The sequence below is a fragment of the Epinephelus moara genome, chromosome 10 (assembly GCF_006386435.1).
Source record: "Epinephelus moara isolate mb chromosome 10, YSFRI_EMoa_1.0, whole genome shotgun sequence".
Lineage (NCBI taxonomy): Eukaryota > Metazoa > Chordata > Actinopteri > Perciformes > Serranidae > Epinephelus > Epinephelus moara.
In genome coordinates this window covers 27,980,817-28,050,976 of record NC_065515.1, presented here as the reverse complement: position 1 = coordinate 28,050,976, position 70,160 = coordinate 27,980,817, and the positions used below count along the sequence as shown (strand labels likewise).

General features: G+C 39.8%; 7 protein-coding genes across 11 annotated transcripts; 6 read left to right on the top strand and 1 right to left on the bottom strand.

Annotated features, from left to right (window-relative positions):
• Window positions 1-82: 82 nt before the first annotated feature.
• ctns (cystinosin, lysosomal cystine transporter) lies at window positions 83-8,788 on the bottom strand. Of its 4 annotated transcripts, none has more exons than XM_050055009.1 (11): window positions 8,704-8,788; window positions 8,069-8,171; window positions 7,753-7,831; window positions 7,408-7,498; window positions 6,165-6,268; window positions 5,327-5,464; window positions 4,566-4,665; window positions 3,459-3,578; window positions 3,075-3,245; window positions 1,564-1,681; window positions 83-1,340 (listed from the first exon to the last, which is right to left on the bottom strand). In XM_050055009.1, exons 2-11 carry the CDS (start codon window positions 8,142-8,144, stop codon window positions 1,192-1,194), a joined length of 1,146 nt encoding a protein of 381 aa, XP_049910966.1. In that variant the 5' UTR covers window positions 8,145-8,171; window positions 8,704-8,788; the 3' UTR covers window positions 83-1,191. The 4 variants fall into 4 exon arrangements, with proteins under 4 accessions (XP_049910966.1, XP_049910968.1, XP_049910965.1 ...); XM_050055011.1 differs by having other exon boundaries at window positions 7,753-7,822; XM_050055008.1 differs by having other exon boundaries at window positions 8,566-8,767.
• Window positions 8,789-11,341: 2,553 nt separating this feature from the next.
• Window positions 11,342-14,183, top strand: mrpl55 (mitochondrial ribosomal protein L55). The gene is made up of 3 exons (XM_050055012.1): window positions 11,342-11,480; window positions 11,744-11,981; window positions 13,753-14,183. Exons 1-3 carry the CDS (start codon window positions 11,437-11,439, stop codon window positions 13,900-13,902), a joined length of 432 nt encoding a protein of 143 aa, XP_049910969.1. The 5' UTR covers window positions 11,342-11,436; the 3' UTR covers window positions 13,903-14,183.
• A 1,185-nt stretch (window positions 14,184-15,368) lies between these two features.
• On the top strand, window positions 15,369-17,832 carry ndufa11 (NADH:ubiquinone oxidoreductase subunit A11). The gene is made up of 4 exons (XM_050054789.1): window positions 15,369-15,523; window positions 16,425-16,517; window positions 16,785-16,907; window positions 17,598-17,832. Exons 1-4 carry the CDS (start codon window positions 15,445-15,447, stop codon window positions 17,708-17,710), a joined length of 408 nt encoding a protein of 135 aa, XP_049910746.1. The 5' UTR covers window positions 15,369-15,444; the 3' UTR covers window positions 17,711-17,832.
• Window positions 17,833-18,734: 902 nt separating this feature from the next.
• slc5a9 (solute carrier family 5 member 9) lies at window positions 18,735-28,476 on the top strand. Of its 2 annotated transcripts, none has more exons than XM_050054535.1 (14): window positions 18,735-18,871; window positions 20,204-20,322; window positions 20,643-20,714; window positions 21,006-21,110; window positions 21,374-21,538; window positions 21,702-21,807; window positions 22,852-22,932; window positions 23,209-23,414; window positions 23,798-23,933; window positions 24,442-24,549; window positions 24,692-24,842; window positions 25,693-25,861; window positions 26,212-26,427; window positions 26,560-28,476. In XM_050054535.1, the coding sequence occupies exons 1-14, from the start codon at window positions 18,850-18,852 to the stop codon at window positions 26,869-26,871; spliced, it is 1,968 nt and encodes a 655-aa protein (XP_049910492.1). In that variant the 5' UTR covers window positions 18,735-18,849; the 3' UTR covers window positions 26,872-28,476. The 2 variants fall into 2 exon arrangements, with proteins under 2 accessions (XP_049910492.1, XP_049910493.1); XM_050054536.1 differs by having other exon boundaries at window positions 18,787-18,871; window positions 20,204-20,248.
• Window positions 28,477-29,163: 687 nt separating this feature from the next.
• rpl36 (ribosomal protein L36) lies at window positions 29,164-32,966 on the top strand. The gene is made up of 4 exons (XM_050054538.1): window positions 29,164-29,293; window positions 29,965-30,059; window positions 32,386-32,520; window positions 32,842-32,966. Exons 2-4 carry the CDS (start codon window positions 29,967-29,969, stop codon window positions 32,929-32,931), a joined length of 318 nt encoding a protein of 105 aa, XP_049910495.1. The 5' UTR covers window positions 29,164-29,293; window positions 29,965-29,966; the 3' UTR covers window positions 32,932-32,966.
• Window positions 32,967-35,129: 2,163 nt separating this feature from the next.
• On the top strand, window positions 35,130-52,429 carry pde6d (phosphodiesterase 6D, cGMP-specific, rod, delta). The gene is made up of 5 exons (XM_050054537.1): window positions 35,130-35,386; window positions 44,045-44,133; window positions 45,493-45,618; window positions 47,882-47,987; window positions 50,599-52,429. The coding sequence occupies exons 1-5, from the start codon at window positions 35,337-35,339 to the stop codon at window positions 50,678-50,680; spliced, it is 453 nt and encodes a 150-aa protein (XP_049910494.1). The 5' UTR covers window positions 35,130-35,336; the 3' UTR covers window positions 50,681-52,429.
• Window positions 52,430-57,127: 4,698 nt separating this feature from the next.
• Window positions 57,128-66,699, top strand: LOC126397016 (prohibitin-2-like). Its single transcript, XM_050055455.1, has 10 exons — window positions 57,128-57,231; window positions 59,860-59,992; window positions 60,248-60,332; window positions 60,811-60,890; window positions 62,573-62,757; window positions 63,024-63,153; window positions 63,673-63,776; window positions 64,027-64,104; window positions 64,304-64,383; window positions 66,028-66,699. The coding sequence occupies exons 1-10, from the start codon at window positions 57,211-57,213 to the stop codon at window positions 66,044-66,046; spliced, it is 915 nt and encodes a 304-aa protein (XP_049911412.1). The 5' UTR covers window positions 57,128-57,210; the 3' UTR covers window positions 66,047-66,699.
• Window positions 66,700-70,160: the final 3,461 nt, after the last annotated feature.

Below are 70,160 nucleotides of genomic sequence, written 5' to 3'. Positions count from 1 at the left end.
GTTTATACATGTATACACAACACGTACACAAATACATGCATACATACTGTTCATATACAAAGAGCTGAAAACAGACTAATAGTATAAAATATTTTATTTTTATTTTGTTTTGTGTATCACAACTAAATAACTGCAGGTGACTGGCCGTTGTCCACGAGTAGAGACAAGAACACACTGAGAAAGGCTCAGTGTATCTGACCTATATGCGACGATCATTCAGACCAAATGTTTCCCATTTGAATACAGTCAATAAAGGCACAGTTTTCCAGAGTGTTTACCTTCTAATGGTATTTTGTCAAGCCAAGCCAATAAGTCAGGTTAGCGTAAGAGATAAATGACCCTTTTGTGCAGAACCTAAAGGATAATGTAACAATTTATTCACTCATTGTGTGTTTGGATAAAGGTGGTGGAGAGTGCTTTCTAACACAATGCCCCAAAATCCCTCACAAGTGTTGAGTTGGCTTAAAGATTCAGTGACAGTAAAGGCCCCAATGTGTGATTCACATTTTCATACTCATCAAAACAGTCAGTCAGTGAGCCCTTGTGTGCCGTGGAAGTGAACTCTGTCATCCTGGAAGAGACCACCTCCATCTGGACAAAATGTTTCATCACAGGACAAAAAGTGATCACCCAGAATAACTCTTAACACAGTGTCCTCTGGTGGACACTCTCTATAAATGACCTCAAACTTATCTCTGATATTTTTAGTTTCTTACCAACCGAAATGCACACCAGTGTGTCTGTGATGAGCTAAAATCATCTGATAATATTGGCCTGCCAGTTTATCGATGAGGCTATATCAATTAACTCACTATGATTTTAGTTGTGATACTGCATTTTAAAATAAAAAAATGTTAACATAGAAATCAAAACACCCATTATTCTTATACCTTCAACTACTTTCACACCGTGGTAGAAAAAAAGGCAAGTGAAGATCCTGAGATATTTAAGGCGGAAGCACGCTAAGCTCAGCGTAGGTGGGTACAGATCAGACGAGTAAAACCTGCTTGAAAGAACTCTGCAACATATCATGATGGAGGTCAACCATGACAACCACCATGACTTCTCTTTAGCAGTCTGAGTCATTTATTGGTTCATCAGATGTGCTAATTCTTGTGGACTGAAAGAAATCAGTCCTGTGCTCCCTTGTGATCATGTCCTTTTAAACAGTTAATCCACAGTCTGTCCACATCACTCCTCTTCTTCCCCTGTAACAGGTACGTACTGTGGTGGCTGTCTGTACAGGCAGTAGTGCTGAGTCATGAAGAGGATGTCAAACACCACGGAGAACAGACCCAGACCAAACTTTGTGGGATCGCCAAATATCAGCCTCCACTCGTCTGAGGAGAGACACATCACAGTTAGTACAGACGACATGCTCTGTCAGTCAGATATACAGTATCTGTGGTGACAAATGTGTGTGTGCGTTATCACCAGTGGGTGCTAAAAGAATTCTGACCCCTTCAGTTTTGTCACATTACGTTGCAGCTGTAAGCTAAAATCATTTCAATTCATTGTTTCCATCTATTCATCCGCAAGTAAATATTGTCAACGAATAGTTACCATTGTTGTAAGACTGTAAGATCATCTGTAGAATACTGAGGGTTCCTCCAGTGAAGTCCAGCAACACGTTGCCAATACTCCAACCCTCAGTGCTCTGTTTTTTGTAGTTCATGTACGCCTGGAAAAAAATGCATTGTATATTTTTCATTACAATATTTTCTACACACAGTGTGAATACAAAAATATAGGAACATATGTACACTCACTGGCCATTTTATTAGGTACACCTTGCTAGTACCAGGTTGGACCCCCTTTGCCTTCAGGACTGCCTTAATTCTTTGTGGCACAGATTCAACAATATTCAGAGATTTTGGTCCATATTGACATGATAGCATCACACAGTTGCTGCAGATTTTTCGGCTGCACATCCATGTTTCACCACATCCCAAAGGTGCTCTATTGGACTGAGATCTGGTGACAGTGGAGGCCATCGGAGTACAGTGAACTCATTGTCATGTTGAAGATGTTCTGAGCTTTGTGACATGGTGCGTTATCCTGCTGGAAGTAGCCATCAGAAGATGGGTACACTGTGGTCATAAAGGGATGGACACGGTCAGCAACAATACTCAGGTAGGCTGTGGTGTTTAAACGATGCTCAATTGATATGAAGGGGCCCAAAGTGTGCCCAGAAAATATCCTCCACACCATTACACCACCACCACCAGCCTGAACCACTGATACAAGGCAGGATGGATCCATGCTTTCAAGTTGTCTATTTTAAATTCTGACCCTACCATCTGAATGTTGCAGCAGAAATCGAGACTCATCAGACCAGGCAACGTTTTCCCATTCTTCTATTGTCCACTTTTGGTGAGCTTGTGTGAACTGTAGCCTCAGTTTCATGTTGTTAGCTGACAGGAGTGGCACCTGGTGTGGTCTTCTGCTGCTGTAGCCCATCTGCTTCAAGGTTCAACATGTTATTGGTTCAGAGATGGTCTTCTGCAGACCGTGGTTGTAACGAATGGTTACTTGAGTCTCTGTTGCCTTTCTATCATCTCGACCCAGTCTGACCATTCTCCTCTGACCTCTGACATCAACAAGGCATTTTCACCCAGAGAACTGCAGCTCACTGAATATTTTCTCTTTTTCAGACCATCCTCTGTGAACCCTAGAGATGGTTGTGTGTGAAAATCCCAGTAGATCAGCAGTTTCTGAAACACTCAGACCAGCCTGTCTGGCACCAACAAACATGGCACAGTCAAAGTCACTTAAATCCCCTTTCTTCCCCATTCTGATGCTCGGTTTGAACTTCAGGAGTTAGTCTTGACCATGTCTACATGCCTAAATGCATTGAGTTACTGCCACATGATTGGCTGATTAGCTATTTGCATTAACGAGCAGTTGAACAGGTGTACCTAATAAAGTGGCCAGTGAGAGTACACTGTAATGCAGTACAACAGTCCTGTAACAGATCCCACCTTTCTGGAAGTGACACTGTCAGAGAGGTGATTCGTGTGTGTGTGTGTGTGTGTGTGTGTGTGTGTGTGTGTGTGTGTGTGTGTAAAGCTTACCTGCGGCACATATTTGATCAGAGTGACAGCCAGTTTAATGTAGGAGAAATAGTAGAGGTAATCCAACCAGGTGATCTGTCTCACTGCAGCAAGAATCAAGCTGACCAAGGCAAATGTCCAGCCGACTGCCAACAAGAACATGGCTATCCAGGAGACCCTTTGACCCCCCCTCTGGCAGAGAGAGGACCCACAGGATTACACACTGATACAGAGTCAGACAAACTGCAGGTCCACACACAAACACACATATGGCAGAATCAAATACTTAAAATAATTCCAGAGATGCATCGAAACACATTTTCACCTTGTGAATACTGAGACCTGAGATATATATATTTCTAACAGCCTCTCCGTCACCAGCTTCTCTACATTACAGACACACACCTCATACACAGCAGCCTGGCAGATGTAGACCAAACAGAGCAGTACAGCATGGAGACTGAAGAAGACATCATTAGCGTTGACGGGGTTGATTCCATTCGGGTTTTTCTTCAGAAATTCTTCCTACAGAGCACACACAGAGGAGACATTATATATACACTGCACATGCTTCAATCCAAACCTACTGTAGTTACAGTTCAGCCATTGAGGAACTCTTCACATGAATATGAATACATGAACAAGAATTCTGTTGTGTTCATTAAGATGTACGGACAGATGCTGCTGTTAACTTACTACAAAAACATGAATGTGGCTAAGTTATTTACCAATAGGGCTGAGATTTGAGAACTGGTTTCAAATTGTCTGAACCATCAGAACCGTATGCCTCCAAGCTTTCAATGCTGGAATGTTATCTTACAGTTGCAAAACGACGTCAAAGTCACATGTCTACACTACTGCAAATGTGCAACAAGAAGCAGTCACGGCGAAGACCAAAGAAAGGTCCAATGTGGTGGCTTCATTACATGAAGAAAAATGACCTGTAACATCTGTAAAATGATCATTTCAAGAAAAAGTGTGGAAACATCAGTAACATGTTGAAACATCTTTCCACTTAAATTCTAGGAATGCTTTGTATTTGACACTTGCTGGGCCACTGCTTCACAAACAAGCAGCGCCTCTTTCCCTGAGGGTAAATATCAGGTTTTTCTTTGACTAAGAAAATGGCTAAACAGTGGAGTTTTTGCTCACCTGACTCACACACATACCTTTTCTCTATTCTGTGCCTACACTGTCTTCAGGCTCAGAGATTATAAATCAGTTATGTTTACACTGTAAACACGTACAGCTGTGTTTGTGAGTTTTGTAAAGTGGCACCAAATGATTTAGCCTTCTTCTTCTGTTGGCTTCATCACACTGTGACCTCCAGCATGCACAGGGGCTGTCTGCAGTAGATTGGGAAGCGAGGGAGAGTGTCTGGAATACTTTGCTCAGCCTGCTGCCCCCCCACGACCCAGCTTCGGATGAGCGGATGAAAATTAATGGATGGACTTCTGAAAGGTTTCTTCAGATTCAGTGGTACTAAACATGACAGTGGAACAGCGATCTTACCTGTATATAAGGCACCCAGAACAATCCGATGTTGAAGACACTGTAAGCGATGAAGCCAGTTAGGTTCAGAGCCAGGAAGTCAAAGTTGAGACCTACAACACTGAAAAGAAACAGGCTGGTATTATTTGTCCGAGTACTTTTATATACACGTCACATATATTTAGCTGACCTGCTCTTTACTGACAACGAGGCAGTTACACTAGCTTGGCACGTAAATGGAATTAATTTACTATCAGGATACAGATTGAATTCTGTCTCTAGTTTATCTATGATTTGTGCCAAATAACAGAGTTTCCTCCGGGGAACTTCTTAATTAATGAGGAGAAAATTCTGAGATGCTTGTCAAACTACAGCGAGTGTTTACATGATGATGATTACAACTCATGGACAACATATAATATGAAGCACAATTCTGCGTATACATATATATGGCCTATTTTTAGGCTTAAAATTACTCGGAAACTGTGTGGACTTGTGGACGGTGTATGTAAAATCTAACTCTCACATTCCCAGTGCAGCCATCATGTTGTTAGAGTTTGAAAATTCAGGGACGTGCCTTTGAGCTGAAAGTCTGATTTAGCATGAGTATACTGGACTGGTTCATTGTGTGTCCATGCTATTTAATCAAAGATCATGATGCTGATATCTGCCAGTACAAAAACATCCAATTTCGTACACTTGAGAAAACTGCACGAGGAAAACACCCCAGACCACTTAGATGAATGAAGAGAAAGGCAGAGGACAGACAGACAGAAAACTACCTCTTCCTCCTCCAGTTTTCCCAGGCTTGTGGGTAGAAGGACACCGACCAGGCCAGAAAGTAAATCCAGCCAATCACCTGATTGATTACTGACAGGACGTTGCTGTGGATGACCTTGAAGTGGATCCTGACAGACGAACTAGTGGAGAGAGAATCAGGCTTAGACACAGAGACTGGACAGTGGCGATGTACCATCATGTGAACTCTTCAGCATACAGTATACAAACAGTATCGGTAAATGACCATCACCCGCACCTCGCCTGACCAGCTGACTGCAGTCATTTTGCTCTATCATTTGATACCAGAATCAAGGAAATTTAAAGCCAGTGTTACAAATTAAACATGGAAAAAAGAGCTTATTGATCTTGCTGCTGTTGGACGGGTTCTTCAGCTTCAGCTATTCTATTTATAGTAGAGTCTCTGCCCTACAGCTGCAGCTGCGTCTGACAGCTCTGAGGAGAGATATGCTGGAGGTGTCGCTGGAGTGTGGGAAAGCCCAGTGGGTACTGCGAGCGTTGCGAGTGTGTGGTTTATTTAGGTCTAGCTGCAAAGCCAAACACAACAGCACCACTGTGCAGCATAAAATGATCCCCAAAAGACAATTATGTTGTTAATCACAATTATCTGCATGTCAGTAGATCATCACCTTAAATTCATGATTGTGACAGACCTACCCACCCTCAGGTGTTTTCCACCCTGGCGTCTTATTCTGAGCACAGTCTCAAGTTTCTGTCTCAGTGAATAATGTGATTCGATAAACAGACTGATGCAGGAATACATGAGAAAGAGGGGAAATTCATTCTCACGTCACTGCACGCCGCCTCTGTGCAGATACCCACCTGCTGAGGTCCGTGTTGTTGCTAAGGAGGCATGCGGTCACCTGACCGACATCGCGGGCTGTCACATTGAAGCTGACGTTGGTTGCCGCTGCTGGCAGCAACACCTAAACAAAAACAAACAACAAGAGCTTTTAGTCAACAGCTTCTCCTGTGTGCCGAGTGTGTAGGATGCGACAGTGGGGGCCCTATCTAGAGCCAGTGTTTGGTTTGTTCGTTCTGAGCTACTGTACAAACAACATGGTGGACTCTGGGAGAGGTCCTGCTCTGTATGTAGATATAAACAGCTCATTTTAAGGTAATGAAAATACAACAATTCTTACTTTTAGGTAAAATTAAAATAATGAAAACCTAGTTATGAATATTAGATTCCATTTCTGCCAGTGTATCCCCCTAACATCCTACACACTGGACCTTTACTTAATGAGCACGTGGAAATAAATACGATCCGTGTCAGCTGACGTTTGCTGTGGCTGATTCACGCCATTCATTTGCATGTCAGCAAACACAATGTTGAGTAATACTGAAGGTCACATGCTCCAGCTCACAGATCTGAGCTCTGTTCTTTGTATTTGAGGCACGTTAATATCTTTTATTGTACAACAATGGAGCTCTATGGCCCAGAGAAATAAACTAGATTATACTTATAATCTGTAACTGTATTACTGTAACTCCAGTGTATTTCATATATTAATGAGGCACCCTGTGTGCATTTCATGGTATAGATACTAGAGCTGCAGTGATTAATCAAGTAGGTGTCAGCTAATAAATCAATAGCCAACTAATCTGATAATAGATTAATCAGTTTGAGTAATGTTTTATGGGAAAAAGAAGTCTAAATTCTCTGATTTCAGCTCCTTAAATGTGAATATTCTCTGTTCTTTTTTAATTTTCTATGACAGCAAACTGAATATCTTTGGGTTGTGAACAAAACAAGTCATTTGAGGACATCATCCTGGGCTTTCAGCAACACTAATTGGCATTTTTTTTTTTTTTTTTTACCATTTTCTGACATTTTATAGACCAAACAACTAATTGATTATTGAGAAAAGTGTCAACACATTAATCAGCACTGAAAATAATCTTTAGTTGGAGCCCTAATTCCTAATCTGGTTACATGAATGTGTACAACTTGATGTTTTAGCCTGAGGATGCTGCTTGAGGAAGTTAAATGAGAAAAGAAAACAAACAAAGAATGGTGCACTCTTGGGACATGCAGCACAACTTGTTTTTTGATTATCCTTACCTGCTCCGGTAGTATGATTACAGACGAGTAGTTCAACTTGGAGCTGTAGGTCACATTTAGGTGAATCAAAGCTGACTGGTTGACAGCAGAACTGGAGAAAGACACAAAAATGCAGTCAGAACACTGATCCTGACAGCTGCTTTATAAACCATAGGAGCACTGAGAGCTTACTTCAAGTGGCTGACATTATTTGCTTTTTACTGCTTCATTTTTACACCTTTGCTCCAAAGCAAAAGCAGCATGTCAGCAGCTTCAGCACTGTGTATCCAGTGTGGGTGTTGCATAAGCTGACACAGCTGACACTATGGAAAAGTGCTGTTTGCTGCAGGCCGTCTCTGTGGTTACCTGGAGGTAATGGTGATGTTGACTCCGGAGTGTTCCACAAGCGTGACCTCTGCTGGAGCGGACAGGTACGCTGTAGACTCTGGAGGACAGCCAGAAATAAAATAACTAGACAATCAAACCAAGATGCTTACAGAAACAAACAACAGGTTGGCATTAGATTTAGATTTTGGATTTATTTGCGATTTTATCATAACCATACTCATCATGAGGTAACAACATGCAACCTGTACATTTCCATCCCCAATCCCCACTGGATGAGGATGAACATGTAACTGTAAACTGTAAATAGACAAACTATCCATTAACAGTCTGTCACCAGAGATGTTGGCCAGCGTCAACAGAAGCAGCAGCTGAGCAGAGAGCCATCTCTTCACCAAGCCCACACAAGCCATCTCTGTAAAATGATGGATCCTGTAAACCTAAGGGACACAAGGCATCACAGTCATTTCATTACAACATTAAAGTCATATATGTTATGATATTCAGAGCTGCAGTGGTGACACAGGACCGAGCTGATCTGTGGGTGTTTAGGTTTTTGAGATCCTTAACTGTATTTCATCTTTATTTGGGTCATTTACAGAGTGAGCAGCTGTCAAACTGATCTCAGTCCAACTAATCTGACTTTGCACACATACATACATCATATAAATACATATTCACATTATTAACATATTACCTATTTACACCAGAATGTCCCTAGTCTCTGTGCTCAATAACATGCAGCTTCTCTGTAGTAAAACAAGTAAGGCTAACAGCAGACTCATTTTGGAGATGTGATGTGTGATAAGAGCATCTCCAGAGAGCCAAACTCACCTTTAGTCGTCTGCAACACTTTAACTAAATAATCAGCTCATTCTTTGGTGTCTCGGTAAAAACAGGAAGCTGTCGACTTAACGAGCCCCAAACTGCGCATTAACTTTGTCTGAACCCGTCAAACAAAATGAAACTTACTCCAGCTGATGTGCTGAGCTGTTCCTGAGCCGCTTCCTCATTCTCATTAACAAGTCACAAGACATATTTGTGTGTGTGTGTGTGTGTTCCTCCTTCTTCTCTCGGTGAATTGCAGCGGGGCGGATCTTTACCGCCACCTGCTGTAGAGTCACTGAACTGCAGCCCCGTCCTCAGCCCTGGGTTTGTAGGTAACATGGTGAAGGCTGGTTTAAAAAGCGAATTTCCACAGCTGTTTACTGCTCATGTCTTTATTCTCTTGACGTTTAGCTCGTTCCTTAATAAATGTCTGTCTGTTTTTTGGACAAACAGAGATGATATGATCCACAGTCTGCATCTGACTGCCGATGAAAGTCAACAGACCTAAGGAGGACAGCATTACGCCACCAAGGTGTTTGCTCATTTTTATCAGCTGGTTCCAAAAGATTTATGAAATCTGTTTGGGTCTTTGACAACAGAGGTATACGTGATTTATTTTAGAGAGTTGTAGTCTCTGTTCCCTATGTGTTTACTTACTAGAACAGCTTTACAAAAGACTTTAATTGGAAAAATATCTGGAATTTATAAATATTTTTTGACTGATATAATAAGTGAAGTGTCCTTTAAAATCATACAGATATTACCCAGCTAATCATCATCTTGTCAAGTAGAAAAAAAGATATCAATATAAATACTTCATTCTGTCCAAATTCCCAGAAACACTTCTTCACCTGTTATGGCACTGTGCAAAGGCTATGAAAGAGATGTATTATTGATAATAATGGTTCTGACTTTACTTTATGCCTGGAGAATGTTTTGTCTGGTTTCACTAAATATAATGGCGGTAAAATCAAAGAACATTATATTATTACACTAATTATTATTTTGTCAAAATCTCATATCTACAAATTCAAGTTTAATAATGCTAAACCTTCATTTTTTACATTTAAAAATAAAACCAAGCAACACATGAAAACCATTTTCTCCTCCAAAACCAAGAGGGCTATTGGACAATGTGCACCTTCCTATGTATTTCTATGAATGAATATTGTTTTCTGACTTTGTGTATATTGTCCCCTGGCATTTCTGTTTCTGATTAATTACTGTATTGGGATTGATTGGTTTCACCTAAACATGTTTTATATTTGATTGTTTTAATAAAGAACTTCTTAAAAAATCTATTTTGGTCTTGTCCCCACTCTCGTATTTTTGGCAAGATGTCTGTAACTTTATTTCCAAATATACTGATTTTGAATTTTCCCTTCTTATAAAAATGTTTTGTTGTTGTTGTTGTTGTTGTTGTTGTTGTTTCTTTTTTTACTCTTCTACTCTTTTACTCTTCTACCTCATTAAAAAAACTCAAAGAATACTTAACCTACATCAATTCTGTATTTGAAAAATAGGACAACTACTAAAGCCTTGAATCTGTGTGCCCTGTATGACATTTTTGTTTACTTTAGCTTAGTTTAGTTTAGTTTAGTATTTTCCCAACTTATACATCTCAAATACAGACAAGAAAAAAAACAAAAACGATTTAAGTCACTACTTTTGAAGCAGTGACAAACCAAAGCAGGTTTTTGTTGAAGCCTTAGCATATTATACCTACCCTTTTTTCATTCATACTTTTGTTCTCTTTAGATTTATACAATGAAAATGAAAGAAACAGGCAAAACAAAACATATTCTAAACAACAGAAAGTGCAGAACAAAATTCCATATACACGCACTGGCATTCATGGCTCAGTTTTATATTTTTTTATCATCTTATGTTGAAATGCTTTTTTTTTTTAAATTGATCAAGTGTTTTACACAATTTCGTTTCCTTTTCAAAACTATTCCACAATTTAGGCCTAATTTATTTGTCTTGTGTTTGTTTTAATCTTTGTTTTGATGAACACATAAATTCCTCTTAGCTGCTACTGACTTGCTCTAATTTTAAACAACCCCTGGATACAGCGTGGAAGCATCTTGTTTCTTACTTGAGCAGTTTCAAAGTCCACCAAACTTCTAAATTTGAGAGCATGTGAGTTTATAAATAATTTGTTGCTTGCTTCTTGATAATCAGTTCTGTTTGTAATTCTTATAGCTCTCTTTTGTAGCATAAAAATGGGATTTGTGATTGTTTTGTGTGTATTTCTCCAAACCTCTATACAGTGTGTAATGTATGGAGCAATAAACAAGTGCATGTAATATGTAATATTAATATTTAGGTTGATAATGTCTTTTGTTTTGTGCGATATTACAATAAACTTTTCCATTTTTGTCTTTATATGATTTAGAGGTGGTTTCCCGCCTAGTTTTTGGTGTATTACAACTCAATGAAAGGTTGAATTTCATTAATTCGTTCTTTTTCAACATTATCCATAATAATTTATACTGAATTATAGATTTTTAGATATCCAAATATTGTGAATTTGGTTTTATTTGAGCGTAATGACAATTTATCAATATTCCACCAACGTTTTTAATTTTTTTTATTCAGTTTCCACAGTCTCCAGGTTAGCTGATATATGTTTTTTTTAAGTACTTTGATCCCCTGACCCTATCTGTTCATGTATGTTTTCATTTTATTTGGTAATTAATAGATTTTACAAAGAAAAAAATCATCTGAAGAAGGAGAAGAAACCGCCCTTTCTTTCCAGTGTGAATTGTGCCGGAACGAACCTGCGCCTTACTGTTTCAGTCGGACATTTATTCCGTGAACTCCAGTGTGACCTTCTGGTTGAGTGCTTCCTGTCAGAGTTAGCTCGTCGCGAACATGTTGTTAATGAAGCTTTGTACACCTCAGAGTCTGTTATCACGGTAAGACCCGCCGAATAATGTGTGGACATGTATGTTAGAGATGTGACACGTAGTCAGAGCTCGTGCTGTTGTCAGACCTTGTGTAAAATGACCTCAGAAGAAGAAGCTCGTCATGTTTAACACTGATGAGATGCTTGTTAAATGACAGAGGAGCGAACTGGCTACATTATGGTTCATGTGCTCTGTACTTATAATGAGTGTGTGTGTGTGTGTGTGTGTGTGTGTGTGTGTGTGTGTGTGTGTGTGTGTGTGTGTTCGGGCAGGTATGTTTGCTCTGTGTCCACCCGGACAGGTGTCCAGTCAGTGTTACCACCAGCACACACTGCAGGGCTCGGCCAGGCGTCACTGCTCCACACACACACCCCTCAGCTAAACTCCAACAGGACGTCGGTGGTGCGCTGTGGTCGGCAGAAGTATGAGAGGCTGTACCCTGTGATGCTGGTGCGACCTGATGGATCCACTGTCAACATCAGATACAAAGAACCCAAACGCATCCTCATGGTCAGTGCTCCATCTCATCTCAAACAACATGGGCTCCTTTCTTCTTGCTTATGTTAACATGACTGACCAGACAGCTTTATTAATAGGAAATCATCAGGATCTACAATCAAGATATAAATCTTATAGCTTACTTCATTTATGCAGGTGCAGCAAACTGACTGTCACCATGTTAAGATGACCTTTACAGGGCAATGCTAGTGATTTTAGTATTGCTTCCATACTTTTGCAGCAGCGCAGAGATCAAACAGTATGTTCCACTGCAGTATACCTTCTGATCCTTGTTGACACATGCCACTGTTTATAAAGATATGCCAATTCTGTGGTTTAGGTTTGAATCGGCTGGGTCAGAGGTAGGCAACCAGCAGCTGCAGAGCTCTTTAGCCCCTCTCCAGTGGCTCTCTGTGGCTTTGACAAAAAAATAAAAAAATCACATGAAACTGAATAACAGCATTAGCATTTAGATTTTTATTGATCATGGTTGTAGGCCTAAAGAAAGTCTTACATGCTCTGTGCATCATATGTCTATAGCCTGGCACCGTTTGCTCTAATGTTGCCAAACCTCAACGGCAGTGGCTAGTCTCAAGCCTCCCAAGCAACACTAGAAATTGATTCCAAATCCATACAAGTAAAAGTCTCAGAGGAGGAAAACACAGAATTTGATCATGGGTGGACAGATTTGTTTGCTTTCAGTGCCAGTGCTTCAAAGTTAAAGTACCAAATATTCATATATAGCCCACTGCAGATGAGCCATATTGTGGGAAAACATATTTTTAAATGCTTATCTAGACCTATTTTTAATGTCAATAAGCTAATTTAGACTCAATATGGAGTGTTACTGTGAAGCTTAAATATGTTTTGTGCCTCCAGGCAGATTTTATTTTTAATTATTTATGGTCAAAAAATGTCTGTCTTAATAGTTAAGGTTTCTGACCCCTGGGCTGGGTGCAAGTTTTGACCCAGTACCTGAATATGGCACATGAAAACAGCATGTCAGTCCTTCTCCGCTGCTGTGTGCTCCCCAGTGCCCCATAGTGAATCTTTACTTGCATATGCCACTGTTGGCCAATGGCCTGTCGCTGCTGTGTGCCACATGACAACAGTCTGCCACTGTTCTTCCACGAGTAGATGCCAGACGCCAGCACACCGGTGGACAGTGGTATATACCAGTGAAGCAGGAGTGTCATGTCATGTCTCATATGTCAATAGGAATCTGTGTATGCGTGTGAGAATTGATAAATTACACTGGATGTGATATACTGTTTTTAAGTCCCTTATGCCAGGAATAGGATAAAAGCATACCACAAACCAACAGTGACATATATCAATAGAATAAGACTGACATATCATCAATCACTTTTCGATCCTGGCGTTTCTAAATTTATAAACAATGGTTAAAATTAAAACAGCTGAGGCAGAGATGTCGTGACTTTTAGTCCCTCGACTTGAGTTCTGTTATGAATTTGTAGTCTCCGAGCCAGAGCTGTGTTAACCCTAACAACATCACCTCATTAGGGTTATTTTCTCAGACTTGACAGAGCTCAGCCAGAGCCGCAAACATTATTTTCACTTGAGTGGCACTCCCAATGATGAATAAACTCAGATTTATATTTATTAAAATCTCTTCATTTAAAGCAACATCCTGTTCCATCACAACCCTCACCCTTGTTATAGAGAACAGGGTGCACTAATACTGTAGCATATTAGACCATGAGTGTGTTCATTCATAGTTGATGTTTTGTAAGTTTATTGGTGTTTCTTTGTGTTTTGAAAGATGCCGATCAATCTGTCCACTCTGTCTGAAGAGGAGCGTCGAGCTCGACAGAAGAAGAGAGGAGTGAAGAAGATGACAAAACAGACAACAGTCCAATTTGAAGACGACTTCCAAGCTGACAAATACAGCCAGTTCTGGAAGAAGAAATGATTTACTGTAAAGCATGACTGATGTGACACAAGGGCAATGACCCTAAACATCAGACTCTCACCTGAAGCTTCCATTTGTCCATGTACAGTCTGTTCTGATTGGAATTGTTTTCTTGGCAAAAGAAGTGATTCCTCCAGAAGCCTGAATTGTGGGACAATGAAACCCAGACCATCGACATTTGAATGGCAGGATGACTGATGAAGCGGGCGGAGCTCTTTGTAAATACCCTGCTAAAGCTGGAACCAGGCACCATGTTGACTTAATAAACTGATTTAAAGTTTTACGCTCTTTAATTTCTGCTGTTGAAAAATGTTGATGGCTCTTTGGGCTGCAAATGCCCATAGTTTATAGGTCATTAGATATGACAGAGGCAAAAAACTGACCTTGATGTGTTGCAGTAAGCAGCAGCTTGTCATCTCTGTACTCTACGGTGACAGGTTTAATAAATCCTCTAATCACAAACATGCTTTTAAAGGCTACTCGGAGCATTGACTTTACAGACGGAATACAGATTGTCTGTACTCTGCTGAAATCCGAAATACTGTTGTGTAAATACAGTACTACTAAAAAGGAAACCTTTTTACAAAATACAAATGAATGTTGGGAGCAGATAAGGGTGTAAAAGTGGGGATTTGGGGGTCCTTTGACCTTTTGGACATATAATGACATAATTTTATCCTGTCAGGCCTTTGTGTGAAATTTCATCATGAGTAGCGAATTAATTCTTGAGTTACAGCCAAAAATATGTTTTGTGAGGTCACAGTGACCTTTACCTTTGACCACCAAATTTTAATCAGTTCATTCTTGAAATTAAGGCGATATTTGTGCCAAATTTGAGAAAAATCTCTCAAGGACCTCTTAAGATATTGCATTCACGAGTATGACACGGACGCAAGGTCAAAGTGACCTTTGACCACCAGATTCTAATCAGGTCATTGTTGAGTGCAAACAGACATTTGTGCCAAATTTGAAGAAATTATCTCAAGGTGTTCTTGGGATTTCATGTTTATGAGAATGTGACGGATGCAAGGTCACAATGACCTTTACCTCTGACCACCAACATCAAATAATTTCATCACTGAGTCCAAGTGAATGTTTTTGCTAAATTAGAAGAAATCCTGAAGGTGTTCTTGAGATATTGCGGTCATGAGAATGAAAGAGACATGGTCCCAGTGACCTTGACCTTTGACCTATGACCACCAAACTCTAAATAGTTCCTTGTGGAGTCCAAGTGGGCATTTGTGCCAAATTTGAAGTAATTCCCTCAAGGCCTTTTTGAGATATCACATTGTATGGACGGACACCCTGAAAACAAAATGCCTTCGGCGGCTGCTTTTACTGGCAGGTGGGCACAGAAAGGCCTAGACATCGGTTGGTGAGTACTTTACACGGTCTGTGATGGTGCCGGTTCACAGATTCACACTCCCTTCCAGTAGGTGGCGGTAATGCACTGAACACTGGGTAGCCAGCCGCCACAAAATATACGAGGAAACCGTTGCTCGCGAGACTTCCATCCTGGTTTGTGTCCTTGCTAAGTACAAGATGGGGTACTGGGATATACCAGAGGGCACTGGCTGTGTGGAAAAGACATGGATCACTACCAAAGTGGCCACAGCTTTGGGTAAATATCAGCATTGTTTAAACTACTGTGAACGGTGCCGGGCATAGATGCAGGGTGCTGCTCTGGACCATGAAAGATAGCTGTGTGTTGTAGCTAATGCTAACGCTTTTATGCTAGCAGGTTAGCCACAGACTGACAGTTAGCAGTGTTTAGATAAACACATTTTGTTTTGCCTTTTTAAGGGTGAAGTTGACCGCGGTTTTTTTTTTTCAGTCAGGGTTTTCTAAAATCTTTAACAGTTAATGAATGTAACCTGAGTCTGGTGAGTTTGTCGCTGCCAGCAGGGAGCTAACAACACACATTAACACAGGTGTTGTGAAGAGTTACGCAGTCTGAAGTTTTATTGTTTGACTGATCTGATATCTGACATCTGGCTGATTAACAGATAGTTTTGCAGAAAAGCTCAGGGAGTCAGATTTGGGCTGCACATTAATAAAGGTGATGATAGTCTTTTTATGTGGCCATTTTATAGATATAATATAAGAAGGCCATTTAAAACACCTGTAAACACTATGACATTTAGACTGGTTTGATGACACACACATCAGGGCTGGGCCATATATTGATATTATATCGATATTGTGACATCAAACAATGTATCGTCTTAGATTTACGGTGCACTAGTGTTTGATGTTGTCTTAACACAAGCAAAATCATGTTTTCCTGACCACAATACAATAAAAAATTCACAAAATGATAATAAACCAGAAAAAAAATAAGTAAGCAATCAGGATTTGGTCTGGCTAAGAATTCAGAGCCAATTTTCAGGTCTTACAGTGTCTCATGCTACTGCAGACACAGTTCAGTTTGACTCTATCTGAGAATTCATGGTAAATCAACATTAGAAGTGGGACTATATTACAAGTTTGTAATGTGTGCGGGTGTCTGTGTGTGCTTTCAGGCCTGGTTGGGTCAGCCTATCACTTAGTGGCATTCCAGCCTGAATCTGCATTGGCCGCAGTACAGAGGGTGACCAACACAACTGTAACCATGGGTAAATATTCATGTCATCATTCATCATTATTTTAGTTCACGCAGTTTATGTCCAAAATTCCACTGCTTAAAAACACGATGATCAAGGGAAACATTTCTCCTGCCAGATAAGTCATGAAAACCTTGCAGATGTTCTTCTGCATTATCCTATAGTTAAAATCCCAGTCAAACCTTTTGGTCTAAATGTGTTGACGTACTGTTCAATGGATTCAACAAATTGTATCAAATTGTGTAATGCTGATATGGGTGTCTGTCTGTGTTGTACCAGCCTCCGTGGGAGCCATTTTCGGCATGGCGACTTGTCTCAGTGCTCAGGCTCGCGATGCCCCGGATGACCCACTGAATTACTTCATCGGGGGCTGTGCCTCTGGGATCTTTCTGGGAGCAAGAAGTAAGTATCAGTCCTGGCAGAGGAGACACGGGGTGCTTTCCTTTCAGCTAATTCTGCTTCCTCCCGATTTCACTCCTCCATCCCCCAGCCTGTGACCTAGAAATCTATTCAGGTCCGCCAATATTGAGGTTGCTCCGATCACTAAAATGTTTTTCAGTGGAGACATGGAGCACTGAGATGTTCATTCAGACAAAACTGACCTTTTAAGATAATGATGTTGATACAGTAATGAGTGGGCGTGTAGCTCTGTCCAGTCATATGCTAAATTGTCTTGCTGGGGACTGAGGTATCATTTTACCCACAGCCAACTTTGGTAAACTATTTTCATTATAAACATAAGGAACATTTCAAACACGAATACACACAAGCATTACAACCGTAATCTGAGGTTATGCACTTGAAGATTGTGTTGACAGAGAATGCATTAAACAAAGGAAAAAGCTGTGAAATTAATGTACTTTCTGGAAAGGTCACATGTAATAGACATAAAGCTAAAGCTGACAGAAGAGCACAGATTTGTCCTATGACCTGGTTGAAAAATCTCTGCAGTAATGACCATGATGTGGTTGTTGGTATTCAACAGTCACTGTGCGGTAACTTAGCTAGCTGTTTTATGGCGGTGAAGGTGTAAAAATATGTCAAAAGTTTACCTAACTGCAGCCATATCACCTGCTGTGTTTGTGTGTCCAGCCCACAGTGCTATGACCGGTACGTCAGCGTGTCTGGGTCTGGGTACACTGGCCTTCTTCACAAAAATCGGCAAGATGGAGGGATGGAAGCTATATGGACCCCCTAAACTATGAGGAGAAGCAAAGGTGGTTCCCTCTGAGGTTGATGATGATGATGATGAAGTCGAGTTGGCTGTAAATGTAACTTTATGCTGTATAAAGAATTCATGTAATAAACTTCTGTGAAAATGACAAAATACACTAAGTTGTTTTTTTGAAAGCAGTTTAATTCCAAGAGGGTCATAGTTTGGGGAGCATAAAGAAAACAGTTTGGGAAAGATATCTTTTTCTTCATTTTATGTGGGTGACCTACACTCAATACTGTGCCTGAACGCATCTCATGTAGACAAATAGCTGAAGTTGCTGCTGCTTTGCTGATGTGCTGATCACCTTATCAGAGTCAGCTTTATAGGCCACACACACACACACACAACTATTATGTACTATACATACAATTTGGAGAAAAAGTAAGTATATATACATACCAGTACTGTGTATGAAAAGCAACTGACCAACATATAATATCTATACAATTCAAGTGTTTCTGTAAAATCTATAGATTGTAAACTAACACCAACAGTGCAAAGGAACATTAAATGGGTAATAGATTACCTTTTATACATAAAGTAGGTGGTTATGTACTCAATATGCATGAAAACATGTCTGATGTAATGGCTGATGTGTAAATGTTTAAGCCTTCTGTGTAGATCCAGCGTTAATTAAATGCATCACCATGTAGCAAAACATCCTGGACAACATGCTTCCCTTCTTTTTATTTCTTTGCTAATGGCCTTTGGAAGCTTCTTTATTGAATGACTAAGTGTTAATATACAACTTAATGACAGGTTTACACACTTTGAATGACTTAAGTTTTAAGTAGGAACATATTACTTTCTTTTTCCAGCTGTCATTGACCTGTGTAGCACTGACCAATTAAATATGGAATCAAACTAAATACTATAGGCTACACATACACAACATGTACTGTCATGTTGGTCAGTCTTTACTAATTATAGCTAACCAGTGCAGTTTGCCTGTTTCGATAACAAACTGATTAATAATTAAGCCTCAGGTCGACTGCACAGATTCACACACCTCTGTCAGGGTTACCAGCAGGATAGGCTAACTCTGTCACAGAGTCACAGGAACTCAAACACTGGAGAAACACTCAGTGTCTGTGAGAAGTCAACACGATCTGGAAGATTGGAATCAACATGTCTGCCAGTCCGACTACAGGTCTGAACCTTATTTAACTCATGTTGTTGGCTCTGTGGACGACTGCTTATACGACAACAAGCTTTGTTTTTATGGCATGTGAAAAGCAGATTTTATAGATAGTTCTCCAGAGTAAGACAGGGACACAGGTGGAAGCTGAGATACAAACCAAAGAGGGTTGTGTTAAAACAGCTGATTCAGCAGCTCTTAACAGGAACAACAGCAGTATTACTATGTTACCTTCAGCCCCGGGAAGACAAAAACCTTTGCTTTGGACACCTTGGCTGAGGGGTATAATGAGGAAGAAGCAGCTGAGAGATGTATCTTTGGTCCCTGTTGATGCAAGGTGCTGTAGGTACTCACTGTTAATGCCAGCAACATATCTTTTAGTTCAATAACAACACACCACAACAGCTTCAAATAACAAACTGCCCCTCCATGATCAAGGCTACAGGAATAAAACTCATATCTTTAATTTCTGTGCACTTTTGGAGTATTTGTTTTTGCACCTAACATTTCCTCAGAGCTCTGACTGGACCTAACATGATCATCATAAAGCTCTGAGTAACTGGACGGACTTCCACTTTCCAGAAGAGTATGATTATTTTCAATTTTATTGCCATTTCCTGCATACAAGTTATAAATATTAGTGTGTCCACATTTTGCACATTAAGAAAAGACCCTGCATGAGGAAAAGACAACGGATTTCAGAGAAGGTAACCAGTATTTCAGACAAGTCAAGAGAAGAGATGAGTCAAGCATCTTTTAACAGCTGTCCATAATGTTCACGTCATATTTCTCTGTTGTGACGTTATCGATATGACATTATGATTTAGAAGCATATTAATCTTTTTGCAGTCTAAAAATGTTTAGGCCCACCTGGAGAAGAAAGTTTAAAGATGCACAGGAAGTAAATTATGTGTATATAACCAAAACTACACAAGATAAAGCCCCTTTCCAACAGAAAAAACACCAAAATTCTACAATAAATAACATAAAGTATAATTATATATATATAATTTTTGTGTTCAAAGACAGGACTACATGTTCTGTAGAGTAAATCTTTAGATGGCAAATTAAGTCGTCAGGAATAAAATATTATATTGTACTTGTAATGTTACATTGCAGGAGACAAATCTTTCCCACACGCTAGTCTGAAATTTAACCCCATTGCTGTCACAGCTGACATCCTGGCATCTGTGGTCTTGTTGAGTGACAGTTTGTCTTTTATGTATTGTTCTTATATTTCTTCTTTTTGCTTTGATTTTTTTACATAGCTGCTGCATGTAGTGTTTCTGTCTAAGAGAAGAATATGCTATCATTGTGACATGATACTCTATACTTGGCTTGCAGGTAGCAGCTCCTCTGGGTTGACCACTGCAGCACCACCCCGCCCAGGTATCAGTGTGGACGCTGCAGACATAGCTGTTGTTGTCGTCTACTTTGTCTTTGTCATGGTGGTTGGAATCTGGGTAAACGGCTCAACTCATTTCACACTCACACTATCACCATTATTCTTCATAATATCTTTAAAATACCTGAAGACCTATCTCAGGTGGACAGGTGTTGGTGATAGTTTGTTAAACCCCAGTGTGCTAACAGTGTACTTGGTCAAATTTCACTATTAACTGGTTTTTGGATTCCACAAATGCTGATATAGCATCCTAAAACACAATCAGGTGCTATCCTTGGATAGTATCAGTATCAGATGTGTGATATTACACATTAGAACACATTAGTTTCAGTTTTAAGTGTACTGCTGGCCTAACCTGTACCTCTGTCCCTCCTACAGTCATCAATGCGAGCTAATCGCACCACTGTGAGGGGGTACTTCTTGGCTGGCCGTTCAATGACCTGGTGGCCTGTGAGTACCAAACTTCTGACTGAAGTGATGTTTGGTTCTCAGTTCCATGTTAATGTGCTATATTGTACTGTATATACAATAAGGCTTTGTCAACATAGTGTGCTGTTCTTTTGCCTGAATTTTTGGTCTGTTTTGTAGTGAACAGTTACATTTTGCTGCTCTTACACCTGCCGTAACGTTACAGAACAGTTACTTCATATCATCTATAAATACACTTTTTGAACTAGCATCTTATTTGTGAAAGTAAATACAAGCTTTTGTTGTTATTGAGTATTATCAATATGTTTACAGATTGGAGCGTCTCTGATGTCCAGTAATGTTGGCAGCGGTTTGTTTATTGGTCTGGCGGGAACAGGAGCAGCCGGAGGAATCGCTGTTGGGGGATTTGAATGGAATGTAAGGAACACAGTCTGACACTATATGTGTGATTATGGAAGAGAAATGGGGCAACCTGTTGTTCATCTCTTCTTTATATATATATATATATGTATATAGAATTGAGAGAGGTGAGGCCAGATGTAAAAACCATTTGCATTCTTCAGACCAGCTTGACTTGACTCATAATATCGACCTTGTCTACTGAAGTTATATTGACAATAAAGTACATTAGCAGACAATGCTGACAATGTGTTGTTGAGCCTATGTGTGTGTTTGTGTAGGCAGCGTGGGTCCTGGTGGCTCTGGGGTGGATCTTCATCCCTGTCTATATCTCTGCTGGTGTGGTGACCATGCCTGAATACCTGGCCAAACGCTTTGGAGGCCAGAGGATACGCATATACATGTCTGTTCTGTCACTCATCCTCTACATCTTCACCAAAATATCTGTAAGGCACACACACACACGCACACACACTCACACATTTATTTATTTGGCAGACTGTTTTGTCCAAAGCTACACACAAATGAGGTACAATCCGAGACACAGCAGAATAATTTGTCTATGTGTGTGTGTGTGTGTGTGTGTGTGTGTGTGTGTGTGTTACCCAGACAGATATATTTTCGGGGGCAATGTTCATCCAGGTGTCGATGGGCTGGGATCTCTACCTGTCCACTGGTATACTGCTGCTGGTCACTGCTGCTTACACTGTGGCAGGTACACACACACACACACACACACACATAAAAACTTCTTATAATCTATTATTGTAAACATTAATAAATGGAAAATGGAAAATGTCCATTTGTTTTAACTTTGTTCATTCAGTCTGATTCAGCCTACTTGCCAGGGGTTGTTGTTTTGCCCTAACCAATCAGGATGAGCTATCTGTCATGCTGCTGTTATTCTGTTGATATTTCAGTTTACATAAGAGTTGTTATTTTTGTAAGTCAAGTTCATCTCATTCATGATTGTCACCAACTCTGTCACTACTATAATGCCCTCACCGGCTGACTGCTTGTCATAAACAGCCAGTGAGCACAACACCTGAGTGAACTAAATCACACAACAAGCCAGAGATAAATGCAGGTGGTGAGTCAGAAGTCTGGAAGCAGACTACCAGGTTGGACAGGAAGATAAATAACAGCTGAATATAATATTATTTTACATCACTTTCAACTTCTCAGCTCTCCGGAACAGAAGTCCCCAGAATGACAAAGTCATAGTCACTAGTAGTCGCTAATGTGTTATTCAGTGTTGTTAAATTATTTGCTTGTTCAGCTTGACCTACTTTTCATTATCAATCAATGAAAGTGTGACTCTCGTCATGCAGTGCATTCAGTGCAGTGGCCCACAAGAGAACTTGCAAGGCAGACAGCAGGGGTAGTGCTGCTGTTTTTTCACAACCAAATATTAATTTTCACAATCAAATGTATTTTTATTTGTTTGCTTGTTTTGATTTGTGTTTACAATTAGGTGTTATAATCAAATTTAGAATATTACAGAATATTTTAGAATATTGACCGCACTAATAAAGAGTCCCACTGGGATGCTTGTGGTGGCAACTTCTACAGAAGATGTGGTTGAAAGCTCTTGAAAAGTTGACTTTGAGTCAAGATTTTTTTTCTCACGTAAAAGTCAGTGATTTAAAACAATGATTTGATCCCATCTTGCTTATGCCTTTTCTAAAACAAACTCTTCACGAAGCCCAGTTTTATTGTCCTAATACTCTGACACAAATGTATATGTGTGTGTCTGAAGGTGGTTTGGCAGCAGTGATCTACACTGATGCGCTCCAGACTGTGATTATGGTTGGGGGAGCCTTTGCACTAATGTTCATAGGTAGGACACACACACACACACATGTCCAATATCTCAAAGAAATAAACATCGATTCCACCCACTTTTCTCTTCCTGTCACATTCACATTAATACTAGAGAGTACTTCATGGGCAAGGTATAAAATTGTTCAGTTCTAACATTAAATGTGTGTGTGTCCCCATTTCATACTTGTCTGTCCTATCCATTAAAGGCTAAAAATGCCCAAAAAAAATCTTTAAAAAAAAAAAATGTGTGTGTGTGTGTGTGTGTGTGTGTATGTGTGTGTACATTTTCCAGCGTTCTCCAAAGTTGGCTGGTATGAGGGTCTTATGGATCATTATATGTCAGCTGTTCCCTCAGTGATAGTCCCCAACACCACCTGCCACCTGCCTCGTAGTGACGCCTTCCGCCTGTTCAGAGACCCTGTGTCAGGTGATATACCGTGGCCAGGTCTGGTGTTTGGGCTCACTGTACTGGCTACATGGGTCTGGTGCACAGATCAGGTGACTTTACCCACACTAATGACTCGAAGATATTTGGTTTAAGTTATCAGTCATTTCTAAGTCTTTGGTTTTTTTGGGTTTATTAGTTGCATTCGATCAGACGAACAGTAAAATAACTGGATAATTGATGGATAAAGTGTGCTTTCTTTATGACATCATAAACACTCTTGAGTTGATTTAGCTACTGTTTCGTGAGTTCCTTAAACAAGGCCATGATTAGAAATCAGTGAGACCAAAATATTTGTCTGTTGAAATCAAATGTCATGTACACTGATAAGAATCCAAACCACAAGTCCAAGTAACAGTTTGCAAAAAGTACAGCAAGTTGAGAGTCCTCATAAGTATAGAAAGGCAAATACTATTATGTACATTTGTGTGTACAGGTTATAGTCCAGAGGTCTCTGTCAGCCAAGTCTTTGTCTCATGCCAAAGCAGGCAGCGTGTTGGGAGGCTACCTCAAAGTGCTGCCCATGTTCTTCATCGTCATGCCAGGCATGATCAGCCGAGCACTGTTCCCAGGTCAGTCAGTCTGCCCCTCTATGTCGGACTGCCACATAAATTGTATTCATGGAAGCATGAAATTCAGTGGGGGGTTTTTTTTTCAAGGAATACTTCACACCCAAAATGATTATTTGTATATAATTTACTCACCCTAACTTGAATTTGAGAAGAAAAATCCAATGTTAAACTCGATGCATTATCATTCAGGCAGTCACATGTAATACATTTACAGCAGACATAATGTTCACTGTGGCGTCTCTGGAGGTTAACTGTCTGAGATGTGGAAAGATTTCCAAAATCTAAAATACTACAGCATTTTTAAATGGTCATCAGTAATGTAAAGTGCCTGTGCAATCTGTACAACATAAACAAACCTAGTATGATATTTTGAAGTGTGGCTAATACAGAAAGTTGTTGTTTGTTCTGAAACATTTAAGAGAAAGACAGAAGCCTACAAACTGTGGAAGCTAAGCAAATTCCCGTAACTAACTGTGTCTTTACTCTCTGTGTTTGTGTGTGTTTGTAGATGAAGTAGGTTGTGTGGATCCAACAGTGTGTAACAGTGTTTGTGGCGCTTCAGTTGGTTGCTCCAACATCGCCTACCCTAAACTAGTGGTGGAGCTAATGCCTGTTGGTGAGTCACACACAAACTCATGCAAAGCTTGTTTTAAAATGAAATACTTGTGTTAGACTTAAACAAGTGTATGACAGTGTCTTCATCAGCAGATAGACGTTTAGTTGTCATTGTGTGGGGTTTGATCCTTCTCTCTGTGCAGGTCTCCGTGGTCTGATGCTAGCAGTGATGTTAGCTGCTCTGATGTCGTCTCTGACCTCCATCTTTAACAGCAGCTCCACTCTGTTTACACTGGACCTCTACCACAAAGCCAGGCCCAAAGCCTCAGAGAGGGAGCTCATGATAGTTGGAAGGTAGGGGTGTGAAGACTCAACGGTACATATCAGAAAACGCCCATTGATGCGAATTTGTGTTTTGTGATACTGGACTACACAATTAAAACTGACTTTACTTCATAGCCTCCAGACATTTTTCCAAAGAAGTTCCTGAAACCAAAAGATCTGTTTTCAGACAAACTCAGCTTGAAGACAAGTCATTGCTCTTTCAGTTGCAGTGGTGCCCCAGGACCGCGATGGGGCCACTGAAAAACTTGGGGGTAGTACAACAAAACCATGAGCCATAACTTAATTTCTGGAATAGGCTAGTTGAAAACGATGTCAATATTGAGAGTTACAGAATCGCATACTGATACACTTTGGCTTCTTATTTTACAGTTAATATTACTAATTATATGATGTGCATGGATGAACACTGGTATCGTTAACAATCCTGTTTTAATGTGTCATGTATCTTTACACGTGTTAGGAGATTCATCTTTCTTGATATAGGCTGATTGTCCTTTTCCTTAAAAAGACAAATATACAGCTTTAATGAACATTGACTATAAGGAACAAAACATTTGCTGGCAACAAGCCTTCTCAAGTTTAGGAGAGACTCGTGGGTACCCATAGAACCCATTTTCATTCAGATATCTTGAGGTAAGAGCTTAAGGCACCCCTTTGACAATGGCCATGCCAGTTGTTCCCTCACCAAAATCTACCCTGCATTTGGAGCGTAATGTAACCTCCATCCTGAAAAGCTTTGCCAACATGGTTGGTACCAATGGATACCTTACGTCTACTTCTACGAGATATTATTTATAATGACTGAAGACTATTTTGACCTCATCCAAAGCTGACATAATAATATTTTGTGTATTTTCAGATTGTTCATCCTGGTCTTGGTGTGTCTTAGTCTGGTGTGGATTCCAGTCATCCAAACAGCCAACAGTGGACAGCTGTTTGATTACATCCAGTCAGTGACCAGCTTCCTCGCTCCTCCCATTACCGCTGTGTTCCTAATGGCTATCTTCTGGCCACGTGCCAACGAGCAGGTCTCTGTCTCACACACACACACACATATACACAATCAACATGATCTACCTGCATCGCAAACTTGTAGGAGAGTAAACACAAGCAGCCCATTATAGTTCATGTGATCTCCATTTCGTATCGCCATAGCAACTGTAGCCTGAGCACGTAGTTACATATTAAAGCTGTAAGCTCTCAACATACAGCTATAAATCAAGGTAAATAAAAGTATGAAAACTAAATTTTGACACTGGGCAACTCTACAAGACAGGCCAACATGTAGAACCTTAAGGCCCTTTTCATTTCAGTGTTGGCTTTTTATTTTGCTAGTTCCATATAACTCTGCATTTTCTGTTGTGTGTCTGTTACTCAGGGTGCATTTTGGGGTCTGATGATCGGACTTGTAGTAGGACTGATCCGCATGGTTCTGGAGTTCTCCTATGCAGCTCCGTCCTGTGGACAGCCTGATCGTCGGCCTGCTATCCTGGCTGATGTCCACTACCTGTACTTTGCTCTCATCCTGTTGGCTCTCACCTGCATCATCATTGTTGCTGTGAGCTTGGCCACTGCCCCAATACCTAAGGAACATGTAAGAAACCTGTCATACATTAATAAACACAAGTATTAAGTTTTAAAATTCCTCTGAACTACAGTCAACAGTTCGATAGTTTTGCTTCAAAGCTAAGGGACTGATGTGCCCAGCCTCCTCTCTCCTTTCCAGCTGTATAGGCTGACTTGGTGGTCCAGACACAGCCAGGAGCCTCGTATCGACCTCACAGGTCCCCCCATGACCTCTGACCCAGCGGTCTCTGACGTCAGCCCTGACTCCGACCACTTGCCACAATCCTGGTGGCGGAGAGCAGCTCTGTGGCTCTGTGGTTTGACGCGTCCGAGCTCTGGCTCTGTATCTCCAGCGACTGAGACCAGTGAACTGACCTCCCTGCACGAGGAGCCGCTCTGGAGAAGAGTCTGCAATATAAACGCCTTGCTACTACTGGCTGTTAATGTGTTTCTCTGGGGATACTTTGCCTAATGAGGTGTTATCAGTGAGGATAGACTGATGTACTGGACTGGTATTTGGTCCAGTGGCTGATCAGCTGCTGTGCTTGATCTGTCTTCTGTGCAACATTTAGCGGTGTCTCATCAGGAATGTCTAATAATGCAATCCAATTTAACCACACTAACCAACACATGAAGAAAGTGGTCCGTATATCAATTCCCAAACATCTATGAATTAATCATTCCATAATGATCTATAAATATAGTATGTTAATGGAGGAAAGAAATCAAGAGGACAGTCTACGGGTCCTTCCCCTTAAGATTTTGAGTGTCAGACATTCCTGCATTCTGGCTATTTTTATGCACCAATTGTTTTTTTTATAGTATATTTTTTAAATGATTCTAATAATAAAAATAATAATAATCATAATAATACCCTATACATTTTATTTGTCAGGTTCATTATTGCCTGATTGTAACTTTCCCTAAAATCTTAGGGGAGTTGCTTAACCATACATTTTTGGAAAGTTTAGAGTGCGATGAACCCCAAAATCAATATTTTCATTTTGTTTTCAAATTGTCTGCAGTGGACATCTTGGACTTTTGAAATGGTGCCCACCCATAATTTGTTTCTAGCTGGATCCCTCGTAATAAATCCAGTTCACCTCTGATTTTCGTGGCTAATTACAATTTTACAACACAGGCTACAAATGGGACCACTTGCAACAAAATAAAGATGATCTCATGAATGTTAGTCCCCACTGTAGCCCCTGGAGTGAGACCATGTTTTGAAGCTCTACCTCACTGTAAAAAATGACCTATAGTGACCTCTCGGATAATCGGAGCCTCATGAAATTTTACAAACACAAACAAGAGACCTCAATGGCATTTAGAGGATGTACAGTATGGCATTCATATGTATATTAACAATAAGGGGGTTTCTCAGCAGGTTCCAGAAAGTGCTAACCACTTGATTACCGAAAAATGCAATTCTTACAAAAACAGTTTTTGATGCCAAATCACAGCATGGATTTCTCTGCGGTGCTCCTCTCCTCAGGGTCTTGACATCTTAATGTGGTATTTTAAAGGGAGTTTTGGCAATTTCTTATCAATTCTTGAGTGGTCAAAATGGTTACATTTTGCATTCAATCTATGAAAATTGCTGCAACATATGACTTATGAGAAGTAACAGAGCATGAGGATGGCCATCATATACCTCCATCATGATATTCTAAGCCCCTATCTAAACTTTCAAAGTTAGAGGAGGCTACAAATGAATGGGGCAGCTGTGGCTCAGAGGGTAAAGCGCCACTTAAATTGTTTAGTTGTGACAGAGTATTTTTACAGTGTGGTACTGGAACTTTAACTTAAGTAAAGGATATAAATACTTTCTCCAATGCTGGCTTTAAGACTCAAAGCACTTTTCGAGAGGGTCCTTCAGCTCCCGAGCTCCCTGCCAGAGGATCTTATGTTTGCTGTCTTTTAAATCACTTTTCAAAACCTCTGAAATACACGTTTCTTACCATATGCCCACATTTTATATTTGCCTGTTTAAGAGTCTCTTATTCTTTTTTATTTGCTTATATGTCACTCTTTTGAAGGGCATTTTATTCAATTTCCCATTAAAAGTATCATTGCTGTGAAAGAAGCTCTTCTTCTTCTTCTCATTATTATTACCTATTATCAATATTTCCAAGTGAACAAATGAATTAAAAAACAAATTTCTTAATGACAGAGAGTAAATATTTTTAATCAGGCCTGAGAAGTAATCCAAACTCCACGTGTATTTTATTTACAAACCCTGATTCACTTATATCACAGCATCTAACTGTTGATTTTTTCAGTTCTCTGCTGTCACTATTACTTATTGTGCATCTTGTCACCTTAATGGAGACAAAAGCCTGGAGGTAGATTCAAACCATTACTTAACTCGAAATGCAATCAGAAAGAGGGTATGATGATGTTCTGTGGTCTAAAGACAAGGTGAATTCACTGGATTTAAATTGAATTAAAGTTTATTTGAATGGCTCAGTATTACATTTAGCCTACATCATGCATTGCTAATTGGGTTTTATAGGCCCATATGAGCAGCAGCTCCTGACCCAGCCTGAGCTCTCTACGAAGACAAGAAAAAACTCCCCAAAATCCTGAGGCCAGAAGGAAATTGGGAAGAAACCTCGTTTTGTTTTGTTTGTTTCTTTTAACCTTTTCTTTTCTTGTCTTTTTTGCTAGAAAAGCATTAACTTAATGTTTATTTATTGTCTATCTTCCAGTGCATTTGAGATTTCAAGGTTGCAAAATGACCAAAATAAACTAAACTGAAACAGTACCTCCTCCAGGCCGGTAGGGGCGCCTCTCTGCCGACGACTCAAAGTCGTTTTCCGGGTCAAACCTCTCATTACCCCGCCTCGCTCATCCGGCAGTCCTTCCGGCTTGACCGCCATCATAGACAGCAGGTAAGACTTTAGTGTTGACAACTATGAACTAAAAGCCACGCATAATCTCCGCCATCCGTCCATTTTTACCGAATAAAATGAAACTATATCAGACTACAGACTTCACCTAACGTCTGTCTCCAGTATTGTCGCACGATAACATGTAAAACGGACGAAAAGTTGAAGCCGCCTCAGACACTAAGCGGCATCCATGTTTCTGTGTTCAGGGCTATGCTGCAGCTAATTATTCCTCACAACTGACAGTGTTTTATCTGAGTTACAGTCGTGATACGTGCTGTACACAGACACAGACTGTTAGTACGAAGCCTGTTCGTATGTTGGCAGGCCTCTGTCGGATAAACTGTATAGAAATTGATCTTGTACATGTGTGAAAGCTATAACGTTACACTTGCTACTGTATCACTACTGTATACTACTGAGTAACCCACACATTGAGGTAGTCGAATGAAAAGTAATGCCCTATTTCAGTGTATTGAGGACTTTTCAACTGAAGTTAAACCTGCTCTGTTCTGCTATCAATAGTGTACTGTTGTTGACAGTTGGAAATGTGGGTGCTGTTGGGTGCTACTACTACAGTGTGTGATAGCTTGACATGGGATGTGATGTCCCCAAGCAGCTCATGTAAGACTGTTGTTTGTGTGTAACTGATGTTTGTGTGTCTTCTTCTGCAGACATGGCTATACGCTACCCTATGGCTGTGGGCCTTAACAAAGGCCATCCAGTTACCAAAAATGTGACTGCTCCCAAACACAGCCGCCGACGTGGGGTGAGTATCTGCTGTTGAGTGACTCTAGTTGTCAGTCCTGGTCATACCGTTTTTATTTCATTATTGTAGTGAGCGGATTTGAGAGGAGTTGGTAAACAGATGTTTATTGCAACTACACATTACACCTTGTCATTCCACTAGTGTTTTGTAGTTTGGGTGCAGATGTGTGAAACTGAAATCAACTTTAAAGTGATCAGTGTTTGATTATAGCAGCGTGAACATGTAATCGCAGTGCAATTAAGGCCTAAACACAACACTTTCTTTTGCAATCGTGTTAATCCGGGGCTGCTATTTTGTCTCTCCGATGCACTGTAGTCAACTTGCCGCAGCAGTCTCCTGCCTCAGTGATGGAAACCACTTTGCTTTTGAATGGGTCATTTCACTTTATAAAACCCCCAGATGGCTCAGTTAACAAGTCAGAAGTAATATGCACCTTGTACTAATCCGAATTAAAATATCACCTAAGTACTTTGAGTTTGAGCTGCCACCTGTGAGCTAAACACACAGGTGCAGTCAGACTGATGTCAGCGGGCAACCACATCACCAAAGCTGGCAAAGCACTATTTTGGAGTGTGCAAATCGCCACAGACGTGGATGAAACCAAATCGAAGAAATGAACTACAGCGTTTGCTAAATGAGTGGCCACTGACTGCAGACCATCGTGATAGACTCAGGTCTAAGGGGCGTCCTCTGGTTGGCACGTTGTGACCGGTCATATGCCTTCCTGTCGTGGGGAACAGTAGTTTCACACAAACTGTACCTGTATGAATCAGAGAATATAACTATACTGGAACTCATGAGAAGTGCAAATGTTTTCCCGTCAACTTGGGATCATTGGACGTCAGTTAGTAATCGAAATGATCTTGTAACTGCAAATCATATTGACACTGATTGGACATTGCACTCCTGTGTTTTAATGGTTTGGCGTACCGAAGAAAACAACACTGTATTTCACAGAATAAGCACCTTGAGGGCTTCTCCTATCTCTAAGTCATGGTTTTAAGACCAGACTGTTGTAGCAGAGTGGCGCCAATTTGAAAGAAACAAATGTTAAAGTTAAGACAGTAAATTTCTTTGCATTCATTTGATTCTCAGTTAAGACACTCTGGTGAAAGTTGTTCGACCTTGTTAATATGGACTTCAAAACTGTTTTGAAAAGCAAAATAGCAAAATATTGGAATCATAAAGATGCGATTAATCGTTATTTTAAAACTTAATCGTTTGACAGCCCTAATGGCTTTACATTGAATGGTTCACAGCTTTAACATCAGATAATTGAAGTACGCACCATAGAAACAGTTTGCAGCCTGCAGAGAGGTCGGGTGATATTAATATTTTCCATCAACAAATCCTTTGAAAAGACTAAAACTGAGAAATTGTTATTATGAACCTGATATGTTTTTCTTCTGTGCCATAGAGCTCCACAAAACTACTACAAACACAATGAGCCACACTGTTGCACTGGATAACAAATTCTTAAATGAAACAATTTACAGCTGAAATGATTAGTCGATTCACTATTTAAGTAATTATTTGTTTAAATCATGTCAGCAAAATAGCAAAAATTTCAGGTTTCAGCTTCTGATGTGAATATTTGCTGGTTATCTTCTGTGATATCAAACAAAATGCTGTCGGGTTTCAGACTGTTGGTTGGACAGTGCATTTGAATCTGTCAGCCTTGGCTGATGTGATGAGGTTTTCTGAAGAACATTTCAGCCCCGGAGGATTAATCAGTCAAAAAAGAAAAATAACTAACATGAAATTATAATCAAAATAATTTTTAGTAGCCGCCCAAACCTAATCCCACATACACTCAAACCTGCTGACGGAATGTTAATCCTCTGTTGAAAACTGGTTGCCAACAAATGCACCTCCTCCTGCTGTTAAGTTTACAAACAACTACTATGACCAGTCGTTTTAAGAAAGTACTCAGCCTTGAAAAGATTATGTATATTTACAATGTATGAATGTGATTTGTGCTATTAAAGATCTGTTGGTGATGAGCAGATGAAGCCTTGTGAAGCTTTAGGGCTTTAAACTCTGCAAGCACAGTGACATCTGGTGGTTTACAAACCTCATAGCACCCCTCTCTTTTTTTATTTTTATTTTTTTACAGGCATGTGATTATCACATTGTCATAAGACTTGAATATTTTTTCAGTGGTAACATGCTGTAGATTTGCTGCTGAAGATGTGATGCATAACAATGTCCATCTCTATGATCCAGAATTTCTGCCATGAAGAGTTTAAAAGTGATCACACAGTTCAGATAAAGCAGATCATGTTTTAAAAGCTTTGTCTTTGTACACCTTGTGTTTCCTCTGCAGCGTCTCACCAAACACAGCAAGTTTGTTCGCGACATGATCCGTGAAGTGTGCGGTTTCGCCCCATATGAGAGGCGAGCCATGGAGCTGCTGAAGGTGTCTAAGGACAAGAGAGCCCTCAAGTTTATCAAGAAGAGGGTGAGTTTGCATTTGTTATGTCAGGATGCTTTAAGGAGCATGACACCCACTGAACAGCCACAACAGCATTTTCCCATCAATTTCTTCTCTGTTGGAGTTAAACAGATGTTCAGTGATTGATCTTAATATCGCAACATTAACACACAGCTTTACAAATCTAATGGACAGTATGTATATTTGATCAGGCCCGTACAGAAGCAGTGAGGCACCAGCTCGTTGCACTGTATAAGACGAAAGGGTGCAGCCTCACTCTGAATCTGTCCTGTGAGTAGTGGGGTTTAGCAATGTTGGATCAGTCTAATGTTGCTGTTTCCTCCACAGATTGGCACTCACATTCGCGCCAAGAGAAAGAGAGAGGAGCTGAGCAACGTGCTGGCTGCCATGAGGAAAGCTGCCGCCAAGAAGGACTAATATGTCACTCAATAAACATTTGCTAAACTACAGAATACAGACTGGTGGTCCATTTGTCATCTGCTTTGCTTTTGTTAGCAGTTATCAGATCTGGTTCTTCTGATGGTTCATGTTCAGCACATGCGTTGATCCCTGATGTAAAGAGTTCCACTTCAGCTCTGTTCTATGTTGTCAGAATACCAATAAAGCACACTGCAGTTCACAGGTGGTGTTACAGAAATTACAGTGTGGAAACTTTGTATATGGAACATGGACAACACAATCACATTACTACTGTTGACACATTTAAATATGACTCATTAAAATTGGTGTTTAAATACATGTTTTGAGAATGGGCATGCTATCTTGCTGACCTTTCATTAGACTAATCATATTTACATGTAGATGTTGAATGAATGACTTAATCATGGTACCATTATTTTTAATATCAGCTTGACTTCTTTTCTTTGACATTCATATTAGCCAGTAAGTGACATCATAAACTGTAGTCCCCAGCTTTGCCCATCAAAACTGAGTTTGGTGAATATTAAATCTGCTCTGTGAGCATCTCTGCCTCCCAGAAATGTTTGTACAAAAAGAAGCTCAATCTGCTGTGTGCAATCTGCTCAGTTGAGTTATTAAATCATTAAACATCTAACTTCTGGGTCCAATTCAAACTTTGGCCTCCATCAACACACACAAGCTGCCATAAAGACTGACTACTGTCCGTTAGACACTGGAGGGATTAATTCAAAACAATGCTACTGAAATGTTTAGGTTTTTTAGACAAATAACTTTGAACTTTGTAAAAATTACAGCACTGACTATCCAGATCACTCCTTCAAAAACAGCCCGGTGGGAAAATGACATAATTGTGTTAATTATGGTGTGCGGTTGGTTTTTGCCTCAGTAAAGACTGAAAGTTCCCCTTCCTATCTTGAGGTCAGGAACATGCAATTATCTTGGTCATCTGTAGGGATGATTCTTCATTGTAGACATTAAATATTGAAGAAATCAGCTATCAAACTGCGATAGACAAAAAATAAATACAGATAAACCCTAATAAAGTGAGGCTCCAGACCCACAGCTATGCTCATTGAAGAAATCTAATGTGATTGAGTAATTGGTTTTCTGTTGGTCTAATATTCAGTATCATTCAGTAGATATTCAGAGTGTTGAAGAGCACACTGACTTTGTATTTTTGAAGATCCCATATTTGCAATCAGGTATGGAATTAAATGTAGCAGATTTGTCTGCTAAACATTCATTCTGTGAACTTAACTCCAGCATAGTATGACAAAAATAGGTTTCAAGATTAGAAGTGCTGTTTCTGCCAAATCCTTACTCTACCTGTTATGTAACTTAAAATTAGTAACATCAGAAAAATGTTGTATTTTCATAGGTGGCAGGAGTGAGCATTAGTCATTATGGTTTCAGAATGATGGAGACAGTTGGAGAACAACTGGAAACAAACTAGGATGTAGGCTCCACAGGATGTTTTTTCCCTTGGTGACTATCATGTTTTTCTCAATTGTTGTGCAGATTTTTAGGCATTCTGTTATGAGAAATGGTTTGAAAAAGAGCTCACATGGCTGCCCCAAATGTTTACAGCATCTGGCTCCCTGCATTCACTGTGTTGTAAAACTAAAACATAAAGGCATTGAACCTCAAATGTTTGTGGTCAAAAAATAGATGTGTTCATCCTGTAGGAACCACCCATGTGTTCATACAGGAATATTTATTTTTTAAAACAATAAAGATACATGACTGCAACTGTTAGTATATTATCATTATCATTATTATTGTTATTATTATTATTATTATTATTATTATTATTATTTGTAATAGTAGTAACAATACAATGATATTTCACCAGTAATCTTTGTGGTTTTATACGTCATATTAACTTTCATCCCATATTTTCTTTTATTGAAATTATCAGTTTTAAATCACTTAAGTTTTTTCCCTGGAGTGTAATATTTTAAGTCTAGTGTAGTATTCATGTGAACATATTAAATGAGATGTAAAAGTGGTACGGTACACGCACGGATCGTGTCGCCGTGTGGCCCCAATCAGTCTTCGCAGTGTGCGCGGCGTTGCCCCTGGTGACGCGTCTCTATCCCGTGTAGTCCCGCCCACACTTCCCATTCCCGGACTGTGATTGGCTGTTAGGAGCTACCCTGCGCCTTTCACTGGCTAGGCTAGCTGTCTGTCAGTTAGCTGGGTATATTTAGCTGATTGCATTATCGGATCAGATTTAACCTGCAGTCCAACAATACAGAGTTAAGCACACGTAGTTTATGCTGTTTTCAGGCGAACATTAGCCGGCACAGTGGTTAGCTAACTGAAGCTAACACCAGCAGCAGCTCTGTGGTTTCAGGGGATCCTGGATTTTCAGTAAGGAACGAAAACAGACGATTTCAGAAATGTCTTCAGACGAAGACAGGGCCAAGGAAATTTTGAAGGGCTTCAAACTGTATCCTTTCTGCCGCTGCTCTGCGAAGGTTAGGCATGTAGCAATATGCGTAATGTCTTTCCTGTTAATTACAAATAGAAAGCGTTATCTAACGTTAGCAAAATGGTAACGTTAGTAACATCTCGTGACTGGTGGTAGAGTAAGCTGCTAGCTGCTGGGGCTAACCTGTGACTGTCACCTCTCGTTTCATAACGCCAGCTACACAGCCGATATTTGTCTTTATATGATGTGACAAAATGTAAATGTTCTTGTAGTTAAGAAGCAGCTAGTTCACGTCTGAATGACGGCCCGCCAGCTAAAGTGACTGGCCTTGAGCTGTGGCTAATAGCCCGGCTAACTGCTCAGTGCGCTGTACCGTTAAATGCCCTGAACACTGAAGCAGAGGTGACATGCGATGGAGACGGTGTTCAGCCTGGCGCAGGGGATGGATACTGATAAAGCTTGGTCAAACTTTCACTGACTAACTTACCAGTAACTTAAGCTCTTAGCTGAAATGTTGCTGGCGTCAAATATATAGATTGTTTGCTGCATGATAGCTAACATTAGACAGGACTATGGGAAGTTGTCAAACCCAGGTGGGTCCCTGTCATGTATGGAAGTGATGCTGAACCTCATTACCACTCAGTCCATTTCAAGCATGAAGCTGCACTGTTTATAGTCATACCACTTTATTTTGAATGTATTATCCCTTTCCCCAAAAGCCACTCGTACTTAATATTACTTACTACAATTTTACAACAGTGTTGTAAGACCTTGTCTTACTGATGGAGCATCAGACTGCAGCCAATTTGAGCAGAGTCACTTGTTTCAAGACTTTGAAAACAAGGGCAATAGGCACTTTTTAATACATTTAAGCATGTGCCTTTTTTGTAGACTATATTGAGGAGATGCAAAGAGAAAACATGGGAAGAAACAAAGTGGGGAATGACCTATAACAAAGGTCCCGGCTGGAATCAAGCCTGAGGTGTTGTATTTACAGGCTATAGTTTGTGTCCAGGGCGCTCTGGCACTTGTTTTTACTATGCTGTTTATTGCTGATATTCTTCCCCTTTACTGTTTTTATTATTGTAGTACAAGACGTGGTTGTAGTACCTTGTCTTTTGTCTGGTTGTGTTTGACTCACAATTCCTTGTGTATGCTAAGATCATCTCCAGCAGGGGTGTCAAACTCATTTTAGCTCACTCAGCTCACAGGCTGCATACAATCCGATTTGATTGCAGGTGGGCAGGACCAGTAAAACCATTGCATAATGTCCTATAAATAATAAACACCTCCAAATTTTTCCCTTTTTTTTTTTGTTTGAAGAAGTACATTTTTAAAAGCACTAATCCATTTACATAACAGATGACAAACAGCCTGTGGTGTCTACTTGCTGTCATTACATGAGCATTTTTCTATACAACATCATCACACCAAACTAAAGTGAACGAAAATAACTGTATTCTGGTCGGGGTGGAAAAGCCCCTGAAGAAGCATTTTACATGAACGAAGCTACTCAGTGTTTAACTTGCTCCTGAAACTTGGCACCTCTTACCCTTCACAAGTGCATCCCTATTAAGTGTGCAATGTTATCCAGTGGGCCGGATTGTACCCTTTTGCAGGCCAGTTCTGGCCCCCGGGCTGTATGTTTGACAACCCTGATCTGCAGTATACCTAAATTGTGTATGCACTTAAACTTTGTCCAACAATTTTATTCTCTATTCAGGATAAGTGAGTGTTTCTTTGTTTCATTCAGAAGCACACACAGAAATGTGTTGTGTTGTTATAAAATTATAGATTTACTTTTCAAAGGTTGTTTATTTGTCAGATCAGATGATATGAACAAACATGTATTCTCACAGTGTTAGTCATGGGTTTCCAAACACAAGCTGCCAGCTCAATAGCAGCTACTCAGCTAAAATTTGAATGAATAAATAAAAGGTGTAGGCCGATGCCACTTTTTGGGCAACTTATTTCTTACTTAGTCATCAGTATATTTTTTGTGAGGTGTGAGGGAGTGACTGGGCCTTTCCTCTCTCTCTGCAAAAAAATTAGGTGCATGCAACCCAAAACATAACAGCAGAATTTACTGCCAAGATTTCCTAAATTAAGTTTGGAGCAACAAATCCTCTCAGTGGTGTTTAGTGTATACTGTCAGAGTTAGCAGCAGAATCCTACCTGTCAGTGAATCAATGGCCTTGAGAACCTAGGTTCCACACCTTGAACACATTTCAGCCAAAATTATACTTTTCACATCTGCATGGCTGCATGGATCCACAAAGGGTCTGCGTGACATATGTTTTGATCATCTGTCCAAGTCCAAAGTTTATGAATACGCAAACCATATGTGGTGACAAACATGATCATGTTAGCGTGTGCAGACACCTAATATAGTATAAACAGAAGCATGTCCGCATCCGTTTTGGAGTATTTAAGCTGATCCACATGAGCTGAACAGAAAAGCAGGACAATGATACAGAGTGTAGGCTGACCTTCATCACTCCATAACATTGTATTTTACATCAGTTAAGGTTTCAGTCCACTGCATAAACTAGAACCTTTGCTGGAAAATATAATGCCAAGGCAAAAAGCATTTGAAAGAGCGTGGCTCATCAACAACATTCTTTGAAGTTACTATGGTCTGTTAAAAGTTAGTTTGTTGTGTTAGGAATGATTGTATGGAGGCCCATTAATTTGTGTACCACAGTAAATCCCAGGTTAAAACTTTTTAAGTGTTTTTTTTCTTTTTTTTTCAACAAAAGCAAACTGTAGCTTTGTCTTTAGGAGGTTAGTGTGTGTGTGTGTGTGTGTGTGTGTGTGTGTGTGTGTGTGTGTGTGTGTGTGTGTGTGTGTGGAGTCAACATGGCAAATCGATGCTCTCCATATTACTGACCGGACTGTGTCTTCATGTGACGATGTAGGACCGAATTAGCTCCAGTAATACCTTCTAGAATAAGCAGCAGAGCACTGCAGCATGCTATGCTTTACTGCAGCGCAGACCTAATGCTCTCCAGCCATACAACTTAACTTAGTTTAGTTATTTCAATGTATAGATAAGGTGTCCCCCTTATTATATAACACCTATCCCAGTCTATAGAGAGGAAGGAGGTGTGACTTTGTGCATGTTTCCAAGGAAGATCAGGACTCTTGCAGTGTGGTAATGCCTAAATCCATGATTTAGTGGAGCAGGGATTTACTACCTTCTGTCCATAGTGCTCTGTTAAAGCCAACGCAGAGACCAAACAGCACATCATTTTCGTTCTTTTCTAGACTGTAAAGGCAACATTGCTGCCATACCAAAATCCTTATGAAGAGCATGAATAGGAATACAAAACACAGCAAAGGTAGCAGACCGTTTAGCTGTGAAAATCTCTGACTTTGCTGGTTAGCATTTCTCAACAGCAGAGCATAAACTAAGATGCTCACACAAGCAGTCGCACCTGTCGTAGTCGGTTATTAGTCAATCAGAGGGCTGCTGATTAACCTTAACATAGTTTGAAGCAAAGTTTTCCCCTATTAGCACGTCGCTTTTTTTTTTTTAAAAAGGATGAATCAGAATGCAAGACTTGAACCATAGGATACCAGTCTGACTTTGCCATTCCCATTGAGTCAGACTAAGATATTGGTAGTTTTATATTTGTGTTTTATACTGTATATATTGTGTTGTGTACAGACTTCACCCGCTGCCTGCTCCAAGAGGCAGGTTCACTAAGTTTCTGTCTAACATTTGCACAATAAGAGAGACAGAAATTACAGCCAAACACAGGTCAGAAGGGGAGAAAGCAGGTCTCTGATGAGGGAGGCAGAAATGCATTTTTTATATAGTTCTCTCAAGAGCAAGATCTGATTGTCTAAGAAACGTAGACTGCCTGTCAGCTGAGCAGCATCTGAATTCTCGATAAATACATACGACTCAAAAACATGTTGTATCAGCAGAGCATATGACTCCAGTCTTTTGCAAACAACATGTAACTTCAGTATGACCTCTTTTCCAGTTTCCAGATAAGCAGAGTGCACAGTAATGATGTGCACAGTTGTGATGATGATGATGCCCTGTAAAACTTCCTGGTGAAACAGGTCCCTTATCTGGCTCTGAACTCCACACTCTGATTTACTGGTTAGTTTTTTTGTTGTTGCACCCTAACAGGAGATAAAATAATAATGACCCATCACATACCTCTAAAGGTGATGCCTTTGGACAGGTGGATACTGTGTGTGTCTGTGTAGTGTGGCAGCGCTGGGCTCAGTTTGCTCTGTAGTAGGTATGCTTTATTGTTATTTGTATAGCGGCATAAAACACCCTTTTCTACAGTATTGAAATGGTTGATGTTTGAAAACCAAAAGTAAAAAGCCTTGAAATAATTGGACGATTATATTCCGAAGTTGCTGTAGTTATACTTGTGTTCATAGACTGAGTGTTGCTGAGTTGTTCAATTATGAATTGACTGAAGTGCAAGCCTATATCTGTTCAGTAGGAGTGTGTTGGGGCTGTTGTTGCAGAGGTTGGGGTTAGGAAGCTGCCTATACTTGAACCATTAACATGTCTTTAAAAATAAATGCAGACTAAACAGTGACAGCAGCTTTTCACTGGGGGCTCATTAACGTGTGTATGTGTGTCTGTGTGTGTCTGTGTGTGCGTGTGCTGACAGATTTGTGCTGGCACCCTCGTGATTTACATACACACACAACTTGCAGCCAGCCCTGCGGGAGGCTAAGGTACATTCTCGAATGATGTTGTTTGAGGTAAAATCAATCGCTGTACGAGAGTTTCTTTAGTTTGTGAGGAAGTGATTTAAGAGGGATTGAAGGAAAAGGACAGTTATTAGCATATGCTGGTGATGTCCTTTCCTTCTTTCAATGGCGTCACAGCCATTATTGACAACCTGCTAAAATGATGCATGTGCTGTCTTTTGTTGACAGTGATGTATTAAAAAATGAGAGTGGTGCGACCTGACCTGGGGGGAGGGTGAGAGGGACATTGCTGTGTGGCCTGGATTCTTCTGGAAGGTGTGGAGGATGATGAGTTTGATGTGGGAGGTTGGATTTAGTTAGACTTGAGAGGATTAGAGAGACCATTCAAGTCAGCACACTTTACTAGAAAGCCAGAGGAAGAGGTGGGGGATGGTGGAGGTGGTGGAGCTCTGCTGTCACTGGGATCTGGCCAGTGAAGTACAACACTAATAGACATGGATTGGAGATGTCATTCAGCACTTCGCTAATTACTAACTAATACATTATTTCAGAGTTTGCAGCTTCATGAATACTACTACAAGCAGAATTTGGTATTTGATAACATACACGTGAAGCTAATGGAGACAGTGATTTGAGATTGTCGTAACATTAGCTGAACTGCAAGAAATTTGACTGGAGTTGAGTATTTTAGGGGTTTTGGGAATCAAGATTTTGTTTATTGAATCCTAGTTTAGCCTTTTATTATTGAGGAAAATATAACATAAATGATGTTTAATATCACCATTTATGATCCATGGCTCCAGGCTGTTTCAGATTTTTGGGACTTTTATACCTGCCCCATTCTGAAGGCTTTATGAAAACATTTTAATAAATGCATTTCATTAAAGACATAAAAGGTCTTAATTGTTTCAGATAAAATGAAAGCAAGACATTTTAGAGATGTATTGAAGTAAGACTAGATTTTTTTTTCTGTCAATACTGCAGATGGAAGAAAAACTAAATCTTGTAAAAAGTAAGACAGATGCATCAAAATGAAATAAAAAAATCTGGAGCCTAATTATTATTATTATTATTATTATTATTATTATTATTATTATTGGTGAAGATGCTGTTCAGCATTGCAGTGGCATTGCAGACATAGGCTTCCTTTCAGTATTGGAGAGGGACACATGAAACGGGGAGTTTGGGGGGTCGCCGCTAGAAAAGTTTGAGCATCAGATGCTTCATTTTCTGCACTCTGGTGATTTTTCATGCACCAATCTGTGCCTTTTCTGCATCAGTGTATAGTGTAAACGTCTTTACTGTAATTTTAATTACTAAAAGTCCCACTACTTTCTAAATATTGCTGGGGACATGTCCCCTGCACCCCACCCTACCTTCCTAAATCGATGCATAGTGACACAAACCTTTCTTTCAACATATCCTGTGTCCTCCCCTGAATCTTTTTAAAATGTCCACTACAACATCCAGACCAACAGGATATATGGCTTTCAAACTTAGTAATATGAGTTTAAGAAGAGTCCCTGAATGCAACAAAGAGTCCTTTCAGAACACTGTGTGTTTTAGTAATCTGCATCTCTGTTCTCCTCACTGGTGTAACAGTATGCTAACATGGCAGCTTTAAAAGCTGTGTGTTGTGAAGCAGTTGGGATGGAGGGCTTCACAGATGGTGTGGAGTCAAGTGTGTGTGACACTAAGTAGTATTCGAGTGTGACAGGATGCTGAGTGGAAAATCAGTGCTGGTGGTGAAGATGGTTCTTTAATAGCGTTGGGCTGATGGATGATGCCTTCGCTGATGGCTGAAGGTCATTGATTTAAAAGCTTTTTTATCGACTGAGTTTGTCACCGCCATCGTGAGGATTTGCCATCAGTACTGATCAATATCAGTTCACCTCCGGATTTGGCCACATAGAGGATAAAGTCCTTTACTCGACTCTTTAATACAGCAGCTGCATCCCTGCTTGGTGTAAAGTACATTAATCACTTTGAGGCAGATTTCTGATGGATGCAGATGCATTGATCCCCCTTCTGACTGCTGCTGAAATGATTGTGGAGACGCTGTAACATGCAGTGGCTCTGTGATTGACGGCTGTATTGTGTTTATAGTGAATGTGGGGGTCAGGAACAGCTGACCAGCTGACAGACTGATGGGACAGCTAACAGCCAGCATCATTGAAACAAAGGCTTCTTCAGCTTCCTCTCTCCCAGTCACACACTGTTGTCCCTAGGTTACTGAGAATCCAGACATATTTCCTTCCATTCATCTTTGGCTGAATAGAGGTTTCTAAAGAATATGATATTTGCTAGAAGTTTGAGGCCACTGGGCCTAATTTCCCAATATCTTTATAACTTTTTCTTAAATTTGTTCTTGAGAAAGACCTGTATTAAAGTCTATGTCAGGTTCATGACATGTTCTTAAACAGCAGAATTGTTTGTCCCTGTGTTCTTATAATGATGAATCCCCTTGTCTTTGTAAGCTCATGCCAGTTGATCCAAAATAGCATTGGTAAACACAGATTGATCCATGTAGATAGATCTACACGGTCCTAGTAGATGCATTCCCTCCTCAGGGCAAGATCTGCAACATCTTTCAGCAGCAGTAAATACGCTATTGTGCCAGTAGACTTAGGTCACAGAAACAGGCCTACCTTGCGTTTAAATATAGCATGATCAATCACCAATCATTGGATGGCATGGTCCCCAATTAACTTAATGGCTGGTTGTGTCGAGGCTCAGTGCAGAGAGAGAGACAGTTGATTCAATGCAACCACATTAGAGCGTTTTGGAGCACGAACTTCCCATTTGAGGTCCTGCTGCCACCATGTTTGACGGCTGTTTTTTGTGTTTGTGTTTTTTTTAGTGTTTACAGTGCATCTGCGATTTTGTGGTTAATAACCAAATAGTTACTCAGTCAGAGGTCCAGTAAAAGGCATCTGTATTAGATACATGTCAGCAGATGATGAGCTGTTTGCCGGTGGTCTGTGCAGATGGCCAGATAGGAAGTTCAACTGTCATCAGTGACTGAATGTATGTTTCAACCCAGGCCTGTAGTGCTCAAAATGAGCTCCATAAATTACCTGTTTACTTGAGCTGTTATGTCAGGATTGGTGGGGGTAGACGGTGACTTTTGATAGCTGAAGGGAAACCATACTCTTGTTTTACTCATGAACCTACAAGCTAACTGACCTTATTTGCTAAAATTTGCCAATAACCATCAGCTGATGAGTATCAGTGAACTGATGAGCCTCCTCACACGGCAACATCACAGTATGCTGTCATGTTGATGTGTCAATGATTGACTTTGTTTGACATGTAAATGGTGTCAGTTGTGTTACTGATCTATCTTAGTTAGCTTCAAAACAGACACTGATAACTTTTCATAGTGCAGTAAGAAATATAGAATTCCTGTTGTGGAAAAATTAGGGGCTGTTTATATGTTTTGCCTAGCAGATATCAGTGTATTGTAGTTGACTGTCCTGCAAATGTCTGCAAATATTATAGGCTCACTTGTATAGCTGCGCCATTGTTACCATAGGCAGCTCATTGTGAATGAACCTATTGTCTATAATTTCCCTGTTAACCTGAACACCCGTCTGCTTACTCTGCTTACTTCTTCCATCTGAATCAATGTGATCTGATTATTAAAACTTACCTACAGTCCTCTGTACCAGGCAGCTATGTGTTTATCCAGTCTATGCTTAGTCCATGCTTCCCCCAAACAGCCCTACGTATCCCTTTTTTTAAGGGTCAATATCTGAATAGAACCATTCTATAGAAGTAATAAAAGCCGCTTTCCTGATTGGAAATATTACATTTGTTTCTATTAAATTAAAATGATACTGTAGGTTGATAACACAAGTGGTAATAGAGGTTGAAAGACAGTTTCAATTGCGTTAAAGACATTTAAAATATTTCACGGATACTTGAGGTCACTTCATTTAGTCTGTCCTTTAGTTTGGTTGTTGTCACTTAACCCTTTCCTGCCAGAAACTGGATGAATCTTCGAGATGCAGAGACGGGCAAAGTGCTGTGGCAGGGAACCGAGGACCTCTCCGTACCAGGAGTAGAACATGAAGGTACAATACACACACATATCAATCAATCAATCAATCAATTTTATTTATAAAGCCCAATATCACAAATCACAATTTGCCTCACAGGGCTTTACAGCATACAACATCCCTCTGTCCTTTGAACCCTCACAGCGGATAAGGAAAAACTCCCCCAAAAAAACCCTTTAACGGGGAAAAAAAACGGTAGAAACCTCAGGAAGAGCAACTGAGGAGGGATCCCTCTTCCAGGACGGACAGACGTGCAATAGTTGTCGTACAGAACAGATCAGCATAATAAATTAACAGTAATCCGTATGACACAATGAGAGAGAGAGAGAGAGAGAGAGAGAATACTGGCAGTATACGTGTGACAATAATCATATGTGTAAAATGACAGTAGAAGTATGACTAATGACTAATGATGACAGCAGCAGGAGGCATCTGGCAGGACCACGGCAGCAGCACAACCACACACGTCACGCTATCCAGGCACCACTGCAATATGAGTTAATCTTATGTATCGTGGCACAACATGTTTTTTGGGGCTTTTTATGTCAGTCAGTTGGCTTGGTTGGCAGCATTCTCGAACAGTCTACGAATAATTTTTGGTCAACATGACAAGACAGCGTGCACCTAATGAAAGCAACCAAAATGGATATTGTATCCAACGCATCACAGTGTACTGTACAGCTGAAATTAGTATGGTTAACTCAAGTAATTTATATAACCCCAAAATGTAATGAGAATAATAACTATGGTTTTAACACAGTTTTCACAGTGTGTATGTACTCAAATGCAAATATGCAAAAGGCTAAAAGAGTTCACAGAGGATACACTGAGGGCATGTACATGGTTGTACAATGCAGTTGACTCTTTTAGGGCATGCACATGCTTCGGATTGGATATTCGGGTTAAACTGGATTAGTCCGGCTGCTTCCTTTAGCGTTGACCTTTAGACTTCATTACAAAGATGTGTAATGTACCATCTAATACTGGGCACCATATCTGGGTACCATAACTGGGTGCAATCCGACTGTCTGACTGTAACTATGAACATTAGACTCTTAATGTACATCAGCACTTTATCATCAGTGAAATTGTTGATGGAAATAATCATGCTCATAGATTAACAAAATTATCTGATGTACAAGTAGTGTTCAAAAACAAGATTACGTGAATTGTTGGTGTTTTTTTAATGAAGCAGGTAATGCTCTTTTTTATGGACTTGAAGCATTTGTTCAGGGTTTAAGTAGGGCTAGCAGTGATACAGTCACCGGCTTCTTATACACTTGCTATTATGCACATTTTGCAGCCGAACAAGTTGCAGGTCTTGAATCGATAGCTCTTCTCTCAGTTAATTCTAGTTTCTCATTGTCTCCCCAGCTCGCGTCCCGAAGAAGATCTTGAAGTGTAAAGCAGTGTCCAGAGAACTGAACTTTTCCTCCTCAGAGAAACTGGAGAAGTTCAGGCTGGAGCAGAAAGTTTTCTTCAAAGGACAGTGTCTAGAAGGTAATCTGAACTGCTTAAAGGCACAGGAACTAGAACGTTAGTCAATTAAAGGTACCCTGTGAGCTTTGACCACTCGTGGCACTATGGATCCCAACAGTTTTACACTATTCCACTGATCCCTTTGGGCCTTTCCCAAACAATCCCCTACACCCTCTCCTTACCCACTTCCACTCCGATTCTGTATTCACGCGGAGGATCAAGGATATTAAGTGCCATCCCAAACCAACTAGTGGGGAGTGGAAGTGGGATGCCGACTTACTGACCATGTACAACGCTCTATTGTGTTTGTCATGGAGGACGCGCCGTACAAAAGTTCCATGCAACTACCCTTTAAGACATAAACAGTTACAAACTTAGATGGAGTGTGAGTGAAGAGGGCTCGGTTTGGGAAAGGCCCTATGTGTCAGCCCTGTGAGTGACTGACAACCTGTCCAGGTGTTCTCTCTCTCGCCCCAGTGATCCTCTAAAGAATATTCTAACGATGAGCATCTGATGAGCCTTGGTCCAATTCCTGCCACAATCATAATCTACAGTGTGAGAGAGCTGTAAGGAAGTTAACTCTTCACTAAGTGGTGGAAGAAACTAATTTTTGCATTGTTACGTAGCCAGACAATCATGGAAAAGAATGTGTGCACTCTTAGTTTGAAGTCTGTGCTTTCAATTGAAGATTTAGACGTATATAAAAAGTGATCCCTGGAAATTAATGCATCCCCAAAGATTGGTGAAAAAAGATGGTTCCATTGGAATCTACTGAAGGCCTTCTCTAAATCTAAAGACATGATGACTTCACGCACAGATTGATGTTTAGTCCAAATCTGCACGTCTGAAATATTGTTAGATCAAGGGTTAATTCATGGACTGACGCTTCTACATCCACAATAAGCAGGAAGTTCTACGGGGCGATGTCTTCTGATATATGGCATGTGTTTTTACGTCTTCACCACTAAATTCAGCAGCATATCGGGGGCTGTGTTTAAAAAAAATGGCAAACTAGTATCAACACCAGTACCCTTAAAGAGATACCAATACCAATAGAGTACTTCATTTGATACTTTTTTTGTCTGCTTCATTTAATACCCATCACATGAGTGGAAGCATTTGGTTGCATAAAATCCCACCAGATGCCACAGACGTATAGTATAACTAAACTTTCAAACTTTTTAGTGCCATCTAAGCACACTGAACTGCCAACTCCTTCAAATATGCTGAGCTCGACATCACGGCAAAACAGACTATATGGGTTGTAGCTGCTGCAGTAGTGGGCCAATCACAAGTCGCATTAAGTGGAAAAAAACGTAAGTTGATTGGCTGCAAGCAAAACTATAGGTGCAGATTTCAGGGGGGGAGGCAGGGGACACTTTCCCTTTAAATATTTACAACATGTACATTTGTCCCCTACCTAATAAAACATGAAAGCAGACTTTTAGTTTTTACAAAATAAAATATTGACATAAATGAATGCAGAAAAGGCACAAATTGGTGAATACAAATTTACCAGAATGCAGGGAATTAAGCATTTGATGCTTACATTTTTCTGGCAGAGGATCCCCAAACCCCTTGTTTCATATGTGTCCCCGCCAATGATGAAATGAAATGTACACTGTTGAGCAAAACCACACAAATAGTCTTTTTTTATGGATCTGGGGACAGAAAGGATCGAATGCAGGTATCGTTTGACTGGAGAAGTTTTGATACTACTTGGTACTGGATTATTTTGGTCGCTATCTTTTAAGGTATACAGATACCGTACCAGAACCGATACCCAGCCTGCGCATATTAGAGTCCGTAGGTTAAGACTATGAAAATACTAATGGTTTAATAAAAGCAACCAAAATGTGCCTGCTCCCCTAAAATGTATCATAAGATACAGCAGTTATTTTATAAGACCCTCAGGTCTTCAACCTTCTGCCCCACCTCACTGTGAATGCGTTTAAGCGTCATCTCTGATCCTTTCACAGACAGCTCAGTTAGCTGTTGTCACTTCCCTGTTTGTGTGTGTGTGTGTGTGTGTGTGTGTGTGTGTGTGTGTGTGTGTGTGTGTGGACTGCCGTCTCTGGGGCCCTGCTGTACAGAGGTGAGGTTACAGAGAGCCCCAGGGGACCACACACCAACACAACATGTTTATGTTGCAGGTTTCCAGGTCTGAAAATGTCTGTAGACTGTTACGGTACTTTAACATACAATATAAACAGGATTCCTGATAATGATATATATGTTGTGAAGGAGGCAGCACTGAACTCTCTCTGTCTGTGTCTCCGTCCAGAATGGTTCTTTGAGTTTGGTTTTGTTATCCCCAACTCCACCAACACATGGCAGTCTCTGATAGAAGCAGCTCCAGAGTCCCAGATGATGCCAGCTAATGTTTTAACGTGAGTCTCCACTCGGATCATCTTTATTCATCATCTCTCTTTTTTATGTTTTATATCTGCTGACACATGCAGTAGACTTCTTCTGTATAACTCTATACAGTTGTGAGACTCTGAGCTACATCTAACCAACAAACAGTGATACAGAAAGCATACAAGTGTAAAAATGTGTACATAAATAATAAATAAGCTGTTTAGTGTAAACCTTTTGTACCAGTTTGCCACAATTTATCCTGATTTACAATGATCTGATATTGTGATAATATTTGGAAGATAGTCAAACTTGTGCACATTTACAAGTAAGCAGGGATTGTTTTTTATCACAATGTTGGTCTTAGTTTAGTAGTTTTATCAATCTTTTCTGTCAGTTATGATAACATTGTATACACCAAGTTAATAGCTGAGATCTGGAAACACAGTGACATCACCACAGTGCGTGCTGACAGGTCAGAGGCACAAACCCACAGTTTAGAGAAGAGAAAACAAAGGTGAACAGTGAGATTATCAGCCACACGTCACAGTATACTGACGCACTTCCTGCTTCAGCTTTGAGTTTCTGTTCTAGCTATGGTGTTTCTTTGTGTATAATGTGCAGCATTCCATAAACTGAAAGTAGTTTAGATCATCTGGACAAACAACCTGTCCGATCATTTGCCTGCTTGAGTTTTGTCTGTCAGATTTAGTTTAAGTGATATCACTGTGTTCTCAGATCTCTTTATTGACTTGATGAGAATAGTTTTATCATAACTGGCAGGAATGAAAACTACGGGATTTAAGAGTAAGCTCTCTATTTTTAAACCTGGACCCTTTTGCCCATGTTCTTGTGTCTAAGCAACAAATAGGAACAACAGCTTTTGAAATTGGTCCAGTATTGAGCAAGATGGCTGCCACCAAACAGGCTGCAGTGTAATCATTCGGGCATGTTTGCACCATCAATTGACATCCACCAAAAGTGCTTTTGCCGCTGACATGCTCAGATTGTAATCATAAGGGTCTGATAATATAATGGAAAGGAGAAAGAAATACAGAGGAATACCTTTTGGTTAAAGAGTTAGATCCTTTTTGTTTAACCAAAAACAACCCTGGAATCGCCATCCCCAAACCCACCAGACTCCATTTAAAGAAGTATTTCACTGCTGAAAAGATGGCCTTTTAATAAAACTATGTCAATGTCAATGGATGTCAGTGGAGTGGAAAGACACAAATACTTTTGAAATTGGTGCTACAGAACCAAAGAAAACAGAAAAAAGGACACCTTTGCTAAAGAGGAAGAAAACTTACCACTACCAGAATGCACTGCACCAGACCAATTAATGCTCCTGCTGGTGGGTGACGTTATGCGAACATGCCCGTTTAAAACAATGGCGGCCAGCTGGTAAGAAACAGTCTTATATTACAGTTAAACAATAAGCTAAAACATGTTTCTGAAAACATTGGAGGTGAGAAATAGGCAACTCAGTAACAGAATCTTGGTTTGTATTTGATCAGCGCTGCCTAGTTTTACCGTTAGTTCTCCGTTATATGGCCTCTGTTTTTACTGTGCAGGAGATGCCCACTTCCTGTTCACAAACGCTTGCTGTTACAGCTAAACACAGCACTAAAATATGTTTCTAAAAACAGTGTTGGGGAGAAATAGGCAGTACAGTAGCATAATCTTGATATATATTTGATCTCTACTGCATAGTTTTACTGTTTGAGTGGATTTTGGTGCAAGTTTGACAGAGAGAGGGGCAGGTCTGTCTCTTGACCTGCTTCTATACTCTTTGTGTCCGTGGTGGTGGCATGTATGGCGGCAGTACAGCCTGTAGTTAAAGCAACAGCCTGAGAGCCAGCAAAACTCTGCCGGATGACGTGGTTTCGTCATGGGGCAAGCAGTGATATCTCGGCACTGATTAGATGGAAGAGGTTAATGATAGTTCATTTACACATACTACCCACTTTGTTATGATACAAAGCTGGTTGAAAATCGGTGAAGTATCCCTTTAAATAAACAGGACTTTTACCATTGTGAAACACACGTCATTCAAAGTCATTCAAACAAAATAAAACTCACAAAAAAGTCCTGTTCAAACAGTTACCAACTCTGGTTTTGTTGAAATAAACCCTTAATATACTTGGCCAGATGTGTAAATATGCTGGCTCTATACACACTAAAATGATTTTAAATGGAGTCTGTTTCTGTTTCTGGTTAAACAATAAGGATCTTATTTTTTAACAGAAAAGCTCTATCTCTTCAGGACAGTGCAAACATGCCTGGAGTGGATAACTGCAGCTTTTTTCACTGCTGCTAGTGGCAGCAGTCTCACTCAATACTGGACACATTCCAAAGAGTTTTGTTCCCACTTGTCACTTAGATACACACAATTGGGAGATAGGATCAAGGTTGAAAAATATTGAACTGACCCTTAAGTCCTGTAGATTTTATTCCTGACAGTTATGATAGCACTATACTCATCAAATCCTTACCCTATTAGATGCATGTTGTTATCAGCTGAAATGTTCCTTTAATTTTTCGTCGATTCTTGCCTTTACAACAGTAACATGCTGATATAATCTACAGTACATGTGGAATTCAGTGCATCAGTTAATGTTTCCATGTGTCTTTGTTTTCCAGTGGTAATGTGATCATAGAGACCAAGTTCTACGACGATGACCTCCATGTCAGTACCTCCAGGGTACGACTTTTCTACGTCTGACCTCTGACCCCTGACTCTACCTTCCAAAATGCTGATGTCCTGCCAAGGTCTAAAATTTACCAAGGTTAGCTACAATTCGCAGCAGTAAACAGCTCATTGCTGACTTGGGATCAGCACATTTGGATGAAACCCAGCTGTGGTCCCACAGTCAGTGAAGTGAGCTTTGTGTTTGGTTGTTCTCTTGTTTTATGTCGAGCCGAAAACTTCTTCTAGACCTTGGGAGGAGAGGGGAGAGGAGGAGAGAGCACTCTGCTGTTTCCTCCGTTCCAAGATCATCTCTCTCTGCATTTCCCCCCTCCAGACTGTTCCACTGTAAATACATTATCACTGATCTCCAGTCAGCCATGGAGCCACAATGAAATGACACAGTTTGTGCTTTTTTTAAATTCTGCCCTCTCTCACTCCAAGGTTACATTTACTCAGGAACAGAACATCAGACGTGTAACCTGTCTGATGTGATCTTCTCCTTTCTGTTTGGAAACACTGCTGTCCATGTGTCGTCAGTGTCGAGGGAAGAAGCTCAGCGTCTCTCCGGAGCTACGCTCAAGAGATCCTCATCATAAAACACTAGATAATATTTCCTCTAGCTGTGTCCCACTCCAGAGGCTGCCTCATGTGAAGTCCACATTTCCTGACAGAGAATGTTATCATGTGTAAAGGAGGGTGTCCCATTTTAAATTCCGAATTAAATACAGCCTCTTTTAAACATCTGATGCATTGTTTGTTGACCTCAGTATCCCAAAATCCTTTGCACTGGTCAATTTTTGTCTTGTAAAGTCAGAAACTTGTTCAATTATCAGAGAAATGGAAGTAATACAGATATATTGGGACTAACAACAACTCTGAAATGTCTACTTTTACGAGCTGACGAGGACTGCCTGAATGCATTGTTAACGGTGGTCTCTGTGAGGCCAAGTATTGGAACTTGTGATGTAGCTCTGGTCCTCTGCAGGCAGCCTCTGAAGTGGGACACAGCTTCTACCAACCAAACCTTTCCTGTTTCCTGACTGCAGGACCAAGTGTAGAAGAGTTGTTTTTAGTGGGGTGTGATGGAGCAGTGGTTCTCAACCTTTCTCGTGTCAAGGACTTCTAGATTGGTACACATATTCACTGACGCATATTTGATATTTAATATTGTGCTTCAGGGACCTCTGTCTGAAAAGATTTTAGTAGTTTAGATAGAAAATAAACTCTTCTTCACTTTTATGGGGACCCACTGGAACTCCCTTAAGGACCCCTGGGGGTCCCTACACCACTGGTTGAGAACCTCGGTGATGAAGGACCAAGCGCCTGTTTTTATTCCAGTCCACCACGAGAGCCGCTGGTTAATCTGGATTGCTTCTTGGGATGAAAAGCTGCACCCTGTTGTCAGGATGACACATTTGAAAAGCACTGTTTGAGGGACAATTATCAGCAGACAGGAGGGGTTTTATTACATCCAACCTACATGCTTGTACTTAAAATCAACTTTGAACTAAAACATCGTCAGGTGTAGACCAAGACCTGCATCATTTACTCTCAGTAGTTCACTTGTTTACAGTTTGATCCCAGTTAGACCCAGATGTTAACAGCTGTTTAATGCAGCTCTGCTTTGTACATTCTGGCTTCCCACCTAATTCACTGCGTGAATGTCATTGTTTGTTTTGGGGTTTGTTTTTTTTCTTAGCTGCTAACTGAGCTGTGTAAAATAGACTTGTGTTTTAATATGACAAGAGTTGTGGATTAAAGTCATCCAATGTTGTAATAACATTTTGTGTCTTTGGTCGTTATTGTGTTGCAAGGTTACTTCATATGCACGTGTAGGTAGATCATGTTTGACTGATCAAAACCCTTAAACACTGTGACCTAAATAGCTTTGTTCTGAACACCTTTGGGAACACAGGGAACTGCTGGTCTGTCACATAACATTTGTTTTACATAGCAGCAGCATGAAATTAGTTGAGCTAAGCTGCCATCTGCAGGAATTTAGACACAGTGGCACTGTAGTGCTGTTCAGGTTCAGCTGAATATTTTATTTGTACTGAAGATGTGAACTGATACTAGTAAGAAGGCACCCCTGTAGTATAGCCTGCGCTGATTATTGCAGGAGTTATTTAAGGAGTGTTTTTTTCCTTTGGCCAGTCAAGAGAGAAGACAGAGTGTAGCTGTGTGCATGTGATATTGCCTTAGGTTTCATATGACTTCTGTATTCCTCAGTTCAGCCAAGTTATTTGTTGAGTTGGTTGTTTTCCATGCATTAGAGTTCCACTTGTCTCATGGTTGCATGGTGTAAATAACTCAGCCTTCTTTAGTCACTGACATCTGTGACTAACCATCCTAGTCACAGTATAAACAGTCATCCTTTATAACACGTATATATATATACTGTAAAACCTTAAATACTGTAAACCTTCATACAAGCAACAGTATTTACACAGTAAACCTTTATACATACATATATATATATATATATATACATATATATATAAAAAACAGTATATATACAATAAAAACATATACAGTAAACCCTTATACCCTTATATAGTGTATATACTGTATATAGTAAACCATATAGAGTTAATATACAGCAAAACCTGTTACACAATAAACATTTATACATATAGTATATATACAGTGAAAACTTAAATTGTGTGTGTGTGTGTGTGTACATGTACATACACTTTTGTATACCATAAACCTATACACTGTATACACAGTACATACAGTAAAACCGTATATATAGCAAGCCTATATACAGTAAACCTTTATATACAGTAAGCCTGTTATATGGAGTATATAATTCTGTAAACCTTTATATAGTGTATAAATATGCAGTAAAACCTTATATATAGTAAATCTATATACAGTATATACACTAAACCTTTATATACAGTAAGCTTGTTATATAGAATATATATAATACTGTAAACCTTTATATGGCATATACAGTAAAACCTTTATATAGAGTAAACCCGTTATATAGAGTATATATAATACTATAAACGTTTATATAGCATATAAATATACAGTAAACCTGATCTTTTGAGTAAGGTAAGGTAAGGTAACTTTATTTGTACCCGAAGGTAGATTTGGTTCACATACCAAATCTACCTTCGGGTACAAATAAAGTTAAAGTTTAAGTGATTTGGCTTCATCCACACAAAACAGACAAACAGGTCAGACACAGTAACATAATAACAGTAAAAAGGTAAAGTGTCATCAGTGCGTCAATTCAAAGTGCAGGATTAAAAAGGGCATGTAAAACCATTATAATACCCAAAATATGAATTTAAAAACAATACCAAATAAATAAAAACTGTACTGTCATTAATTCAGTTTAGTTTGGAGTGAGTTTTTGTTTTTGTTTATCTCTCTATATAGTATATATATATATATATATATATATATATATAATACTATAAACCTTTATATAGCGTATAAATATACAGTAAAACCTTGTATATAGTAAGCCTATATACAGTATATACACTAAGACTTTATATGCAGTAGTTATACAGTAAACATTGATTTATACAGTAAGCCTGTTATATAGAGTATATACTGTAAGCCTTTATATGGCATATATATATACAGTAAAACCTTATATATAGTAAACCTATATACAGTAGTTATACAGTAAACCTTGATTTATACAGTAAGCCTGTTATATAGAGTATATACTGTAAGCCTTTATATTCAGATTCAGATTCAGATTCAGAATACTTTATTAATCCCCGGGGGGAAATTGTTTTTGTTCCAATGCTCCGTGCAAAGTAGAAAAAGAAATACAGCATGAATGGAAACAAGAGATGAAGATGAAGATATAAATAAAATACTAAAATAGACAATGAAATAAGTAAAATAAATATTAAAGTAGACATTAAAATAAAATATTAAAGTAGACATTAGAATAAAATAGGATAAAATAGAATATTAAAGTAGACATTAACATAAATAAAATATTACAGTAGACAATAAAGTAAAATAAATAATAAAAACAGTAAAGTAGACAATCTGAATTATATACAATATACAATGAAATGGTTGTAGCATTATAAATGAAATAAGAATGAGTAATTATATTGTGTGATTTGTTTTATAAATAGCCAAATGAGTCCGATCATCAGAGGGAGGAGTTGTACAGTTTAATGGCCACAGGTAAGAATGACTTCCTGTGGCGCTCAGTGGTGCATTTAGGAGCAATCAGTCTCTGGCTGAAGGTGCTCCTCAGTTCGACCAGAGCGTTGTGGAGAGGGTGAGAGCCATGCTGAAGTATCGCCCGCACCTTTGACAGCATCCTCCTGTCTGACACTGCTGTCAAAGGGTCCAGCTCCACCCCCACAACGTCACTGGCCTTTCTGATCAGCTTGTTGAGTCTGTTGGCATCGGCTACTCTCAGTCTGCTGCCCCAGCACACCACAGCAAACAGAATAGCACTGGCCACCACAGACTCATAAAACATCCTCAGCATAGTCCGGCAGATGTTAAAGGAGCGGAGCCTCCTCAGAAAATAGAGGCGGCTCTGTCCCTTCTTGTAAAGGACTTCAGTGTTCTTAGTCCAGTCCAGTTTATTGTCTATGAACACACCCAGGTACTTGTAGTGTTCTACAATGTCCACGTTATGCCCCAGGATGGAAACTGGGGTCACTGGTGTCCTCGTTCTCCTCAGATCCACCACCAGCTCTTTTGTCTTTGTTGTGTTGAGCTGCAGGTGGTTCAGCTCACACCATGAGACAAAGTTATTCACCACAGCCCTGTATTCAGCCTCCTCACCCTTGCTGATACATCCAACTATAGCAGAGTCATCAGAAAACTTCTGAAGATGACAAGACTCTGTCTGGTAGCTGAAGTCCGTGGTGTAAAGGGTGAAGAGGAAAGGAGAGAGGACAGTACCTTGTGGAGCCCCGGTATTGCTGACCACTGTGTCTGACACACAGTGCCGCAAGCGCACGTACTGTGGTCGGCCAGTGAGGTAATCCACAATCCAGGACACAAGGGGGGGATTCACCAGCATCGCCGTCAGCTTGTCACCCAGTAGAGCAGGCCTGATGGTATTGAAAGCACTGGAGAAGTGCTTATATATATATATATATATATATATATATATATATATATATACAGTAAAGCCTTATATATAGTAAACCTATATACAGTAGTTATACAGTAAACCTTGATTTATACAGTAAGCCTGTTATATAGAGTATATATAATACTGTAAGCCTTTATATGGCATATATATATATATACAGTAAAACCTTGTATATAGTAAACCTATATACAGTAGTTATGCAGTAAACCTTGATTTATACAGTAAGCCTGTTATATAGGGTATATATAATACTGTAAGCCTTTATATGGCATATATATATACAGTAAAACCTTGTACATAGTAAACCTATATACAGTATATACACTAAACATTTATATACAGTAAACCTATACAGTATATACACTAAACATTTATATACAGTAAACCCGTTATATAGAGTATATATAATACTATAAACCTTTATATAACGTATAAATATACAGTAAACCTTTATATACAGTAAACCCATTATATAGAATATATAATATTGTAAATCTTTATATACAAAACCTAAACCTAAATAAAGTAGTTATACAGTAAACTTTTATATATGCTAAACCTGTATATATAACAGTACAGTAAACCTTTTACAAGATATACTTTTATATCTTTATATACAATATCTATACTGTAAACCTTATACACAGCAAATGTTTGTACAGGCTACAGTATATATACAGTAAAACCTTTTTTTTTTTTACAGTGTATACACTAAACCTTTATATAGTAGTTATACAGTAAGCCTTTATATACAGTTAACATATATACACTAAAACCATTATATATATGTGTGTATATATATATACACAGCATATGAGTTTGTGTATATAAAAGTTTCTTGTATGTGAAGTTTCACTATACATATATATATATATATATACATATATATATATATATATATGAAACTTCACGTACAAGAAACTTTTATATACACAAACTCATATACTGTATATACAGTAATGTCTCATTCAGTATGTACAGTAAAACTTTATGGAATATATATAAAATAAACCATCATAAACAGTAAACCTTTACACACTGTATATACAGTAAAGCTTTATATCAAGTATATATGGCAAACCTTAATATACCCTACATTCTATATACAGTAAACCTTTATATATAACAATGCTCACACCACTGAAAATTATGGCTGACCAATGGGAGCCCGTGTTACTGCTCTGTGCTGTAGATTGGACCTTATTTTAGTGTGGCAAACAAGATGTATACTATTTAAAAATATATTTTTATATAGTCAAAACTGATCTTAATCAAGGGTTCCTAATAAAGTTTAATATGCCAATGGAGAGAACCTATAATAGCTGAAGAAGATTGTGATTGTGATGACTTATTATTCTACTGAAAAAGGTGTTCCGATACTGTCGAACTACATGTCCCAGCAGACTTTGCGGCCCACGAGGAAGGGGGACTGTCTCGACCTTGGAGTCTGACGTACAGCAGCATGGCGAACAAGGAGCCCAACGTAAGTGTTTTAAGTGCTAAATGTTTTAAATGAATGAGTTTTGTCTGGTGCTGAGAGACATGTTTATCTGCTAACGTTACTGAAGCTGCTAACTTAATGGTGTGTTAGTGAGGTAACGTTAACCAGCCTGCGGTTAGGGGACAGCACCACAACAGTTAGCATGTCGCATCAGGGTAACGTGAGGTGACTGCTGTGCTAAGTTAGCTCCTGCACTGCTAAACTTCACAAACCGTTAATGACCAGACCTGACTGGACTGTTGGTAGCTAACGGCTAGCTAACATCATGTAACTGATATAAACAGACTGAATGGAAGTGGTTTCATAGGCTTTTACTTAACGTTATTCATTCAGCTGGCACAGGTATAAGGTTAGCCTACACCGGTGAGCCCTGAGTCACAGCCTTGGGTTTTTATAATGTCCACTGTCCCTGTGAGGGAGACATTGGACCTGGACTGAGACATCCATTCATTTAAGCTGTCCCCTGGAGCGACGGCAAAGCTGATCAGCAGTCAGTCTGCAGGTGCTAACAGCTCTACATGCCCTGGGGTTTATATCATCTGTACAGGTGAGCCCAAATAATAATAATAAGGGGCCACAGTTACTACAGTACAGCGGAGAGATTGGTAAATATTTCAACATGTTTCCGTTTAGATACACAGGTTGACAAGCGTCTGCACATTCATTAAAAACATGTAGTCCTTACTTATATTGTGAACAGATCTTTAAGTTTGTAAAGTTCCTGGTTAGACACTGAAAGCCAGCAATGCTGTTATTATTTGTTTAGTAGTTTTATCTGTATTTATCGATATTCTGTTAATCAGTTCATCATGTAGTAACCCAGGTTATGATGATTATATCTTGTCATTTTGTATAAATAATGTAGTCATACTTATGTTGAAAGTGGAAATTGTATAAATATATATCATCAAAATATACTCTCCACCTGGCACACAAGGATTTTCAGCCTCATAGAAACCTGTCTTTAATTCAGATGTTTTTAAAGACTCTTCCTTTCACTGACTATAATATTGTTATCCATGATAGGTTCAGTGGGACAATGAAAAGAAACGTATGCTTCCTTCAACAATCAGAGCTAAAGTTACCACAGATCCAGTAATATAATCTTAATCTAACCTTGGTAGTAAGATTGCCTGAGTTGATCCACATTTCTGCGACATAAATAAGAGAACTGAGACATCTGCCATGATGCGGACCAGTCCAGCTTCTGTCACCTGAGTAGCAAGAAGACATTAAATTTGTTTAATTTAATCTAATATTTATTTGATAGGGACAAATACAGTATGCATAGAGAATTGCAGAACAGTTATCCAATGCAACATATTGCAGCATTTATAGCCACTGCTGATTCCCAGTGCCTGTCTCTAAAATGAGCTTTAAACAACAAACATAAAACATAATCACAGACAAAAAGGTGAAACTATGCCATACTATATTTTGTTAGCCCTAAAGGAACAGCAGTACTTGCATATACAGTATATACACACATAGACATCTATGCATACATATCTGTACTGCATAAACATAAATCCCTGTCCCCTACACACGAATACATGATTGATTGGGGTTTTTTTAATTGAGAAAATGAGAAGCACCCATAGTTAAAGTGGAGCACCACCTAAATTAAGAATTCCAGTATGTTATTTTCATGGTCTTGGAAAATTCAATCAATATTTTTGAACATTAGCTTCTCTGTCTCAAAGTCAGGAACCAGAGAAGTAAGTGTCAAACTTGTGCTGTCATAGGGTATAAAGTCTGGAGCTGCTCCGTGGACGATGCATGGGAGGCTGACTTTGTGGACCCACAGATTGTTTGTTTTCTTTTTCTATATACCTAAATGAGCTTTACTCTGTTGTAGTGTTCTCAGTTCTTAAACAGAAAATGTACCCATACACTCTGAACATTCCCCTGGGTGCTCTCAATGTTACCTATAACATCTTTGCCAATTCATTGTCTATGGAGCAGCTCCAGACTTTATAGCCTAGGACATCACACAGTTGAGTTTTAGCACACTAGTTTTTGGATTTGGGAGAGAGTTTTTAATATTTACTAATATTTTTGGACTATTTTAGGCCATAGGTATAAAGTGTATGAATTTTTAAAATAGGTAAAGTTCCCCTTTAATCAAAACAGTTACTGCAGTAGGTTAAAATGGAACAGGAAAGTGAAGGAAAACGTTTTTGTTTTTTTTTGTAAAGTCTGCAACCTCCCGTCTACAATGGGCTTGAGACGTGCCCTCGTTGAGGACTTGGCTCAGATTCCGGAGATACTCTCTTATCCTGAAGCCTCCTTAAGGAATCTGATCCCGTTTGATTCAGCAGTGGGAACCTCTTGCGACTGCATGCCTTTGCTGATGTCAGATGTCATCAGTTCATGTTCATGTTGGACAAACTGGACCTAAAGAATAATTTTTCTGTGTTTTTGTTTGACTAAATGATTATTAAAATTGAAAACTATTGATTTTCCCACAATTGATCAATCCGTTTTAACCAATCATTTCAGCACTACTTTAAAAATTCAAACATTTTGGCAAGGACAAGACTAATCTTATTCTCACTGTCTCTCTGTCACTTTCTCATCCACACACATGCACATACTGAAAACTTGTAGCGCTTCCTCCTGCACCTGAGGGATCTGGCAGGTCGGATGTCTTCATCTGGTGGCAGAGGGGCAGGATTAGGACTGAAGCTGCTGATTGGAGCTGGTGCTCTGGTATATGGCGTTAAAGAAGCTACCTTCACAGGTAATCACACACTTGTACCAAGCTCTCAGTATGTGACAGACCCAGGCAGATGGTTCATGTCCCCAGGTGGCAGCGATACTCCACACAAACTACCAGGAGTGTAGGATGACTAGACGATGTGCTGGATGTTACATGTGGTTCAATCTGATTATATTTTTCATAATAGCAGCATGTTGAAACATAAAACTATGTTTAATCTTTCTCAACGTGTACCCTTGCATTTTAATCACATAGTGTGTGCGTGTGTGTGTGCAGTGGAGGGTGGTCACAGAGCCATCATCTTCAACAGGGTTGGAGGGATGCAGATGGACACAGTTCTGGCTGAGGGGCTGCATTTCAGGTAGGATGTTCCTTTATGTGTACTGGTCAGTGTGTTGTCTGTCATGGCTTTATTTAGTTTCACAGGCTGTCATTTGTGATTGATTGAGTAAAGTAATGTATGAGAGTGATGTGCTGCAAACACAGACCATGATAGACAATAATTCATCCTAGAAGTATTATGGTTTAGTTTCCATCTACGTCTGTTTGTTGACATCAGTAAACTGAAACCAGCGCAGAGTGTAGTGCATTATGGCGTCCCGAGAAGAGGACCAGAGTGGGCTGTCCCCACAACATATGTGGAGGACAAGTGAAGTTACTGTTGAGCTCACAGAGATTAATCCTAAGTTTTATCGTTGCAATCTAGGCATTCGTGTTATATTGCGGCTTGTTAGTAGCTGGTACATTTGTAAGGCTCAGGGAAATTGAAGTCGACCAGACCTGAAACACATCATTTTACTAGTGCTTCCTGTGCCATGACATAAGTGTCTGTGTTGCAGGATCCCATGGATCCAGTACCCTATCATCTATGATATCAGAGCCAAACCAAGGAAGATCTCCTCTTTGACTGGCAGCAAAGGTGACACACACACACAAACACTCTGACTCAGCTGGTGCTTTTGATTTTTATGATTACTTAAGTATAAGTACAACCCTGATTGCAAAAAAGTTCGGACACTGTGTTAAATGTAAATAAAAACTGAATGCAATGATTTGTAAATCCCTTTTTCCTATATTCAGTTGCATAGAGTACAAAGACAGGATATTTAATGTTCAAATTTTATTGTTTTTTTTGTAAATATACACTCATTCTGAATTTGGCACTTGTAACAAGTTCCAAAAAAAGTTTTGACAGGGACACATTAACTACTGTGTGACATCACCTTTTCTTTTAACAACATTCAGTAAATGTGAAGGAACTGCGGACACTAATTGCTGAAGTTTTGAGAGTGAAATTCTTTCCCGTTATTGCTTAATATACAACTTCACTTGCTCAACAGTCAGGAGTCTCTGTTATGTTTTGCACTTCATAATGCGCCATGCATTTTCTATGGGAGTCAGGTCTGGACTGCAGGCAGGTCAGTCTAGTACCTGCACTCTTTTACAATGAAGCCACGTTGTTGTAACACGTGCATCATGTGGCTTGGCATTGTCGTAGTGGAATAAACAGGGACGTCCCAGACGTCATCTGGATGGCATGTTGCTCCAAAACCTGTATGTACCTTTCAGCATTCATGGGGCCTTCACAGATGTGGAAGTTACCCATGATGCCATGGGCAGTAATACACCTCCATACATCACAGATGATGATTTTTTAACTTTGAACAGGTAACAGTCTGGATGGTCCTTTTCCTCTTTAGCCCAGAGGACACGACATCTATGATTTCCAAAAACAATCTGAAATGTGGACCTGTCAGACCACAGCACACTTTTCCACTTTGTGTCAGTCCATCTCAGATGAGCTCGGGCTCAGAGAAGTCGGCGCCACCTCTGGATGTTTTTGATATATGGCTTTCACTTAACATAAAGTCTTACATGCATTTGTAGATGCAGTAACAAGCTGTGTACTGAAAGTCTTTCTCCAAAATGTTCCCGAGCCAGTGTAGTAATATTCTTTATACAATTATGTTGGTTTTTAATGCAGTGCTGCCTTAGGGGTCAAAAGTCATAGGCATTCACTGTAGGTTATCAGGTTGCAGAGATTTCTCTGAATTCCCTGGATCTTTTGATGATATTGTGGATCATAAATTGTTAAATCACTAAATTCTTTTCAATTTTAAGTCGAGGAACATTGTTTTCATAATGTCTAATTGTGTTTTAATTTTCGTTTCTGCATCGAGACATAATTTTTCATGAGAGAATCAGGATGCATTTAACAATCATTTTTTTCCCCACTCCTAAAAATACAATGCAGAAGCATGTTTGTTTATAAATTGAATACATTTTTGCATATCCTTATGAGCTTGCCCTTAGTTTTGTTGATATTGTTGATTTGGTGCATGTTTGGAATGAAAAACAATGAAGAGAACATCTTGATGTAAAAGTTTTGGGTGTAAAGATGGTTTACACCAGAAGAGGGCACTGATATCTAAATTTGAAAGCGATCACAGGTGAACAGTTGGTATTGTATTAATCACATAAGACACAGCTGGAGGATGTGGAGCCAGGCCTTCATTTAAACAAGTTAAACTGCATCATATAACAGATATAACTTGAATTTCTGTAAAATATCTAACCTCTGTGTCTAATGTCTGTGTGTAGATCTGCAGATGGTGAACATAGCAGTGCGAGTGTTGTCCAGACCCCTGGCGTCCAACCTGCCAACAATGTACCAACAGCTGGGGAAGGACTACGATGAGAGAGTGCTGCCCTCCATTGTCAACGAGGTCCTCAAGTCCGTAGTGGCAAAGTTTAACGCCTCGCAGCTCATCACACAGAGAGCACAGGTACTGTTGCCACCACAGCCTCACATCTCTGTATACTCTGCTGTGATGATGTGGGCCTGCGCTGTTTGTTTTATCCTGAAATATATTGTAGTAAATCTAATGTAATAATCAGTTGTTTCAGCACTGCCTGCTGCAGTTAGTTCAGTTTCTTTTAGACTGTGTCAGGTGCCCAAGCTCCTCCGAATATACGGTTTCAACAAAATACCAGTCCAGTCCATACCTGTGTGATATTGTTAGTTAAGAGGTGGAACTGTGTTGTGGTCTAGGTGTCCCTGTTGGTGCGCAGGGAGCTGTTTGAGAGAGCCAAAGACTTCAACATCATTCTTGATGACGTGGCCATCACTGAGCTGAGCTTCAGTTCCCAGTACACAGCTGCTGTGGAGGCCAAGCAAGTTGGTAAGGCTCAGTGTACCACAGGGTTCCTGTTTAATGACTTACTCAGCTTCAGTATTGCTGCTTCTGTCTAACTGAGCCAAAAGATGATCACATACACATGTCTTGGTCACTGTGTGCACAACAGCTGCTACCTGGTGGTTCTCGTGAGGTACATCATGAACATTTGACTTTGAGGTGAACTTTTCTCCAGAAACACTGAGTACATGATATCAGTGGTAAGCAAAAGAATAACCCAAAGAGCACTGCTCCATCTGAAGGCACTGAGTGTCAAAATACTCAGACAGAGACAATAAAAGGGAAAGTTTTTGATTCTCATGTAAAGTCTGAAACGAAAAAGTAAATTAAGAGTAGTGCCCAGTGAGTCACAGAAAGGGGCAGAATATTTGTTAGTTTTCTTTGTAGAAATGTTTCTATTTATGATGCTTCACTCTGAGGCTTTTTGAAGACCATTTGAAATTCACTGAATTTGTACTAAGACGAACGTTATCAGTAAGTGTGTGTGTCTGTGTGTGTGTGTAGCCCAGCAAGAGGCCCAGAGAGCCCAGTTCTATGTGGAGAAAGCCAAACAGGATCAGAGACAGAAGATTATCCAGGCTGAGGGAGAGGCGGAAGCTGCCAGAATGGTAACCTGGTTTTCACTGTTACCATGGAAACAGTAGTGCTCCACCTCAGAGTTTTGTCCTACTGGGAAATGAAGTGAAGTTTGTGTTTTGATGTAAACTTGACGTCAGACAGGCGTTATTGACTGTGAAGACTATTGATAGATGGATCCACGTCATTGTCTGCTTTGCGTTATGTTCGGGTCATGTTGTTTGAAAGGCAATATGTTGACTAAATAAAACCTGTGTGTGTGTGTGTGTGTGTGTGTGTCAGCTGGGTCTAGCAGTGACTAAGAACCCCGGTTACCTGAAGCTGAGGAGAATCAGAGCCGCACAGAACATCGCAAAGACGGTCAGTACCTGTGTTCATCTCCTGTAACTGTAATTCCATCCCTCTATTACACTTTGATTTAATGTGATTTTAATTGAAACACAAATGATTTAAACCCTGTTTGAATATTATATTATGATCCCAGAATAAGCAGCTAAAAAGGTAATTTGTCCCAGCATTAGTGGTGATGAATGCTGATGGCTGTTGTGTCTGCTTCCAGGTGTCATCATCTCAGAACAAGGTGTACCTAAATGCCGACAGTTTGGTCCTGAATCTACAAGACGAGGCGTTTTTTAAGAAGTAGGTTTGCATACACACTTTTTGTTACACACCTATGCACACACAAAAACAATAATCACTGGTTCTTTATAAGTTATTTTGAATCTGTCAGGAAAAAGTAATATGTCATGTCAGTTAAAGCTAATCTGCCAAATATGGACGCTGCACCTCCACTGATTCAAAGCATAATGAAGCCTTTTTGCATATTTTAGGCACATAAATACAAGTCTTACATTCAATAGATGAAATTCGCTGAAGGCTGATTTGTGGTTCGGTGCTCGACATTTTAAAGGGAATCACTCGTCAGAAATTAAAGAGCAGAGTGATGTTTTCAATTTATGCTTCCATGAAAGGTTTGAGTTGTCTCGGTGGTAACCAGAGATCCCCTGTGTTTTTGAACGGTCCAAGACTTCTGACGCGTTAAGTGAAGCATAAACTGCACAGACACCTGTTAAATATTACACATATATCCTGCTTTATATGTGTTTTTGATTTATTAACAGTATGTATGTATATTGATTGATCAGTTCCAGTCTGTGAGTTGCAGATTCCCCTCACTCACTACAGCAGGCTGGGCAATAAAATCAATGAATAAATAAATAAGAACACTTTGATTTCTTCCCGTGGAGCTGACATGAAAAATAATTTTGGTTCAGTAAATGTCTGCTGTCAGTCAGCCTGGTGAAGGCAGTCTGGCTGGCCCATAGATGTGTAATGGGCCACCCGCTGTCCTCTTAGCTTCGCAGGAGCTGCTGCTGACAGACGGTTGATCTGTGGACAGAGACACTGAATGCATGTCAGAGTCGGTGTGGATTTAAAAGTACGATTTCCATGGCAATGATATAAACACCACCAATCCCATTGCGCAACAAAATATGATGTTGTCCGCAACATAACAAGACTCTCCAGGTGCAGGACACGAAAGAAAAGTGTCGAGAAACACTTTTTTTCTGTCTAAAGTAGGTCATTTATGTCAAGTGACACTCATCAAAAGTGTCAAGCTTCCAACCATATCTTGGGTTTTAGTTATTGTGGAGATGACAGCATCTCAATGGGCCTCATGCAAAAACATTTACGTATTCCCATACCTAACATCTCATACTTCAGTGTTCCACCTTGAACAAGACTTTATGAATTGCACAAACTTGTGGTAAATGGCTAATGATCAAGTAGTTTTTTATGATAATCGGTAAAGAGGAAAGTGGTTTGGTCGCTCATGCAAAGTAACAAAAGATACACAGGTCAGATGACACGTGAAATACATGATGCCTCAATAGTTACACTAACACACAAAGTCATACGTTCCAAGAGCACATTAAAGCCTCTAAATTTAAAAACAAGATATTAATACAGTCAATCAATCAATGAATAAATACAATCAATAAAAAGCTGTGCCCAAAAACATTAATCTAGAAAGATTCTTAGTAAATTTGGCAAGGCATAAAGATATTTTATGGCGAAAAGAACATACATTTTGCCTTTGTTTTTGGTATATATTTACTATGAAGTTCCAAATTCATTCATACACAAACACTTTGTTCTTATCTTGTTCTAATGACAGTTCAGAGGCACTGAAGAAGAAAGAAATACGTAGATATATACATGTACAGCTACAGCAACAAACAGCCTGATGACCTTCCATCTGTGTTACCTTTTGTGTTTCAGTTTGATAATGAAGAAGTGATGAAGAGGACACAGAGAACGGCAGCAGAACCGTCTCTGTTATCAACGTGATCTGAACATATATGATTCTGGACAAGTGTGAATGTGGACAACAACAAGAAGCCATTTTTGTTATGGTTTTTTTTTTTTTTGTTTGTTTGTTTTTACTTACCGCTCTGACATTTGGGATTGGCCTGTATTATCCCTGAAGTTCATCAATGAATTATTGTAGTGAACAAAACTGATCTAATTTCAACTTCACAATAAACGAATCAATAAGAGATGTGTTTGTATAGAAAGTACAACATCAAACCGTGAGGATAGGCACATATCCAACTGATTTTCACTAGAATGTGAGTCTTGCAAAGGTCTTTTGTGAAAAAGAATGAATGCAACTGTACTTCAGTATATTTGGCAGATCAGTGCCTTCTGTCAGTAGGAGCTGATAGGTCAAACGAGGCGTGTGACATCACCGCAGCACTGTCCCCAGTGCCAGTCTTCCTCCTCCTGGTCCTTCCAGGCGACGTGGCTCCGTATGTCAGCCAGGAGCTACTGTCAAAGATGTTTGGTGATGTGTGTGGACTCGTGCAGGACATCTAATAATGCAGCCACCAGGGTTGGCAGACCAAGTTAATACAACTTAATTTATCTGTTAATAAACTTTTATTGTATGTACACCTTCTCATGTCATTTCTGTATTTAACTTACAGCCACCACATCATTACACAGACTAAAAAAAAAAGATACCACTCTCAGCTGGCGTTCCATATGAGGTGTCAGAGACAGCGTGAATCACAGGGTGTCCTTAAAAAAGCTTAAAATGACTGGGAATTAAAAAATATTAGGTCATAAAAGTCATTAAATAACCTTAAATATGAATTTGTGAGGTTTTGACAATTTCATTCATCTACCTTAATTTCATTTTGACAGAATGAGTCAAGCTCTTCTGTGTAAAAGTCCACATTTTTAATGATACAAATCTTTAAACCTACCTCTGAACCTGCATTTTAGACTTCCACTTACCTGTAACCTAACGCATTCTAATAACCAAATAAAAATTGTCCTGTAAAGGTCTTTAAAAGCATTAAATGTAAGTGCTTTGATACCTTTAGAAACCCTGCCAGTCTCTCGATGGCAACACAAGCTGTCCGTTTATCCATGTTTATAGAAATGATAGATATATATTTTTTTACAGACACACCTCCCTAGAGTCAAGACTGTGAAATCTCTTAATTGATCGCATTTGGTGTACAGACAGGTGATGAATAAATGGAAAAACCTGAGTAAACTTAAAATTATTGATGGCTGAATTCTATTCAGCTGCTTCAGTTTTGGGGCCCTTGTATTGTGCATGCTGGCCCACTGTCACATTATATTTTTATATCACACTCAGATACACTATTGAAGTGGTTAAGTTAATACTGTGGAGGATACTTGTAGGGCTGAGAGTCTGCTTATGCTTTGGTGTTAACAACACCTGTTAAACCTGTGCAAGCAGGTTTGTGGTTCATTTCCTGCATATTTTTAAATTACAGAGAGGCATCTTTGAATTAAATAGACGAGTCCTTAAAGGGTGGACACAATAGAAAGTATAAATGAGCAAGACACATGAATTACAACATAAAAAGACACATAAGTTAAGGCACTATCTCTTTTAGTCATTTAATTATTGACAGTGACATGTTCTGTTGGTTGCGCCGTCTTCTGACATGCGATGCATTTTACGTCCTTCAGCAAGAAGGTCTGGAGCAAGTTGGCATGCTGCTCTATTTTGCTCCAGTTTTCTCCATCTGTAAGAGGGTGACCTGTATGAGGAATATTTATTCCACAAATTAAAAAGAAAAAGAAAAAGGAAGTGACAACACTTGTGGGAAAAGTTCCTCCTAAGCTTGAAAATCAAAACCAAACCACACATTAACAGTTGAGTAATAACTGTAACTTCCTGGTAATGGCAGAGCCGTCACACTTAAAAGTTTATTCTAAACAGAAATTAATGAACAAATGAATCCCAAGTGTTTGTGTGTTGCTATAAAATAACGTACCTGCGTCTGTCAGCGTCTCCACGCTTTGCCCTTTGCCTCCTTCCTCTCCGAGTCTTTTTCACATTGGGAACAGAGCATTTTTCTGTGTCAGTGTCTTTAATACAAACGGTGAAATCTAAATTCAGGCTGTAATCCCTGTCATAAAGGCAAATAATGGGGAAAAAAAACAAAACACAAAGTGAACCCAGGTCTGTGTGTTGCCATTAGACAATTTGCACTGTGTATCTTGCACCCTGTACAGGCTTGCCTTTGCCTCTCCTCTGTCTTCTTCCTGCTCTTCACCAAACTCTCTTTGCCTGTGAGTCTATCTGGCCTTTTGCATAAAGACTAAAACTTGTTTGAATCAATAAAGGGAAGGGATACAATACGCACTTTCTGATACCAGCTTGATTAACAACCTCCCATCTACTTCTAGATGAAGGTTTTGGTTTGCCCCTGGCTATCTTTGAACCTCCACGACTGTAGTACACCAGAATCTGGCATCCTCTGCTGAGTCTTTTACTCCAGTGGTGCCCTTGGAGCATTTGGCAGGACTGGGGGCTTCTCTTGCTCTCAGTTTCCTCCTCAGTGGCCCTGGAGCATCCAGTGCCAAAGCTCTCCACATAGGGATCCACCTTCTTGTTGGCATCTGGCTTTCTTTGAGCCTCCATGACTGTAATACAACAGAGTCTGGCATCTTTTACTGGAGTCTGTTTGACTCAGGTTGACTCTCCATTGGTGCCCTTGGAGTGTTTGGTGGGACTGGGACTTTTCTTAGGGGTAGCCTTTTTCTTTTGGGCCTCAGCTGGAATCCTCAGTGGCAAAGTCTGCCGGACTCTCACGGATTCCCCTTCAATGGCCCCAGAGCAACGACTACTAAAGCTCCTCACACACGGGGCCTCCTCTTTGACCTCAAATGTATGTTTGACAGAGGGTGCTGTCTCAAAGAATCCCCGAAAGGTGCTCACCTGGGTTAAGATCTGGTGACCATAAAATCCATGATTCACGCCCATTCAGGGAGTCCTCATATGGTGTGTGGAGCAATATTTTTATATTAATCAGTCAGCTGTTTGTTCAGGAAGCAAAGGTTGAGTAGAAAGTAGTGGAGTAGGATAGTTCTGTCAGCTGATGATACCCCAAACCTACTGATTGCATCAGCTGAGATTTGAGCCAGCAGGAAGTACAGGAAACACAGTGCCACAACACCAGAGCTATTAAGAGTCCATGTCCACAAACACAAAGAATCTTCTCTATTTTATGTAAACGTGGTGTTTCATGGAGACACAAGACAATGTAAGAGAGCCCTGGATTCACAGGTTAAGAACAAGTGCTCTAGTGCCCCCCTGAGGACAGACTGTATATTTCAGCCCCACTCCTGAGAAGGCTTTTAGAAACTTTCATGCTTTTCACCTGTCCAGCACTTACATGTTGATGGCTTTTAATCTTGTTTTTTTGCAGGTAGCAAGCTGAGGATTTAAATCACACATTACTTTTTAAAGTCCAGGTCCACTGTAAGCAGAGAATGGATTTCTAAATACACAACCAGAGGAGTGCAACATGAATCCAGTCCTTCAACTACAAATGATCAGTAACTAAAACTGACTTAAAATGGGTGATAGTTGCATCAGTGAATAAGAGGGCATCCACAGCAGCACATTCACAGAGTTATGTGCAGGCTGCAGCGGGTGGGCTTCACAGGAATTCAGCAGACATGCTGAAACATGCAACAACATCATTGTCTCACTGCACATCTATGTCTGAGTCACTCACTGAGCTTCAAACACTTCCTCCTCACATTCATACAATTCTGATAGTGAAAGAAGAAGTAGGAAGATACAGTGTGATACATATCTGCTTCTTTACCTTGAATAAGACACATGACTGTAGGAGTATAAAATCATATTGTATATGCTTAGATAAACTACATCAAACTTCTGACTTCACTCCTGGTATTTCTGACAGAAAATTGGGTTTGTCCAGGCATTTCCTCTGCTTACTGCCAGGTGTTGGACTGTTTCTGACTGTTTGAGGAAGTTCTAGGTTCAAAACCAGACTATGTTGTAAGATATAGAGCATGTAACACAAACCACGAGCAACATCTGTTGCCATAAATAC

Coding starts and splice junctions, on each gene's coding strand:
- ctns (XM_050055009.1), bottom strand. CDS start 8,144: ATGGCTTGTGTGGGCTTGGTGAAGAGATGGCTCTCTGCTCAGCTGCTG. Junction 3,246..3,458: donor GCCAGGCTGCTGTGTATGAG/GTGTGTGTCTGT, acceptor TCTCTCTGCCAG/AGGGGGGGTCAAAGGGTCTC. Junction 1,682..3,074: donor TGATCAAATATGTGCCGCAG/GTAAGCTTTACA, acceptor ATTTTTTTCCAG/GCGTACATGAACTACAAAAA.
- mrpl55 (XM_050055012.1), top strand. CDS start 11,437: ATGTTGTTAATGAAGCTTTGTACACCTCAGAGTCTGTTATCACG. Junction 11,481..11,743: donor CCTCAGAGTCTGTTATCACG/GTAAGACCCGCC, acceptor GTGTTCGGGCAG/GTATGTTTGCTCTGTGTCCA. Junction 11,982..13,752: donor AACCCAAACGCATCCTCATG/GTCAGTGCTCCA, acceptor GTGTTTTGAAAG/ATGCCGATCAATCTGTCCAC.
- ndufa11 (XM_050054789.1), top strand. CDS start 15,445: ATGGGGTACTGGGATATACCAGAGGGCACTGGCTGTGTGGAAAAGACA. Junction 15,524..16,424: donor CAAAGTGGCCACAGCTTTGG/GTAAATATCAGC, acceptor GTGTGCTTTCAG/GCCTGGTTGGGTCAGCCTAT. Junction 16,518..16,784: donor CAACACAACTGTAACCATGG/GTAAATATTCAT, acceptor GTGTTGTACCAG/CCTCCGTGGGAGCCATTTTC.
- slc5a9 (XM_050054535.1), top strand. CDS start 18,850: ATGTCTGCCAGTCCGACTACAG. Junction 21,111..21,373: donor TTGGGGGATTTGAATGGAAT/GTAAGGAACACA, acceptor GTGTTTGTGTAG/GCAGCGTGGGTCCTGGTGGC. Junction 22,933..23,208: donor CTTTGCACTAATGTTCATAG/GTAGGACACACA, acceptor TACATTTTCCAG/CGTTCTCCAAAGTTGGCTGG.
- rpl36 (XM_050054538.1), top strand. CDS start 29,967: ATGGCTATACGCTACCCTATGGCTGTGGGCCTTAACAAAGGCCATCCA. Junction 30,060..32,385: donor AACACAGCCGCCGACGTGGG/GTGAGTATCTGC, acceptor TTTCCTCTGCAG/CGTCTCACCAAACACAGCAA. Junction 32,521..32,841: donor TCAAGTTTATCAAGAAGAGG/GTGAGTTTGCAT, acceptor TTTCCTCCACAG/ATTGGCACTCACATTCGCGC.
- pde6d (XM_050054537.1), top strand. CDS start 35,337: ATGTCTTCAGACGAAGACAGGGCCAAGGAAATTTTGAAGGGCTTCAAA. Junction 35,387..44,044: donor ATTTTGAAGGGCTTCAAACT/GTATCCTTTCTG, acceptor CTTTCCTGCCAG/AAACTGGATGAATCTTCGAG. Junction 47,988..50,598: donor ATGCCAGCTAATGTTTTAAC/GTGAGTCTCCAC, acceptor TTTGTTTTCCAG/TGGTAATGTGATCATAGAGA.
- LOC126397016 (XM_050055455.1), top strand. CDS start 57,211: ATGGCGAACAAGGAGCCCAAC. Junction 60,891..62,572: donor CTCTTTGACTGGCAGCAAAG/GTGACACACACA, acceptor GTCTGTGTGTAG/ATCTGCAGATGGTGAACATA. Junction 63,777..64,026: donor AGGCGGAAGCTGCCAGAATG/GTAACCTGGTTT, acceptor TGTGTGTGTCAG/CTGGGTCTAGCAGTGACTAA.